Here is a 72,089-nt window from a genome sequence, read left to right on the forward strand (position 1 = left end):
TTTGGGTCGATATCTGGATTCTCTAATCTATTCCCTTGATCTATATGTCTGTTCTTGTGCCAGTACCAGGCTGTTTTGAGGACAGTGGATTTGTAATACAGCTTGAAATCTGGTATTGAGATCCCTCCTACTTTATTCCTCTTTCTCAGGATTGCTGTGGCTATTCGGGGTCTTTTTTTATTCCAGATGAATTTTTGGAGAGTTCTTTCTAGGTCTGTGAAATATGCCGTTGGTATTTTAATGGGGAGTGCATTGAATCTATAGATTGCTTTGGGTAGTATGGACATTTTAATGATGTTGATTCTACCAATCCATGAACATGGTATGTTCTTCCATCTGTTTACATCTTCCTCTATCTCTTTTTTCAGTGTCCTGTAGTTTTCCGCGTATAGGTCTTTTACTTCCTTGGTTAAGTTTATCCCTAGGTATCTTAATTTTTTTGGTGCAATGGTAAATGGGATTGCCTTTTTAGTCTCTCTTTCTGTAAGAGGTGAAATAACAACAGATCCCGCCGAAATACAAAGGATTGTTAAAAAATACTAGGAACACTATTTACTATTTCACTATTGGTGTATAGAAATGCCATAGATTTCTTGGCGTTAATTTTGTATCCTGCTACATTGCCGAATTCATTTATTAAGTCTGTTAGTTTTTTGATGGAGTCTTTCGGGTTTTTTATGTACAATATCATGTCATCTGCAAATACGGACAGCTTTACTTCTTCTTTTCCAATCTGGATGCCTTTTATTTCTTCTTCTTGTCTAATTGCAATGGCTAATACTTCCAGTACTATGTCAAACAGGAGTGGTGAGAGTGGGCATCCCTGTCTTGTTCCTGTTCTTAGGGGAAATGGTGTTAGTTTTTGCCCATTGAGTATGATGTTAGCTATGGGTTTATCATATATAGCTTTTATTATGTTGAGGTATGATCCTTCTATTCCACGTTGTTTTGAGTTTTTATCAAGAAAGGGTGTTGGATTTTGTCAAATGCTTTTTCTGCATCAATTGATATGACTATGTGATTTTTATCTCTCAATTTGTTTATGTGATGTATCACGTTAATTGATTTGCAGATATTGTTCCATCCTTGCATCCCTGGGATAAATCCTACTTGGTCATGGTGTATGATATTTCTGATGTACTGCTGGATTCGATTTGCTAGAATTTTGTTGAGGATTTTGGCATCTACGTTCATGAGGGATATTGGCCTATAATTCTCTTTCATTGCGTTGTCTTTATCTGGTTTTGGTATTAGGGTGATGTTGGCTTCATAGAAGGAGCTTGGAAGTGTTCCTTCCTCTTGAGTTTTTTGGAATAGTCTGGGGAGGATAGGTTTTAGTTCTTCCTTGAATGTTTGGTAAAACTCTCCTGTGAAGCCGTCTGACCCCGGGCTTTTGTTTGCCGGAGGCTTTTTGATGACTGCTTCAATTTCTTCCATAGTTACTGGCATATTGAGCTGTTTAGATTCTTCCTGATTGAGTTTTGGAAGGTTATATTTTTCTAGGAATATGTCCATTTCCTCCAGGTTGTCCAGTTTGTTGGAATAGAGTTGTTTGTAGTATTTTTTAACAATCCTTTGTATTTCGGTGGGATCTGTTGTTATTTCACCTCTTTCATTTCCGATTTTGTTTATGTGGGTCCTCTCTCTTTGCTTCTTGGTGAGCCTGGTAGAGGTTCATCAATCTTGTTTATGTTTTCAAAGAACCAGCTCTTGGTTTTGTTGATCTTTTATATTGTTTCTTTGGTCTCTATGTCATTTATCTCTGCTCTGATCTTTATTATTTCCCTGCTTCTGCTTACACTGGGCTTCTCTTGTTGCTCTTTTTCTAACTCTTTCAGTTGTAGGGTTAGGTAATTTATAACCATTGTTTCTTGTTTTTTTTTGCAGTAGGCTTATAGAGCTATGAACTTCCCTCTCAAGACTGCTTTCGCTGTGTCCCATAGATTTTGGATTGTTGTGTTTTCATTGTCATTTTTTGCCATGATGTTTTTTATTTTTTCCTTGATCTCTCTGGTAACCCAGTCATGGTTTAATAGCATGATGTTTAGTCTCCATGTGTTTGATTTCTTTGGATTTTTTTTATTGTAGTTGATTTCCAGTTTTATGCCACTGTGGTCTGAGAAGATGCTTGATATGATTTCTATCTTCTTGAATTTGAAGAGACTTTGCCTATGTCCCAACATATGGTCTATCTTTGAAAATGACCCATGTGCACTTGAGAAGAATGTATATTCTGTGGCTTTGGGGTGAAATGTTCAAAAGATGTCAATTAATTCCATCTGGTCTAGTGAGTCATTTAGGATTGATGATTCTTTGCTGATTTTTTTGTTTAGAGGATTTGTCCAATGGTGATAGTGGGGTATTAAAGTCTCCTACTATAATTGTATTGCTGTCAATCTCTCCCTTGATATCCTCCAGGAGATTTTTTATGTATTTGGGTGCTCCTGTATTGGGTGCATATATGTTTACCAGAGTTATTTCTTCTTGTTGGATTGCTCCCTTTAGTATTATGAAGTGGCCTTCGTTATCTCTTGTTATGTCCTTCTCTTTGAGATCTAATATGTCAGATATAAGTATTGCTACCCCAGCTTTTTTTTCATTTCCATTTGCCTGGAAAACCTTTTTCCATTTCTTCACCCTCAGTCTGTGTGCATCTTTTATTCTGAAGTGGGTTTCTTGTAGTTTGCAGATATATGGGTCTTGTTTTCTTATCCAATCTGTTTCCCTATGTGTTTTGATTAGTGCATTTAATCCATTTACATTTAAAGTTATTATTGGTAGGTACTTATTTGTCGCCATTTTTATTCTTTACCCCTGTGTTCCTTCTTCGCTTACTATTTTTTTCTTTTTTCCTTTTTTTTTTTTTTTTTTTAAGCATACCCTTTAGCATTTCTTGCATTGCTGGTTTGATGGTAATAAATTCCTTTAGTCCTTTTTTGTCTGTGAAGCACCTGATTTCACCTTCAATTTTGTTTGATACCCTTGCTGGGTACAGTATTCTTGGATTCAGACCCTTTCTTTGCATGACTCTGTATATTTCTTTCCATTCCCTTCTGGCCTGATGAGTTTCTGTTGAGAAATTAGTTGCTAGTCTGATGGGGATTCCTTTGTATGTAACTTTCTCTCTCTCTCTTGCTGCTTTTAAGATTCTTACTTTGTTGTTGGTGTTTGCCAATTTAATGGTAATGTGCCTTGGTGTCGGTCTTTTTGGGTTTATTTTGCTTCGGACTCTGTGAGTTTCTTGGATTTGTGTGGGTTTTTTCTTCCCTATATCAGGGAAGTTTTCTGTCATTATTTCTTCAAACAGGTTTTCTATTCCTTGCTCAGTTTCCTTTCCTTCTGGAACCCCTATTATGCGGATGTTGTTTTGTTTCATGTTGTCCCAAAGTTCCCTTAGGCTCTCCTCATGCTTTTTAATTTTTTTTCTAGAAGCTGCTCTACTTGGGTATTTTTTTCCATCTTGTCTTCTAGCTCACCTATGCAGTCCTCTGCTTCTTCTAGTCTACTCTTGATGCTTTCTATTGAGTTCTTTACAGCAGCGGTGTCATTTTTCATTTCTTCTTGGTTCTTCTTCATTTCCTCTTAGCTCTTACTCATATTGTCGAATTTGTCTTCCATTCTTTCAGCCACCTTATGACCATTTCTCTGAATTCTTTCTCTGGAAGGTTGCTTGCCTCCATTTCGTTTACTTCCTTTTCTGGTGATGCTTGCTTTTCTTTCATATGTGGGCTGTTCTTTGTCTCCCCATGGTCTCTCTTCTCTGGGTGTCTGATTATGTAGTTCTCTCTCTCCTGCGTTGATTTAAAGGCACAAAATTGAACACAACCAGGTACAACACACAAGGCACTGAACAGGAATGTTTTCACGATATTAATAACATCCAATAAAGGTGACCACCAGAGATAGGCAAATTAGGGGATAGGAGAGAAATAAGAAGAAGAAAAAGAAAGAAAGAGAAGAAGGAGTGTTAAAATGAAATTGGGAAAAGGGAAAACAAGTAAGGGAGACAAGAAAGAGACTAAGAGAGAAAGGGGAACAAACTATATATATGGGGAGAAAACTCCAATAGAATAGCCACTAATCCCAGCAAATGCCAGCAACAAGTACCTGAGGATTAATACAAACTACAACACCAACTAATATCAAGTGAGGCAAGGGAAAACAGAAGCAAAAAACAAACAAAAACAAAGCAATCAAAAAAACAAACAAAAAAGAATAAGCAAAACAATCTCACAAAAAAGCATAAAAATTCGATATAATCAACATTAAAGCAAACAACAAAAGGACAGAGAGAAAAACAATTTTTTGGATAGTTAAGACAGTGAAGAGAGAGGTGTGTATGGACTTGGAGCAGGGGATTGGAGATTAGATATATAAGTAGGGTGAAATTTTAATGGGGTAAACAGAAAGAATAGGGAAAATCTAAAGCAAGAAAGGGATAAGATAAACAGGACAACAAAAGGGGAAAGGTTAGGAAGAGAGTGATGGCATAAAGGTAGAGTTGAGATAGAGTAAAATGATGTTAAAGGAAAGATGAAAATAGAATGTAGAACACTAATCCCAAAGTAAAATAAAGAGGAAATAAAATAACTTTAAAAAATAAAAAGATAAAATAGTAGTAGTAATAATGCTGATTGAAAATAAAAATGTAATAATTAAAAAGGTAAAATCAAGTGAGGAAAAAAGAAAAAAAATTAGTTTCTTGAGTAAAAGATGAAAAAAATGAAAATAAAAAATAAAATAAAATGTGCAGTAGTGAAAGTCATTCACTTCCTCTATTGTTCTGTTTAGCACGTGTGTTTCTCAGTCCGGACAGTATGGCAGTTCCCTGCATTCCACTGCTCCTCAGTGTTGTAAGCCAGTCCTGATTTTTAAGCAGGCAGTGTGTCTTAATTTCTTTATTCTTTTATTTTTGATTACACAAGAGTCAATTTGTGATTCAGCCCCTGGGTGGCAGTGTTTCTGAATTGACTTCCGGATCTCTTTGGCCTCTCTAGCCTGTATTTACATCCTTCTTTCCCTGTGGCACTCAATACCGGTTTGTGGAAGTGGGCTGCCTCAGAGCTGGCTCTCTGATGGTCCCTCCCTGCTCTGATCCCCAGTTTCCAGAAAAACACTTTCCCCTGCAGTCTCCCAGGGTGTACCCAACTGGGTGATCCTCTGTAGTGGGCTTAGTAATGAGAAGCAAGGATTTGAAGAAGAAAAAGCCCAAGTGTGTGAACAATGGGTCTGTGCGCAAGTCTAAGCAACCAGCGCACCTTTGAAATTCTTAGGCTGTCCATGCATGTCAGATCAAAATGGGTTGCTTTTTAGAGATCCCTTCTGTTAGCAGCTCTGAGGACCCCCTTCCACATTCACGGATCATGCCAGCCCCAACAGCCACGGATTTTTCTAGGCACAGACTTCGCTGGTCCTCCAACTCCCACAAAACGCGCGTTCCTCTCTCCGGCCCGGACCAGAGATCTCACCTTATCCCAGGCGAAATCTGACCTTTCTGTGGTGGAATGTACAGCTCCTCTGAATCTGCGTGTTTGCCCGAATTGGGGACCGGCGTTCTGGGGCTTGCAGCTGTTCGGTGGGTGCTGCAGTTGTGGATTTTCAGCACCCAATGAGCTCCACTTTCCCTTTCAAGATGGCGCAGTCTCCACGACCGAGCCCGTAGCTATGGGAGGGGACCAGCCTCAGTGGAAGCTGCCCAGTCAGGGGAACCCCATTTAGCAGTGCCCCACCTTCTCCTGGAGTTTAGCTGTCCCTTAACTTGCCAACAAACACTCCTCGTGCGACCCTCAGCTGTTTTTTCTTTTTGCTCTCGGACAAGGCTCGGAACACGTCTGTCTATTCCGTCGCCATTTTTCTCCCCCCGGGCCCCATTTTTAAATTTTAGAATATTAATTCCTAGGTTTAGTTTTCTAAAGAACCTACAGCATCTAAGAAATTTATTTTTTTTTTATATTTATTTTTCATTTAAGTATAGTTGATATACAATCTTATATGGTTATATTGTTTCAGGTCTATGATATAGTGATTTGACAATTTTATCACCTCACCAATTCTTATAACCATCTGCCACCATGCAAACTTATCACAATATTATTGACTATATTTCCCTTCCCCTTTTCACCCATCCCCCACACCCTCCCTTCTGATAACCATCCCCTTTGTCTCTTGTTTTATGAGTCTGTTCTTTTTTTATTCCACCTATAAATAAAACTCTATGGCAATTGTCTTTCTCTTCTTTACTTAGTTCACTTAGCATAATACCCTCTAGACCAACCCATGTTGTTGCAAATGGTAAGATTTCCTTCTTTTTCTATGTCCAGTAATATTCCATTGTACATATGCACCACATCATCTTTATCCATTCATCTGTTGATGGATACCTCGGTTACCCCGTATCTCAGCTATCCTATCTAACAAAAGAGTAATATGCAAATTAACCCTCATTCTGCTACACCCACAAGTCTCACCCACAAGCCACGCACACAAGCCAATCAGGAGTGAATCTGCAGATAAACCCAACCAAGATGGCTACGGCCACAGAGAGCAGGAGGGAGGCTTGGGTTTCCCCAGCAATGGAGGAAGCCAAACTTTCCGCTTGCCCTTGCCGGTCTAGGCCTCCACTCAAGGCTACAAAGTTTCAATGATATAAGATACATAAAACCAAACAGAAATGGCAGCAGCCACGGAGCTGGAAAGAGCAGGAGGCTAGGGTTGCCCGCGGTGATGGAGGAAGCCAAGCTTCTGCAGCCCTGGCCGGCCCAGGCCTCAGCTTAAGGCTACAAAGTTTCAATTACAGAAGATACATAAATCCCCCCCCAAAATGGCTGCCACCACAGAGCAAGCAGAAGGTTTGGCTCCGCACCAGGCTACAAAGTTTCAATTGTAGAAGATAAATAAACCCCAGATACCAGGGCCTCCACTTGGGTCACCAGGGGGCGTGGCCGGCCTGCAAACCACCACAGGCCCATCGCACAGGCTGCCCCACGCCCCAAGGGAACCCCCACCCTGATCTGGGACACCCTTCAGGGCAAACCAGCTGGCCCCCACCTGTGCACCAGGCCTCTATCCTATCTAATAAAAGAGTAATATGCAGATTGACCATCACTCCAACACACAAGATGGCTGCCTCATGTGGTCAAAGATCCTGCCCCCATGAGTACACAAGATGGCCACCACAAGATGGCCAGCAAGGGAGGGCAGTTGGGAGGGACCAGGGCAAGGGAGGCCAGTTGTGGTCAATCAAGCCTGCAGGGCAGGGCAGTTAGGGGTGACCAAGCCGGCAGAGGAGGGAAGTTGAGGGTGACCAGGCCTGTAGGGAAAGGCAGTTGGGAGGGACTCAGGCCTGCAGGGGAGTGCAGTTCGGGGGGGGGGGGGGGGCAGGTCTGAGGGGAGGGCAGTTAGGGGTGACCAGGCCTGCGGGGGAGGGCAGTTGGGGGCGACCCAGGCCTGCAGGGGAGAGCAGTTGGGGGGGGCCAGGCCTGCAGGTGAGGGCAGTTAGGGGTGACCAGGCCTGCAGGGGAGGGCAGTTAGGGGCAAACAGGCTGGCAGGGGAGCAGTTAGACATTAATCAGGCTGGCAGAGGAGTGGTTAGGGGGTGATCAGGCTGGCAGGCAGAAGCGGTTAAGGGCAATCAGGAAGGCAGGCAGGCGAGCAGTTGGGAGCCAGCAGTCCTGGATTGTGAGAGGGATGTCCGACAGCCCGTTTAGGACCGATCCCAGTGGTGGGATCGGTCCTAAACGGGCTGTCGGACATCCCTCGAGGAGTCCCAGAATGGAGAGGGTGCAGGCTGGCCTGAAGAACCTCCTGTCCCCCGTGCATGAATTTCATGCACCGGGCCTCTAGTTGTAAATAATACTGCAGTGAACATAGGGGTAGTGCATATCACATTTAATAGCTCTCCTAATATTAAACCATACTTGTGTTCCAGTATAAACTAATGAAGTAGATATGCTAAAGTTTAATTAGTCTTTTGTAGTCATATTTATTAATAAGTTCGTCCACAGCTGGGTTTTTTTTATGTGCCAAACTCACTTTTTATTATGATATCTGTTGCATTAACTTCCATATTTAATTTGCTTTCACATGTGTTTGTTTTTTACTATTTGGATTTTGTTGAATTTTCTTTAATATCATGAAATATAAAATGTAAAGGAAGTAAAAATCACCCCAGGTCTTATTAACGTTTTGGTGAAAATTCTTCCAATTTTGTTTTCTTACTAAATTATTTTTATTCACTCAATGTGCTGGTGAATATACTCTGTAAATATTTTCATCATTTTTAATGGCTGCATGTTATTACATTTTATGATTGCATCAGATATATTTTTAATCAATATTGTGATGATATTTAGCCTGTCTCCTGTTTTCCCTACTACAGACAATGAATCAGTAAATGTCTTTGTACATCACCTTTGGATATAGTTCTAGGTACATTCAAAGGGAAGCACGCCTCATTGTTACACATATTGCCAGAGTGTCCTCCTGGGAGATAGTTTCAACTCGCATTCCCCAAGTTAATGGAAACTGTCAGGTTCATGCAGCCCTGCCAATCTGGTCTGTGAAACATGTTTAATTCTCACAGCACTCCTTACTGGTAAATCAAGATGAAGATAAATAAGTGGTTTTTTTGTTTTGTTTTGTTTTGTTTTTTAATTAACTCAGTATGTAACGGAAAGAGCAAAAGGAACTTTTTGGAGCTAAATCACAAATATTGAGAAAGGTATCAGGGTAAGAAGCAAGGATAAGAATAATTAAGTATACTGACAATTATTGCAGATACTTGAGACCCAGAAACTGTTTGCTTTTATGCTAGAAATCATTGTGATCAGAGTAGACACTGAAGCAAATACCAAACTGATTTTAATTGTTCTTCCATTTTTTTGTAAGTTTAATTTTATATTTCTTGAAAGTCTTGGAAGTATGCTACACAGTCAACTCTCTCTCTCTCTCTCTCTCTCTCTCTCTCTCTCTCTCTCTCTCTCTTTCTCTCTCTCTCACACACACACACACACACACACACACACACACACACACTATTATATTTGTAAAATATTGTCCAGATATTACTAAGTATTTTTTCAAACACACCAAAATGGAGAAAAATGTACATTCAACATTGTCATTTTATGTCTTTAAAAAACAAACAAACAAACAAACAAACAAACAAAACAAACAGGACATGCTTTTGATTAGACAAATTCTAGTTCTAGAAACTTACTTTTCTATATAAAAAAAGCTAATATGCAAATGGATGTCACACCCTCACACCCTTGTGCCCTCGTGCTGGGGCCAGGGGATCTGAGGCCAGGCCAGGGGACCTGAGGCCGTGCCCCCCACCTGGTGGGGCTAGACGGGGGACCTGAGGCTGTGCCACCCCACCCAGCAGGGCTTGAAGGGGGTGGGGCCGGTCAGGCCTGGGTCTGACGTGATTTTGAGGCAAGTGCAGTGGCTGGGGACTTGACTCTGGCTCCTGAGGCATGTCCCAGACTCTGACAGGAGGGAGATTTTCATATACATTTTACTAATTTTCTTGCATCTCTGACACTCTATTATAAAGGGCAAATAGCAATATTAAAATATTTCCTCTAATTAATTTCCTTTTAATGTGCACTAATATCATGCAGTGGGCCACTAGTAAAAATATAATCATCTATGATGGCAAACATTGGGCTAGGTGCTGGGGATTCCACCATGGGCAGGATGGGTATGACTGCTTCCCCTCATGGAGTTTGTAAACCAGGACAGGAGAGAGCTCCTCAAAGCAAACAGACAGGACAAAATAACCACAAACCAATAAATGCCACAAGGAATCAGTAATCTGAAATAGAGAGTCATGGGGGTTGGGGAGGAAAGGGCAACATCTTAGACTAGATGGTCAGGGAGGTTTTCTCAGAGAGACGTTTAAGCTGAGTCAGACAGCTGAGAGCGTCTGACACTCAGAGAGTTGGGAAAAGAGCTTTGCAAAGAAAAGGAAGAGCATATGCAAAGGCACAGAGTGTGCGTCAAGGACTGAAAGGAAGTCAGTGCAGGTGTTTGTGAGTGAGGCTGTGAGAGACTCTAGTTGAGGTTGGGAAGTCCCCGTGGCACAATAAGCCAGTGAGTCGTTCTGTTTTATGTTTTAAGGATAATGAGATGTCATTAAAGTGTCTTTAGTAGGTAGGGTGGGATGGTTGGTTTTAAGTTGAATGGATCACTCTGGTGGCTGGGAGAAGAACAGGTTGAAGACAGGAGAAGATCAGAAGCAGAGAGAGCAGTGGCCCAGCAGATGGGGAGGGTGGCCTGAACTAGGACAAGAGCAGGAAAGGTAGGAAAAGAACTAAGTCCAGTTGGAGGTGAAATCATGAAATATCAATGGTGGACTGGGTCCTGGAGATAAAATCATCTAGTTTTATTCATGTACTAGAGCAGTGGTCGGCAAACTCATTAGTCAACAGAGCCAAATATCAACAGTACAACGACTGAAATTTCTTTTGAGAGCCAAAAACCGACTTCTGCGAAGGGGCCACGAAGTTTCAATCGCACTGTACGTGCACACCCGCAGGTAGTATTTTGTGGAAGAGCCACACTCAAGGGGTCAAAGAGCCGCATGTGGCTTGCGAGCCGTAGTTTGCCGACCACTGTACTAGAGGTTCAGTGCACGGTAAAAACAATGATGACCCTTCATTTCAGACTAGGGGACCTCCAGGATGTCCATAAAGGGTTAATATGGGGAAGAGTTTGAACTCCTGAAAAGTGAGCAGGGGAGATGGCAAGAGGGTATGTAGATGCATGAGAAGTCTTGGATGTGGTATAAATTTGGAAGAGGACAAGTTACAGATAATAGAATCTAAATTGAGTAGGACAGGGAAACAGGACAAAGGAAAGTCACAGTACAGGTCAAGTTGGGGAATGAAAACCGAGACAGCAGCTCAGAAAATGTTACCACACTTTGAACACTGCATCAAAGCAACGAAGTCAGGAGCTCTTAAGTTATGAAGCCAGGGAAATGATTTTAACCATACTTTCCTTTGAAAATTTCAGGAAACATAATTTCACTTGCAGATGAGCAATAGGAAAAGCTGAATACTGAAAAGCGTGTGAAAAAATGGCCACTCATACATTTTAGGGAAACATTTTATTGGGACAAGCTTATTAAAGAATAATTTAGAGCAGGAGTCTTCAAACTTTTTAAACATGGGGCCAGTTCACTGTCCCTCAGACCGTTGGAGGGCCGGACTATAGTTTAAAAAAAAAAAAAACTATGTACAAACTCCTATGCGCACTGCGGGCCCGGGACGAGTCGGCTGCTAAGCAGGACAGGCAGCGGCACCCCGCGGGCTGGATAAATGTCCTCGGCAGGCCGCATGTGGCCCTCGGGCCGTAGTTTGAGGACCCCAGATTTAGAGCATCCATACAAATTAAGATGTTCAGTCTTTTTGACACAATTCCACTCTTTGAACTGATTTTATAGGAATCCAAGAAACAGTGTAAAAATGAAAATGTATGAGTACTAGTAAATTTATGACAACATTGTCATCATAAAAATTTGGAATTACTGCAACATTATCAGTAGACAACTGAGTAAAATATATTACTGTGCATACATAATGAAATACTTATGCAGTTGTACAAAGGAGTCATGTTATCTTAAGGCAGATATGAAAAAAAGTTTCCATGATGAAGTTTAAATTAAAAGCACAAGTTTGTGTGATCCTATTTTTATTTACATATATGTGTGTTTGTATGTTACCAGAAAAACCTGCAAGTGCATTACCAAACCATTATGATTGGGAATTTTATTTTTAAATAAGAAGATATTAAAAGATCTATTGTTCATATAATTTGATTCTATAATTCTATTTCTACGGATAGAGATCCTAATAAATCATTCAAAATGGAATAAATTTTATAAAGAAAGATATCCATCACAGCATTATGTATGTTTTTTAAAAATAAAAAGAGCCTAAATACCCATTGTATAGGCAATGCTTAAGCACATGATGGTACCTAAAGAGGTGAAATATTATGCAGCATGTTTCTGGGCAACAGACATTTCTTGTGAGATAAGGATAACAAGACCAAAACTATTTCAACATGCACAGGAAAATACTAGAGGCAATTATGCTAATACTGTAGGTTGCATGTGATTGTCCCTGGGTGATGGGACTCGAGGTGATTTTACTTCTGTTTCTCAGTGGACTGAGACCCAGGACTTCTCCTGGATAAGAATCACTCTTTCCTCTCAATGTCCCAAGGGCCCAGCCAAGGTCTTGGGGCCCAGAAGATCTGAGTACTGTCTGCCTAAAGGGAGATCATGTGGCTAAGCCTCCAGCAAGGATTGGCTTCCCCCAAGCTCCTTGCTCAGATATGAATCACTAAGAAACTACTACCCCACAAGTAAGTAACATTGGGTGTTGGATTTTCGTGAACAGTGTCTGAGAATGTGGCTCTAGAGCGCCTCAGAGAAGCATGTCATTGGATAAAGCCACCATCCACTCAATTCTACCCACCGAGATTTTGTCTCTCAGGGCCAGACAGGGGAACAAAGGCACCAACTCAGCAAACTCTTTGAACACCACCTGAGAAATGCATTTGCAGAGCATGCCATGTGCTTCTCTGGGCACCTGAAGAAAAACGCCGAGGGAAATCTCAAGGTCCTTGCCCCCAATCAAGGATTCAAGTGATCACTTTGATCCACAGGCATTTATTGATACCTAATGGGTGTCTACTGCTGCCCTGGGTCCCTGGGCACAGAGCTAGCAGACATGGTAGAAGTTTGGTCCCCAGATCTCCTGGGACCAGGTCAGAAACTTGTGCAAAGGGGATATAACAAGACATGTTAACCTGGATTATCTCTGATCCCAGAGACAAGACCCAGCTCCATGTAGCCCCCAGGGAAAGGAGGAACTAGGCTGAGAAGGAGCATCAGGAGCACCCACCAGGTCAGGCTTGAGACTGCCTCAGTGCTCCCACCTGTGTCCTCACTAATGAGGCTCCTGGGAGATTCTGATTCCTCCTCCCTTCAGCTTCCTTGACTCAGATGCTGCATTAATCACTAGGAAGGTCTCTGCCATCCAGTTCAACCCACTTAGTGGGTAAAAGTTGGATTATTTGGAAGGTCTCTCAGAAAACATGTTCCCCATCCCAGATATGGGTCTCCACAGGGCGAAAGAAAATAATGGGTAGGGAGGTGGGTGGTTGCTGTTGTTTTGATTTTTGTTTTCTTGGTTCAGGGCTCCATAAATCATATGCCTGAATTCATGACACCTGGTCACCACCATTCTTTGCAAGACAACTTCCAGGTTTTATTGTCTTTTATTACCGCTAATCTCCATTTCCTTCTTCTCCCTCGACATAGCAGCCACTTCAAAATTGGCATGTATGCTTGAAGAATTTATGTCTTTGTATGTCTGTGTGATTTATAGACACACAAAGTGTTGTGGTATAAATCCCATTGTGTTTTTAACTTTTTGTGTTGACACTATAATTTTTATATCCACTCTCCTTACTGTGTGGATACTCAAATCCCTGCTTCTCTTATATTTTTCCAAAGCATTCTCTCTACATACAGACTAATTTTCTTAGTCTAAATTGAACCCTCCCACTTTCCTGCTTAAAGCATTTCAAAAACTTCCTATTACAATTAGGAAAAAATGGAAACCAGCTCATGAGGTCTACTTGTCTGGCTCCCACATACATCTCCAACCTCAAACAGTATCCTTCTCTTTCTTCTGCTCCCCACACTTCAGCCATACTGGCTTTCATTCAGTTTGTTGAATTCACAAAGCTCTTTCATCTCAGTGCCTTTGCCTTCTCCCCCTCCCCCACCTCACCTCTTGGAATGGCTTTCTCTTTCTCAGCCTTCAAGCCTCTCCTAACTGTGGACATTGCTGCAGCCCTTTTGGAGAGACGTTGGCAATATTAGTCATCTTGGGCCAGGCTCCCTGGAAACAGTGACTCCTGGGAACTGGGACAGAGTTTAGTGAAGGAGTGACCTCAGGAGAAAAGATGGAGGGAGGGGAGCAGAGATGTGGACTCAGCACATTATGTTCAGCCCGGTCTTGAGAGTGGATCTGAGACAGGAATGGTACCTATTGAATGAGTGCCATTGGAGGAAAGGAGCCAGGCTTGTCTACCCAGTGCCAGTCATTACTGGCCTCTGGCTGAGCCTACATCCCAGGGCAGTGGAGGGGGAGCACCTACCCAATCTAGACAGGGAATGGACCGTCAGGAGCCGTGAGCAGCCAACATCCACAGCAGCTAGGAGCTGGGGATGGCTGAACCAGCCAGTGAAATTGCACCCACTAGTAAAACCTAAGGTGTGCACGGCCTTCCTCCTAGAAATTCATTCTTAGCAACATACTTTAGGGAACCTTCATTCACGTCCCCATGAAGGAGACAAGACAGTCCATTTCAGCATTGTTTATGATGGTGGAAAACTGGAGATAACCTAAATGTCCTTCAACAGGAGAATAAAGTAATCATCGTTAATACCTACTAAAGCAGTAAAAGTAGTGGAATGGAGCATGTGTATTAACATGGACAAATCTCAAAGCATGATTGAATGAAGAAGCAAGTTTCAGGGTACATTCTGAATGATGCTATTGAAATAAAATTTCAAAAATGCAAAATCAACACTAAATATAATTTGTGTGTATACAACTTTCGAGTAAAATTATAGAAACCGACTTAAGGACAAGCACAAAGTGGATGATAGTAAGTAGCTCTGGGGAAGGGAAAACTGGGATGGAATCAGGAGTTCAACGGTCTCCTGTCACCCTAATGTTCTATTTAAATACACACAGGCGATGGCGGCATTTTAAAATTTAGTAGTAACAGAGGTGATCACAATTTATTCTACATATATTTTATTCTATTACATTTAATCTGAAATATTCACACTTTTAAAATTATAAAAAATATTTATGTGGCTCTATGTACACCTAGAGTGATACTTTTTGTTTTTCTTGCATTATCATTTTACTTGCAAATGACAACAGAAGTACACAGATGATCCATTTTCTTTTTTTAGGCTCCATCACAGCACTTTGCCACATTTCATCATGTCACATGAGTTTGTTAGCCACGCTGTTCATATACAGTACAATTAACATCGCATGAGGATGTTTATGTCAGTGGGAAAATACTCATAAAAACGCTGAAGTTTCTGAGATGGAATTGACAGGATAAGGTTTGGGAACCCACTTATTCCAGGTGTTTCTTTGCTATGTATTCTATCAAATATTTCCAGTGGTCCATTCCCACCCAGTGATGCTGATCAGAAGAACCAGTTTCATGCTCTTACACTCTGAGGGGCTATATTTTGACACAGAAGGCCTGCTTTTCCCCTGTGTCCCAGCCGAGGAAATGTTATTCAAAAAGTGATCAGGTCAAGCTTGAGAATGAGAGGCCTATGTTATAGGTTCTCCTACGGTGATTCTTCAGGCTCTTTGGACTTAGCAAAATTATATATATGAATATTCAAATATATAAGACCAAATTTAATTTTAATTTTGCTAAGTACTTATAGATGGGCCACCTGGGTGCCGCTACTAGTTTACAGTCCCATCCCAGTCCATGATGTTTCCATCTGTCCCATAGCCTCACCAACACTTGGCATCATCACACTCTAATCTGTCATGCAGATTGGTGTAAAGAGCGCCTCATGACTTCTCTGACTACAAGTGCAATTTAACATCTCTTCATATCTTGTTAACGTTTTGGGTTTCCCTTTATGAAATTCCCTTTTCATATACTCTACCCATTTTTTTATGTGACAGACGTTCCTTACAAACTCTAGATATTAATCCCAACAAGGGATTTCAGAGAAAGCTTGCAAGTTTTAAGATGGAGCTCCTATAGGCATTTGTGCTCAGGTTTTTGAGTGGATGAAAGTTTCGATTTCTCTGGGATAAGTGCCCAGGAGTGCAATAGCTGGGTTGTGTGGTAGTTGCATGTTTAGTTTTATAAGAAACAACCAAACTGCTTTCCCCAGTGGCTGTAATAGTCTACATTCCCACCAGACCTGTCTGAGTGACAGTTCCTCCACATCCTCACCAGCATTGAGTGTTATCACCGTCTTTTATTTTAGTTAGTCTCCTTGTGATTTAATTAACCTTTTCCTAATGGCTTATGATGTTGAACTTTTCAAGTGAGCAAGCGACATGTTATAGCCTCCTCAGTGAAGTGTCTGTTCATTTATTCCGTTTAATTCTCCAGTGAAACCACGTGAACCTGGAAGCCCTTCATTAGAATGCTTTAACTACAAATTCAATCCCTTTAAGAGACTAGTCAGCGCATCACTTTCTTCTGAGGAAGGTTGTATAGTTTGTTTCTTTCCAGGAATCCGTCATTTCACCTAACCTGTTGGAACTATGTGCACAGCGCTCTTCTGTTTCTTGGTCAGTCTGGCTAGAAATCTGTTTATTTTACCAATATTTCTAGAGAAGCAGTTTTCCAGTTTGTTGAGGGCTGTTCTGCAATTCTTTATTTTACTGATTTCTGCCATTATGTTTTCCCCCTTCCTTGGTTCTTCAAGGTCACTCTGTTGCTCTCTCTAATTTACTATTTGGACACTTAGATCTCTCTTCACCGCTGTAATTCTTCCCTTAGAAGTCTATTTTAAACTAAAACTCTCTCTTTTATGGCTGCTTTTGATTTGCAGCTATTCTTAATTGTTTTTTAGTTGTGAGTATTCCATAATCTCACTCATGATTTCCTTTGAACTCAGGGTTTATGTAGAATAAACTTCACTTCAGTTTCCGTTGTATCTTCTTCAGTGTCCAGATATTTGGCAATTTTAAAGCTATCCTTTATTATTAACTTCTTACCTTACTACATTATGGTTAAAGAACATATATGCATCATGCATTACGGTTCATGAACATGTCAATGGAGAACAAACATATATTTCTTCTTTGAAATTTATTGAGACTTCCTAGGTGGCATAGTAAGTGGTAATGATTTATTTTGTTTAAAAGACTGTGTATTATCTGTTAGTTTGATATAATATGTATAAGAATGCAAACAATAACTTGCATTTGTCAAATCTTCTTCTGATTTTTAGAAAATCATTTATTGCTTCTCATTTAATAGGTCCTATTTCTGGAGGCAGGTTTAAAATTAACGCATTCTATTTTGCAAGACAGGATTCTTTCCCTTAACTTAAAATACATTCATTTAAATGTATCTCTGTGGTTTCTTACACATGTCTATATTTTCCTCAGCAAGATAAGCTCCTTAACACGTCCTCCTGTTTTGTACTCCCCTCTTCTCATCCACTACACAGTGCTGATACTATCTAGTATTTTAGAATTTTTTCACAATTTTTCTGTATTCTTTTTTTAAAATAAATCTTTATTGTTCAGGTTATTACAATTATTCCTCTTTTATTCCCCCATAGCTCCCCTCCATCCAGTTTCCACCCCACCCTCTGCCCTTACCTCTCCACCACTGTCCTCATCCCTAGGTGTACAATTTTTGTCCAGTCTCTTCCCGCACCCCCACACCCCTTTCTCCCTGAGAATTTTCAGTCCACTCCCTTTCTATGCCCCTGATTCTATTATACTCACCAGTTTATTCTGTTCATCAGATTTTTTATTCCCTTTATTTTTAGATTCACTTGTTGCTATATATGTATTTATTGTTCATAATTTTTATCTTTACCTTTTTCTTCTTCTTCTTCTTCTTCTTCTTCTTCTTCTTCTTCTTCTTCTTCTTCTTCTTCTTCTTCTTCTTAAAGAATACCTTTCAGCATTTCATATAATACTGGTTTGGTGGTGATGAACTCCTTTAGCTTTTTCTTATCTGTGAAGCTTTTTATCTGCCCTTCTATTCTGAATGATCGCTTTTCTGGGTAGAGTAATCTTGGTTGTAGGTTCTTGCTATTCATCACTTTGAAAATTTCTTGCCACTCCTGTCTGGCCTGCATAGTTTGTGTTGAGAAATCAGCTGACAATCATATGGGTGCTCCCTTGTAGGTAATTAACTGTTTTTCTCTTGCTGCTTTTAAGATTCTCTCTTTGTCTTTTGCTCTTGGCATTTTAATTATGATGTATCTTGGTGTGGTCCTCTTTGGATTCCTTTTGTTTGGGGTTCTGTGTGCTTCCTGGACTTGTAAGTCTATTTCTTTCACCAGGTGAGGGAAGTTTTCGGTCATTATTTCTTCAAATAGGTTTTCAGTATCTTGCTCTCTCTCTTCTGGCACCCCCATAATTCGGATGCTGGTACACTTGAAGTTGTCCCAGAGGCTCCTTACACTATCTTCAAATTTTTCTATTCTTTTTTCTTTTCCAGTTGGGTGGGTTTTTTTTACTTCTTTGTATTTCAAATCTTTGACTTGATTCTGGTGATCCTCTAGTCTGCTGTTGGATCTCTGTATATTATTTTTTATTTCAGTCAGTGTATGCTTGATTTCTAGTTGGTCCTTTTTCATATCCTTGAGTGTCTCACTAAATTTCTCAGCCTTTTCTAGAAAATTCTTGAAACACCTTATAACCGTGGTTTTGAACTCTATATCCAGTCGTTTGCTTTCCTTCATTTCTTTCATTTGGTCCTGTTTCTTTGTCTCCTCATTTTGGCTGCTTCCCTGAGTTGATAGAATGGCTTTGTGTGCTAGCTGTCCTCTAGGGCCCAGTGGCTCAGCCTCCCAAGTTACCTGAGGTGGACACTCTTGGTGCACCCCTTTGTGGGCTGTGTGCACAGTCTTGTAGTTAAGCCTTGATTGTTGTTGGTATCACTGGGAGGAATTGACCTCCAGGCCAATTGGCTGTGAGGATCAGCTGTGTCTACGCTGGGAGAACTTCTGTGCTGGAGATAGCTTTATGAGACAAGAATTGCAAAATTGCAAAAGCCTCTGTGCTCAGCTTGGATGGGGCAGAGTCTCAGGTCAGAGCAGACAGCTTTGGCTTCCCGTCAGCCCTGCCCTATGAGGCCCCTGGGTCTCAGTGTCCCTCAGTAATGGCTGCAAGCACCTCTGAGAGAAAGCCGCCCTCGAGTTTCATCCGCTGCCAGACAGTCTAGTTTCTTTCCAAATGAGTCTGGGTTCCCAGAACTGGAGTTCAGTGCAGCTGGAAGCTTCCATCCCTATCCCGCTTGAGAAAGCCAGCCACGCACTCAGCCACCAGTCCTCTCTGCATGCGTGCGTCTCTGTACCTCAGCCTTTTGCAGCTCCTCTGAGTCTCAATGTGCTTTTCTCTTTCCTTCTAGTTGTAGAGTTTCCACTCAGCCAGCTTTCCTGTGGTTCTGGATGGTGTTTGTTTTGTATTTTAGTTGTAGTTTTGAAATTGTTTTGTGAGGCAGCAGTTTAGGTGTTTACCTATGCCACCATCTTGGTTTCTCCTTCTGTATTCTTTTAGTCAAGAATAAACTTAGCATGGGGCCCCATTGCTTACTCCTGGGATTTTTGGTTCTGGCTTCACCCAGAACATGGACCCCTCATAGAATTTCTAATCTCTGTATTTAAGGAGAAAAGAGCGTAGCCCAAGGCATCATGGAGAATCACAAATGAGGTACAGGCTTTGTCACGAGGAAGAGAAAATGGCCAATGAGCTCAAGCACAGCCCATCCAGCAGACCTCTCCACTGTCCAGGCACCCAGAGAGCACTTTCCAAGGAGGACACCACTGAGTCTCTACAATAAACCTATGAGCTTGATCCTAGGCTCACCCCGTGTGTAGAGGCACAAGCACTCAGAGACACGAAGTGACCTGAAGACTTACACAAGCATGTGGCCGAGTGACCACTGTGCTGTGGAGTGGTAGGGTGCTCACCTGGTAAATAGATGGTCCCACACCTGTTGGGTGGTACAAATGTTCTGTAATAACACAGAAATATGAGGCTGGAAGTGGAGTCCCTGCTCAGGAAGGTGGGCAGCTGGTATTCCACCAGTTTGTCTAGTCGGTGTGCCTGGGGGTCTGCACCATACAGGTATTTTTTTTAGGAAACCACGAGTGGGTGCTGGGGACACTTGGCTGGTTGGCAGCTGGGGCCCAGGGCTGGGCTGACTGGCCTCCGTGTTCTGCTCAGGATGCCCCCATTGGGAGGCCAGTCTTTGGCATCTGACCAGCAGCTCTGAATCCTGTGGGGGCAGAGTCCTGGCTTCCAGGAAGGGCAGGTGGAGAAAGTGAGAGGCCTTCTCACTGGGAGTGTTAGGGATCCTTGAGGCCAAACTCACCTTCCATGATTCTCCAGTTCAACAGTGCCCGCCTGACCTCCTACTCTCCAGAGAGTCTGGGTAATCAGCAGAGCAGCTGGGGGCTCCCAATGGGGCCACCACCTTAGTTTCAGGCTGTGAACACATTTGAACTTAAGAAGGTTTCTCTTTGTGTTTCCAGTTTCGGTCTCTGTACTAAACTGAAAGGTTAACAGAAAAGCAGTTGGGCCCTCCTATCTTGGCATCAGCAGGGCCACAGGCAGGGCCGGAAGGTGGAGTTGGAGTGTCTGGAGATGCAGATGGGGAAGTGCTGGACGTGGGAGGACCCCGGGCTGCCAGCTGGAAGAACTTCACGTCATTCCACACACCTTTGATGAGGACCCGCAGCATGTTCTGCTGGTGCTGGCCTGGCAGGTCAGGCGGCATATGCCCTCCAGGCACTGGCTTTTGGCTTTTGGACTCCATGACCTTGTCCTTGGTTTTCTTGGGCAAAAACAGCACCTCCTATTCTTCTCCTTGGTGACCACTGTCATGGATGGTGGGTGTTGCTGTGGCCTCTCCACTGCTGGGCAGCCTGCTGACCTGGAGAGAGTGGAAGGTGCACTTGAGGGTGTTGTTGGCGGTAGGCAGGTCTTTGTTTTTCGAGTTTCTCTTCCTGTCTTGAGGGCTGGCTTCTGTCCAGTAATCCAACTGCCGCTCCATCAGCTTGGCACCATCGCCCTGGCTGGGGGAGGACAGGCCCCACTCACTGACAAGATGAGTGGAATGACAAGGCCTCATTGGCGATCAGAGGTATGGACAGAGGGAAGGATGAAAGCACGCTGCAGCCCAAGGGGTTCCATCATCTGAGTCTCCCGATGTGTCTGAGGACTGTTCTACTATCCCAACATTCACCACCTCTTCAAAAAGAATGAGCTATAAGGACTCCTCGTTGGGGCTCTTCTGCTTGTAGGAGAGCAGAGCTTCCTCGGTGGGCAACTGGTAGGCACAGTTGGCCTCGTGATGTACTGTGTGATTCTCATCACGATGTCCAGCGTGTCCTGCATGGCGCTCTCGGCCTCCAGCTTGTGGAACAGGTCCCGCCAGGCCAGGTCCTAGAAGAAGCTGTTGTAGCAATAATGCACGGAGCCCAGGTGCCTGGCCATGGGGTGGGAACCTAGTGGGATGACCAGGAAGCTCATGTAGCCCAGCTAGTCGAGCATCTTGTAGGACAGCTGCTCCAGGAAGATCCGGAGCACAGCGCTGAAGTAGTTGTGCCCCTGCCACCAGGATCTTTACCCCCTTCGGGGGCTGGGAATTATAGTGACAGTATGTCTGTATGTGCCAGATGATACAGCTGAAGGCCGCCTGGATGTCAGCCCTGGAGCGAGTGCACAGCAAGGCAGCGTGTGCCCTTGCAGGGTGTCCATGGGGAACTGCTCCTGCCAGTTGGAGGTGTTGACGAGGATGATGTTTTCAGGCAGATGGTCATCAGAGATGAGGATGTGTTTCAGCTGGTTGTACATGGTCTTCCTGGGGATCTGCAGCTGGCTCCCTGCGTCTGGACAGCGCTCAATATCTAGGCTGTTGACCTGCTTGCTCTGTGGTTGTGCTGTCTGCCGCTCCTTCAGGTATCTGCCCCGGCCATGGTGGCTGGGATGCTTCCCCTTGGCCTTTGGTGGAGGGGATGATGAGAGATTCGGTGTTGGTGATGGCCCACTGGGCAGCAGCTTCTTGGTGAGCATGTCCAGGGATGAGGTCTCTGCCTCCGGGCTGTCCTTGGGCTGTGCTGGCTGCTGCCCTGGGTGGGCATGCTCTGAGGCGCTAAGTGGGAGACACTGTCACTTGGCTATTGCTGCCTGGGCTTGGTCTTCCCGGGCACTGTGGCCAGACTAGGAAGCTCCTTTGTTTTGCTTTGTTTGTTTTGTTAACCCTCACCAGAGGTGATTTTTCCACTGATTTTTTTAGAAAGAGTTGAAGTGAGGGGGAGAGACAGAGAGGGAGAGAAGCATCAATGTGAGAGAGACACGTGGATTGGTAGCCTCCTGCATGTGCCATGACCAGGGCTGGAGATCAGGCCTGTAACTGAGACAGGTGTGCCCTTGACCAGAATCGAACCTGGGACCCTTTAGTCCATAAGCCAACACCCTAGCCCCCTGTGAAACTACTAGGGCTCAGAAGCTCCTCCTGGCTCTGGGCACTGTGGATGCTCCCCATGTCCGTTTTCAAACTGAAATGTGGCAGGCCTTCCCAGTATGGCCTGAGCTTGGGCTTGATGGTGCTGGGAAGGCTGTCATCTTCCTCCCTGTCTGGACTATTGTCGCTGGTTCTCCAGCATGTTAGACAGAAGGTGCAGGTCCTCCTCCACTCGGGGACATGATCTGCAGGGTCCTGCTCTGAGTGTAGGACCTCCTCTGACACTTGTTCCCTTCTCAACCAAGCCATGACATTCTGATTTAAGTTTGGATGCCTTGTCATGGACATGGTTATGACTTTCAATAGTCTCTGCTTCCTGAGCTCCCTCACCTCAAAGTCATCCTGGTCCGGGTCCTACCCATGGGTGGCATCTTCACCGGCCTCCTGCTCTGAGAAGCTCTCATACTCCTCCTTAGAGTAGTGATTTGTGGACTTGGGTCTTGGGCTGGCCCGCATGGTGCTGTCCTCATGGTGAATGGACTGGCTAGACATGGGAGGAGGTCCACATTCAGGCGACTTTGGGAGAGGGGATGCTGTGGGCCACCGAGTCTGAAACACTGTCACTGGACAGTTTGATGCCCGAGGGCCCACGTGTTCTCTTGTGCTTTGGCCAGATTTGCAGGCTATTGTTGGCTCGGGCCTGTGGATGCTCCCAATCTTTGTGAGCTGGAGTGTGCCAAGCCTTCAAAGAACAGTCTGAGCTTTGGCTTGGGGTGCTGAGGGTGCTGTTATCATCCTCCATGTCTGGGCCACTGTCACTGGGGTTTTGCAGTGTGTTAAATAGAAGGTCCCGGTCCTCATCCAACTCAGGGACATTTTCTGCTGTGTCCTGCTCAAGTCCACAGCCTCCTCTAACACTTCGAACTTTCCCAGCCATGCCACAACTTTCTTCTTGATATTTTGTGTCCTGGTAATGGACGTCTTTCCTAATATCCATGGCCTCTGCTTCTTGGGCATCTGTATGTCAATCCTCTCCTCAGCCAAGTCTGGCCCATAGATGGCATTGTTGCTGGCCTGTTGCTCAGAGGTGAAGCTCTGATATAGCCCCTTGGAGTAGTTAACCTTTTACTTAGCCTTGCATCTGGCCTGTATGGCATTGTCTTTCTGGTGGATGGGCTGGCTTGACAGGGAGCAGATCCAGAATTCGGCCATGTTGGCAGAAGCCTCCTTGATGCTGCTGCAGAGGCACAGCCCCTGGCCACCCTTGAGGGGTTGATGCCTGACATTGGCCATGTGGATGGCGCCCACAGGGAGTGTCTTGTAGATCCAGATGGTCTGGTTCTTAAAGCGCTTCCTCCAGCACAACAGGACCTGTAGGTTGTTGCCTTCTCTCTTGAGGAAGTGGGGGTCCTGCAGTAAGGTCAGCCCCAAGTCTGTCTCCAGTTGTCCACTGGGGAACATCACACTCACGTAGGATGTGTTTGTAGCCCTGCATCTTCATGGTGATCACCATTGATATGAGGTTGAAGCCCTGCAACTTCATGGCAATCATCAGGGAGATGAGGTCCTTCTCCAGCTCTTTGAAGACCACCATCTTCACTAAGGTCATGTTGCACAACGTGGGCACGAATCTGAGGCTGGGGCTATCCAACTCCCGAGTAGCAAACAGGTTCTTGGGCATTGGTGTGCTGAGCCTGGGCACGGGGCTGGGGGTGCAGGGGGTTGTGGAGACCAGGACTGTGGGCATCAAGGAAGCTGCAGCTGCTTGCCCCATACAGGTCCTTTCTGTATTCTGGGGTGATGGTTTCTTTTCCCTTGTTGGGATAGAGGAGATACATTCCGTCAGGGGCAGGTTATGAACTGCCATGTAGGTTGGGGGCTGTAGTGCAGACCGAACCCCTAAGCACTCAGTGATTATTGTCAGGAGGTGGGACACGAGTGATCCAAGGACAGTGTGTGTGAAAAGGGACCACATGACTAGGTCAGGGAAGGCCTGTGTGGTGTTCTTGCAAACTCAGAGACCTAAAGTTATCACAAAGGATGTTCTGAAATGAAAACTTTTAAACTAAAAGCAGTTTATGGTGGGTAGTCATGTCCTAGGCTGGCATCTTCCCTGACTAAGGTCAATTTTTACCTTAACTGAGCCTGTCTATTGTCTTTTGGCACCTACAATAACATATCTTTGGAATGTCAAAGGAATTTCCCTTTATCCGGACCCCTCAAAGCATAGGCAATGCTCTGTGAAGACCACAAATCCCCTCATTGTTACCGAGTTAATTGTTGACTTGTAACTATCCTATATCCACCTATGTAAAAGAAGTATATCTGTGGCATTTTACTCTTTATGCAGTCACGGAGGATTCCACACTTTGATTTCTCTGGGATCCTAATGTATCACCACTGGATTTCATGTTACCAACATATAACTCCTGTTTTGATTGTAATGTATAAAATGAGGTGCAAAATTGCCATTCTCCAGAGCATTATCTCAATCTGCTGAGATTTTCTTCCCTCGAATTGTTGATAGCTGGGCTTAAATAAACTCACAAAAGTTCTTCACAGGTTTGAGTGTTTCTTACTTTGACATTTACTTGGTGTAGTGGGTCAGGATTCCAAAGAAGCTCATCGTGGACCAAACTGTGGACCTGGTGTTAGGATTCAACAAAAGACCCATTGAACCCACTTGTTCCCCACCCATCCAGTGAACCTGGGTGAGTTGTGTCTTAATTCCAGGACTTTTCCCTTGCTTGTGGTAGAGAGCTAGATTTGTTTGATCTGTATTTTTAAACACTCCGGGTGGAACTAAGATTAAGGGCTGAGGGATCTTAGGCTAAGACAAGACAGTAGGAAAAAAATGGGTGGCTGGTTTTAAATTGTGGCTTTCCAATAGGAATTGCTTTCTGATAATTTGAGGAAAAAACACACCTTTGTTGTGTAAATTAGAGTTGAATTCAATCAGCTCCAAAAATACAGGGCATGTCCTTCCTCCAGCCCAAGTATCAGGTATTCTTAGTTGACTAAGAATCTCTGTGGAGGTGTCAGGTCATTCCTTATGACATGCAGGAGCCCCAAAGCAAAATTTCAGCTCAACTGCAATTAAAGTGACTCGTTCTTGTGGGGGATTACCCGTAAGGTTTGGTGACAATTCCCTGAACCCTCTGGTTGTTTTAGACAGCAGGGAGATAAACTGAGGCACATCAAAGGGTGGAATGTGATTTTCAGGGAGAGACCCTCATGGAACTCAACTCATAAGCAACACATGTTGACCAACTACATTATATAACAATCCTAGAAACGTTGCTCAGAATCGGCAGATATCAGAAAACATACACACACACACACACAGACAACTACAAAACAACAACAAAACACACCTAAAGTTAACATGGGAAGTTGTGCCTACAAGGCCAGGAGATCCTAGATCCCAGCCCTCATTAATACTCCTGATAGGAAGCTTTTATTTGCAAGTGCTTTACAGAAATGGGAAGATTTAACTAGAAAATATCCACCTAAAAATGGCCAAAATACAGTTGTCTTTGTGTGCCTAAATTCATTTTTTGACATGCAATAAGAATTAGAAAAATGCAAGCTCTTACATTAAACTGAATGAATGAATGGAAACATATCTTGATTTGGAAACAAGGAGATTCTAAGGAGGAACGCTAATAAATTCTTTTAAAAACAATTAAGGAATTAGAAATTTTAGAGACTGTCTCTGAACTCTTATGAAGCTAATAAATGCCAACACCCCATTCTTCCGCCTTCTCTAGCTCCCCCACTATATCCTTCACCCTTTCCCTTCCCTTCTTCCTTCCCCTCCACTACCACTCCCTACTAACTTAAGGAATATTGAGAATAGGAATTCCAACAGCTCCCTTTGGAGAAAAGCTTATCTCAGCAAGAGAGGAACCAGCAATTGTTCCTGATTTTCTCAGTGACCCTGATGGGTTCACAAAGGCATTTACCTGTTAGGACATGTAATCCTGGCTATTCTAACCGATTCCAATGAATATAGCTAATGGTTTCTGCCAGCAAATGCAACACAATTTCTTAACAAAGTTTGCAAGAAAATTCCTGTAGAAAAATCTTTCCACTGTTAGAATCATAAGAAACTGAAATAAGATGTAGAAAAAGGCGGGGGGGGGGGGGGGGGCACAAAAACAACCATAGGGTTGATCCAAGGGTGTTTCACCTTCTCACTGATAGTTTGGGAGAAGTTGAAATTATCATAGAAACAGGAGCCACTAAGACCCCTGTAGATACTGGGGCTACTTTATTTGTTCCTAACCACATCCAACTAATTGTATTCTCCTTCAGAGTAAAGCTTCTGTGCAAATGGCAAGAATATTAAACCAATGTCTTTTTTAATCAAAACCTGTTTCGAACTAGGGAATGTTATAGCCATATTAGCAAATATACATCTTTGCTCATCAAATCTGCCCCAATTCAACTTATAGGGAGAGGTGTTTTGTTTGTTTATTTGTTTGTTTTATGAAATTAGTGATACCCACACATAATTTTTCCAGAAGAGTAATGTGTATTTAGAAATAAATGAACAAGATACTGAGCCCAACAGAGCCTGAAATGAACCCAGTGGTGAGTCCTCAAAGTTGGGGTCCTGGCTGCACCCAGGTTTCCTCAGAGGCTCTGGAAGAGGATCTGCTGGTAGAGTCATGGACAGACATAGAGAGGCATGGGGGCGATGGTGAACATTCCGCAGGCAAGATGAGCATTTGGCCAGTATTTGTCTGAAAAGGAGCCCAGAGTTGGAACCACATATGTGCACCTCTGTCCTATACCCACCCAGGGTGGAGGGAGCTGGGCCCCTTTGTTCTGAGCTCAGGCTTATGCAGTTCTGAACCCAACCCTCAATGGAAAATTGGGAAACTGGTGTCCACAGAGTGGCAGATATTACCCAATGTCCATGACATTCAGAGCCCAGAGTTCAGGAATGTTCAGACCTTCCAGGCCAAGGCTCCCACCTTTCCGACAGAGTTGGTCTGGACATTAGAAATCCTGACATACTGGACAGCTCCTGCCTGTTCCTCTGTTTCTAGGGGTCAGGGGACACTTCTTTTTGTTTGTTTTAACTAAGAGGAATTTTTGTATTATTTTATTATGGTTTAAAGCATAACATATGTTTCCTTTTCCCCCCATGAGCCCCTCCCAGGCCACTTCCACCCCCCAGAAAATGCCCCCACCACCTCAGTGTCCCTGTCCATTGGTTCTGCTTATATGCATTCATACAAGTCCTTTGGTTGATCTCTTACTCTACCCCTGACTCTCCCCTGCCTTCCCTCTGAGGTTTGAGGGTCTGTTTGATGCTTCTCTGTCTCTGAATCTATTTTTGTTCATCAGTTTATGTTGTTCATTATATTCGAAAAGTGAGTGCGATCATGTGATATTTATCTTTCTCCAACTGGCTTATTTCACTTACATTAATGCTCTCCATGTCTTCCAAGCTGTTGTGAATGGTAGGAGTTCTTTCTTTTTTACAGCAGCATAGTATTCCATTGTGTAGATGTACCACAGTTTTTTCTACTCACCTGTGATGGGCACTTAGGCTGATGGGCATTTAGGCTGTTTCCAAATCTTAGCTATTGTGCTGGTATGAACATAGGGTTGCATATATCCTTTCTGATTGGTGTTTCTGATTTCTTGGGATATATTCCTAGAAGTGGAATTACTGGGTCAAATGGGAGTTTCATTTTTAATATTTTAAAGAAAGTCCATACTGTTTTCCACAGTGGCTGCACCAATCTGCATTCCCACCAGCAGTGCACGAGGGTTCCTTTATCTCCACATCCTCACCAGCATTTGTCCTTTCTTGATTTGTTGGTGATAGCCATTCCGACAGATGTGAGATGGTATCTCATTGTGTTTTTTAAAAAATATATTTTTATTGATTTCAGAGAGAGATAGAAACATCAATGATGAAAGAATCATTGATTGGTTGCCTCCTGCATGACCCCTAATGGGGATCAATCCCCAAACCTGGGCATGTGCCCTTGACCGGAATCGAACCTGGGACCTTTCAATCCATAGGCCAACACTCTATCCACTGAGCCAAACCGGCTAGGGCAGTGGTCGGCAAACTCATTAGTCAACAGAGGCATGCATATGGGCATGACCGGTGGGTACAGACAGCAGGGTGTTGGGGGCATGTGTGGGGAGGGGGGATGAGGACAAATATGTGATATCTTAATCAATAAAGAAATTAAAAATAAAATAAAAATGCAACCCCCCCCCAAAAAAAAAGAAACAGAGCCAAATATCAACAGTACAACGATTGAAATTTCTTTTGAGAGCCAAATTTTTTAAACTTAAACTTCTTCTAATGCCACTTCTTCAAAATAGACCAACCCAGGCCATGGTATTTTGTTGAAGAGCCCCACTCAAGGGGCCAAAGAGCCGCATGTGGCTTGCGAGCCGCAGTTTGCCGAACATGGGGCTAGGGCCCTCATTGTTTTGATTTGCATCTCTCAGGTGATTAATGACTTTGAGCATGTTTTCATAAGGCCATGAGACATATGAAAACAGATTTTTTTTTTTTGTGACTAACAAAAAGAATTTTATTAAACTCACTGAAGTCACATGTCCACATATAGCCATCCTCACTGTGGCCAGGTCAGTTCGATGTGCTGATACCTCCACTCTGGGGCCCTGAGCCACACTCCCCAGAACCACCTGGATGTGGGAATTGGCAGCTGTTAGAAAGAAGGAAATGGAAGTCATGTCCACCACAGGCCATTGTCAAATAAAACATTGATTTCTGGTTTCCACTCCGACATATAAGAGCTTGGAAGTCCTTACTCTCATCCTTACAAGAAGAAAAAAGATGAACAATCCAAAACAACAGGAACTCTTTTTAGATCCATCAGATCATTGAAATCACATGGCTGGAAATTAACCTTTGCTGCTGCAAACCACTGAGATTCAGGCCTCCTTTAACACAATACAACCTAGCACTAGCACTTGTGTGTGTGTATGTGTGTGTGTGTGTGTGTGTGTGTGCGCGCGCACGCAAATGATTTTGGGTGAAATTAGAAGAAAAGCAGACACCGAGGAGGTGTCAATAGGAAGAAAAAGGAGGTTGGAGGCACTTCTGACTTGTGACAGTCCTCCTCCTACTTGATAGCTACTCCCCCTCATGAGCCTGAACATCGCTAAGAAGCACATGCTGCAATAACCCATTGGGCAGGCAGGGGAGAGACAGGCTCTGACAGGTACAATGACTTATCCAGGATCAAGAAGAGGTAAGAATGAGGGGTTGAGTCTGAGCCCAGGTCTGTCTCCTCAAATCTGGGACCCTGGCTGCAGCCAGACCATAATGGCTATGGAGAGGGTTGTGTTGGTGTCACTGTGTACACTGTTGGTATTCCATGGAGAAGGTGAGTGAGCAGTCAGCAGCCCACAGGACTATCTATAGTTGTTATTAGGTGAGGGGTGTCGGGGGGGTGGCAATCCCAGGAAATGAGGTCACTTCCTAATAGAACTTGGAACCCCCGTAACCAGGCACCCACTTTCTAGCAACTGCCCAACCGCCACTCACTTGGCAAGAGCCAGTTGACAGTTCAACATGTTCTCTTGTTGTGTTTCCAGTTATCAGGGCTCTGGTTCCCGGAGACCCTGCAGTGAGAGTTGTTCCAGACTCTGTAGACGGTTCCACACTCGTGCCCGATATCTCTGGCCGTTTTCAAGAAGATCCCGTCAGGTAAGAGAAGATGGCCTGGGTCAGACCCATTCATGCCAGACCAGCCTCCTTTGTGCTCCATCCCTGAGTAGCCTGCATGCCCCTCCCCTTCATGTGGTGGGAAAAGGGACCTGAAGGGAGAACCCCGGGGCAGGAACATTTTTTAGGGCGGCTGATCACCTAGAGGTCCTGCTGTGATCACACCCCAGGGCAGGGCAGGGCAGGCAGTTGGAATGTGGTTCCAGAGGGGTCCCTTATCTGTGCCAATGGAAGTCCTAGCCCTCGAGCTGTCACGCCTTTTCCTCGCCAGTGGAGGTCTCAGCAGATCACACTGTGTGTGTGTCTGGAGTGGAGGTCACAGAACCAGCAAAACAGGGCTCTGAGGCTTTCCCCCTGGTGACTGGGAACTGTCTTTACAGAGCTCCACACAGGAGAACAGAGAGGAGCTGACAGATGGGGTCCTCAACTCCATGCCCCTGCAGGAGGCACAGGTGCCCCATCCTTCTTCCAGTGTGCAGACCGGCAACAGGGTGAGTATAGGTGCCCAGTTGACCCAAACGCCAGAACCTCAGGGAGTCAACGGGACTTGGGTTCCAGAAGGTTCCCTGCTACTCCCCTGAGATCCCTCCTAGCATCCAGTTTCCAAAGGAATCTGGGTCCCCATCTCCTCCAGTCAGGAGCTGGGGCCTCCCTGGGCTGCACATAGTACCAGGACGGGGACTGCTTATCACGGCGATCCATGTCTTCATTGCTATGGGACCTGGACCTTATCCCCTTCTGTTGCCATGACAACGGTGCGACCCTGAACACACCACACGTCCTAATATCCAGACCCTCCAGCCCAAGAAAAGCCTCTGTGTCTCATCTTACATTGGGATGTTTTGTCAGAAATCACATGGGTGACACTGTTAATACAGCATGTGCTGTCTGTCCTATGCTAGGAAAATGACCTAAGATACTAATGTGTTTCATATTCCTCGCCTCCAATTCTACTTTTCCTGCCAAGAACCTTTTCTCTTATCAATGTGAAAAACATTCAAAGCTGTGAAAAAGTTTTGTGTGTTTATTTGAACCAAAGTGTCGACAATTGCCAGGGAGCAAAATCTCAATGGGTTGAGAGAATGCTCCAGAGAATGGCAATTTTGCACCTTATTTTATAAGTTACAAGCAAAGTGCAGACTTATGTGGGTTACATGAAATCCATGGGTGATAGATTAGGCAGAGAGGAGAAAGCAAAGTGTGGAAACTTCTGTGATTGGATCAACGGTAAAATGATAGGCACATACTTCCATAGGTGGATGTAGGATAGTTTCAAGTCAACAATGAACTGAATAACAATGAAGGGATCTGTGATCTCCGCAGAGCACAGAGTGGTGACTGTGATAATCCAAAGATATGTTATCATAGATGTAAAAAGGCAGCACACAGGCTCAGTTAAGGTAAAGATTGACCTTTGTCAGGGAAGATGCCAGACTAGGACATGACTGCCCACCATGAGCTCCTTTTAGTTAGTATTTTAATTTCAGAACATCCTTTGTAGTTACTTAAGTTATCTGAGTTTGCAGGACCTCCACGCAGGACTTTTCTGATCTAGTCAGGTTAGCATGTGGCCCCTTTTTTCTCCATACATCCTCCTTTTGTTCAAAATCAATTCAAATTATGCATTGATGATCAGTGTTAGTGTTTTGTCTTGCTGAACAATGGACCAATGGGGATGAGGCAAGACTATAACCTTAAATGGTATTCAAGGTGCAATTATTATTCAAAATAAAAAGGCAGGTGAATGGGAGGCCATGAGATCCTATATGCCTTTGTTAAAAAATATTCTGTATCGCCGAAACCGGTTTGGCTCAGTGGATAGAGCATTGGCCTGAGGAGTGTAAGGGTCCCAGGTTCGATTCCGGTCAAGGGCATGTACCTTGGTTGCGGGCACATCCCCAGTGGGAGGTGTTCAGGAGGCAGCTGACCGATGTTTCTCTCTCATCGATGTTTCTAGCTCTCTATCCCTCTCCCTTCCTCTCTGTAAAATATCAATAAAATATTTAAAAGAAATATTCTGTATCAATTTTAAATTTTGAGCTACCATGGGCACAGTCCTTTTGCTGCTTATCTTAAGTTTTGGTGTTTTGCATCTAGTATAACATTTACATACCAGGAACAAAAGCAACAGCAATAAAGCAGTAACACCATTTAGGAATAGAAAATGTCTAGTGCTAGACTGAGGGGAATAAGCATCTCAGCCAACCAAAAAACCCTTTGCATGCATTATCATAATTGTTTATTAAGCTAATGATATGTTTTCCTCCTCCATCCACTGTCCCTTGTACTTATGATATGTTTGGCCAGATGAATTAAGACTCTCTACTTTTTCATTATCATAACTGATCATCAGAATGTCATTGTCTAGAAGGTGGGAAAAATTTGCAGGTATCCAAATTCAACTTTTCATATGTAATAAGGGAGAGGCCTGGGGAGATAGATATTGTTTCCTTTAGGAAACCATGAAGAGGGTAATAACAATATAAAATCATTTGATGTACATTTAATCAATAACAATGAAGTGATAAAAGAACAAGGTTTGAGCAGCAGTAATTTGTGAGCATCCAGGCCTTGGCGACTTCTTGGGATAGCTTTCAGCCCCCATGGCCAGTGGTTTCTCATCCTTGAAAAGTCTTTGATCTCCATGGTGGATGGAGGCCAGTGTCAGAGACAGATGTCCATTTGTGGTAGGGCATCTGATAAGGTAACATCCTTTTTAACACGTTGGAGAGAGTCTTTAATTAATGTGTTTCAATAAACAAAAATCTCCTGCTTGTAAGTTTTGGTGTTTGAAGTCTTTGTCTCTTGGGAGTACTGTGAAATGAATGTCACAAATTTATCAGTCCCTATAACCTTCTCAATGAGTCATTGATAGTAGTGTAGAATGTCTGCTTTTAGTTTTTCTTATATTTGGAAAACAAAAAGATTTAAAAATAAGCAGTATTTTAAACAGAGTCATATAAACAATAATTATATTCACTTAGTTTAGTCCAATACCCATTTTTTTTGTTTATCCTGATTATTTGCCAGTATTTTTACGAATTCAGTTATTCCTTAGAGTTCTATACATTTTCATTCAGTTCAAAGATATGACCTGCTTAGAAACCTGTAATTTTGAGTAAATCAGAATCCTTTTCATGGATTTTTCTAAAGATGTAACATATTTGAAAATGCATTAGAGTAAAACAATAACTATCTATGAATGAAAAAACAAAGTGGCATGGTTATAGATTTGATTATAATGCAATTGATAAAAAAACTCTGCTTGTTTAGTAAGCTATATCATTTTAAGACAATGATTTTTTGAAAATAATAATTACTGTAAAGTGAGAGAGAATAATGTAATACATATATATATGTACGTATATTTAGATTCAACACATAATTTCAATATAGAAAGAAAAAATAATATGTGAGATTTTAAAACATTGTCCATGGCTTCTTGTATTGAGCATTGGGTATAATTCATAAACTTCCAATGTTTGCGCCACAAATATCTGGAGTCTCACTGCCAGACACCCTCACAGGCAACCATCCCTCTTGGCTGGACTGGTGTCACTGACAGTCAACTGTTAACACCTGAGAGTATCCCATTTGAACTTTTCTTTGAATCTTGGTAGATCCCTCAGAGGGCAGGTTGAAATCTTTAGAACATCCATTTTAATAAAAGCATATGTACACAAATAGCACATTTTTATTTTTTAATTTAGCAAAGCTTCCCATGTAATTTCAAGTATATAAAATAGGCCTAATTTAGTTTAAAAACATTGCTTTAATAAGGATAGAGAATAAATCCTCGAGGTATTCCAGGGCCCGTTGGAATTAACTCAAAGTCATTCTTTTGTTTAAAAAGTCTCTTAAAATGGAAACTCTGGGAAGGTTGCAAATATACATATACAAAAGCTTATAGCCTGGACTTTTTGTAACTCGAAGTAAAGCAAACACAGACTTACGGTAATAACTCTAAAAGACATTAATCACACTAAAAACAGTTTTAATATTAAATATTTTGTCCAGACTACAGAATTCACCTTAATTTACATAAGTATTTAATCTTTTTAGGCCAATAAAAGATTATATGCTAGTAATGCCATCTGGAGGCTGAAAATTCACCACACACATCACATAGATGAACACATATCACATAAAGACCATACACATAATTTGAATTACTAATTTTTACAGAGAAAATGCAAGAATTTTCTTATAAAGTTAAACTTTCACAAAATTTTATAGCCTGTACTGTACCCCTTTTACAAACCTTTCGTCAACTTTCACAAACCTTACCCATTCAGAAATAACTATCCTTATAGAAACTTACATTTGTCCTTTTCCTTCAAATATGACTCCCTATACCTCAAGCCTTCTATTATCATAACTATATAATTTCTTCCAACTTAACTTGAACTTTTAACTCTTAGGAGTCTTAATTTGCAATGATAAGCACAAAAGTGGACAACCAGCATTCCTTAGATTGACGTTGATGAACATATTTTAATCACACTCTCATGTTCAAGAAACACACCTTCAACAAAGCACAAAACATTACATCAACAGCTCCAAATGCATTTTACAGACCTTCTGTAATGAAAAACCCAAAAGCAGGTGAACTTAAGATTTGCCTAGCAACCAATGTTTCAGTATTTCATGTTATTTCAATCTATCTAGATATTCCATAACTTTCATTAAAACTAAGTTAGAAAGAAATAGTTGAAATAAGCTAAAGTGATTTGTGTAGGTGGGTAAGGTAGTTTTTTCTATTGGGATAAGACATATCTTCCAGAGATTTGTATTTTTAAAAATGGCCTAGACAAGAGGTCTTGGTGAACTCAGGTATTTCCATTTCAAAGGTTCTGGGACTTTGGTTGCATAAAGCCAATTATCTACAAGCCTCTGAAATGAATAGGGGAGGTTTGGCAAGGTCAAAGGACATGGTGGGCTTTGAATTGTTTCTGGAACCAAACCTCTGGCCCCATGAAGACTTCATTTGTAAAACTAGGATAGTCATGTTCAATACTCAGGGTCTGGATTGCCACCCAAATGTTGGCAAGGGACTGACAAATTCATGCACCCAATTTATATTGCGACCAGGTAGTGTAACAAAAGAAGACTGGATTTCTCTTGAGGGGTCAGGATTAAGTTTCAAGTTTCTCCCGTTTGGTAAATATGTACCCAAAAGAGGTACATATTTTGTACCTCAAGTCATTGTGGGCTGGTTCCCCATCTACAGAAAGACATATGAGCAAGCCAAGTGTTAGAGGCATCTCTGCACATTTCTGGACTGTTTGGGGCCATTCTGAGTAGGGAGAGTAACCTGTTAAGCCATCTCTCAGGCTCTCGTGGAAGTTAATAATGAAAATAAGGTGATTATCAAATATTTGGTCAGTCTCAAGATCAGTTTCCTCTTGGGAGGTTCCTTTAAAATCATTATTTTCCCTTTTGGTTCAGTATCTGGTTCATTTATTCTAAATATGTATAACTATTCTGGAAAAAGCATATGTGGGATCACTCATTTCATAAAAAAAAAGAAAAAGAAAAAGAAAAAGAAACCTCAGGTATTAAGTGAATTGGGGCAGATTTGATTAGCAAAACATATATATATATATTTCCGTGACATTTCTTAGTCGGAAGGAAACAGGTTTTGATTAAAAAGCAGACATTTGTACAGGAGGTTTAGTCTGATGGAGAAAGTAATTAGTTGGGTGCGGTTAAGAATAAGTAAAGTAGCCCTAGTATCTACAGGGGCCTTAGTGGTTTCCCTTTTTATGATAATTTCAAATTCTCCCAAAATATCAGTGAGAAGGGGAAACACTCTTGGAGCAACCCTATGCTTGTTTTTGTTTATTTACTTTTTCTTAATCGTATTTCATTTTCCTATCATCCTTAAAGTGGGCAGACTTCTCTACAGGAGTTTCCTTACAACTTCATTTAGTAATTCTGTTGCTGTGCTGTGTTGTACCCCGAATCTCACAAAGACGCCTCAAAAAGTCGAATTATGGAGTCATTTATTAAAGGCCGGTAGCATACGAGGGGCAAAAGCTCCAGATCTCGCAGCCCTGAAAAGCTTACCACATCTGGCTTATATTGGCAGAATATCACAAAGGTGTCGATTACATCTTTGGGTTTGGAATGAGGAACCTGGTTTGCACAAAGCAGTTACAGAAGCAAAATTGAGCAAGTTAGTTATCTATAGTTTTGGGTCTACGGATCACTGAATCAACAGAAACACATTATCTGGGGCCACCAAGGCAATTTAGAATAATTGTGCTGTCCACATTCCGGGACCACTGAGTCAACCAGAATGCATTATTTGTAGCTACTGAGACAATTTAGGGTAATTGAGCTGTCCTGGTCCCCAGAAGAATGTGCTTCAATAACCAGTGAGATCACAATCAATGGGATATTCAAACCACCATCCATGGAGTGTTAAATCGATTGGGATAGCATACATAAGTTCAGAAAATCAAAATAACTTTTCTATTGTTTTAGCAAGCAAATAAGTACAGAAGCCAAACAGCAGGGTTAAAATATTAAACAGCATTTTTTACCCAAGCATGGTTGCTACCATGCTTCAGCTGGGCTCCCAGAAATCAGGAGTATATTAATTGGAATAGGTTAGAATAGCCAAGATTGCATTTTCTATCAGTTAAATTTCTTTGTGAATCAGTCAGGGCCATAGAGAAAATTGAGAATGATTCCTGGTTCCTCTCTGGCTGAGAGCAGCTTTTCTCCAAAGGGAACTGGTTGAATTCCTATTCTCATTTTCCCTTAAGTCAGTAGGGAGGGGTAGTGGAGGGGACAGAAGGGGAAGGAAGAAGGCAGGGGAAAGAACATGTCTGGACAAGGAAGCTCAGAGAGCAAAAGATGTAGTGGACGTGCTATAGAAGGAGAGAATGGGGTGATAGCATTTATTAGCTTCAGGAGAGTTAAGAGATAGTCTCTACAATTTCTCATTAATTTATTTTTTAAAAGATTTTCTGTGTTTCTCTTTAGAAGCTTTGAATTTCCAAATTAAGAAATGCTTCCTGTTCATTCAATCAGTTTCATTTTAGGGCTAACATTTTTCTAGTGTTTTGTTGTTTTTTTTTTCCTGCAAAAAATTAATTTAGGCACCCAAAGACAACTGCATCTTGGCCATTTTTCAGTTGATATTTTCTTTTAAGTATTCTCATTTCTGTAAAGCACTTGAAAGTCAAAGCTTCCTATCAGGGGTTAATGAGGGCTGGTGTCTGGGAGTTTCCTGCCTTGGAGGCACAACTTCCCATGTTAATTATAGGTGTGTTTGTTTTCATTGTTTTTGTTGTTATTTTATATCTGCAGAATCTGAGCAAATTTTCTAAGGATGTTATGTAGTGGGTCGAAGCATGCTGCTTATTGCTCCATGATGCTCACACCCCTCAAGTCTCATTCAACCCCCTTATGTGCCTCCGCTTCTCTCCCAGCTATCAAAGCTACCAGAAGGCCTCTAGCCACTTTGGCTCAGTGGGTAGAATGCAGGCCCTTAGAGGTCCTGGGTTTGATTGCAGGTCAAAGGCATGTACCTTGGTTGCAGCTTGATCCCTCACCCTTGTTGGGGTGTGTGTGGGAGGCAACCAATCTATATCTCTCTCATTTTCTCTCTCTGTATCTCCCCCTCCCCGTCCAGTCTCTCTAAAAACCAATGGCAAAAATATACTAGAATGAGGGCAAATAAATAAATTAAAAAAAAATAAAACAACAGGAAGGGCTAGGAATGCTGATGGGCCAAACCCTATGGGCTCTCCCCCAGAAGAGCCAGTCAGCTGAATTACAGTTGAGTTGGAATTTCCCTATGGGGCTCCTGCTTGGCATGAGGAATGACCTCTGACACCTTGCAAAGATTCTTTTTATTTTTTATTTTTATTGTCTAAAGTTTTACATATGGCTCCTCCCCCAACCTCCATTGACCACCTCTTCCCCTCCCTCCCCAAGCCATTCCCACCCTGAAAAGCCCCCACCGCCCCAGCATCTGTGTCCATTGGTTATGCTAATATGCATGCATACACGTCCTTAATTGCTTAAGAACAACTGAGATTCGGGTCAGAAGGAGGATGTGTCCTGTTATCTTTGAAGCTGAGCAAATTCAACTGTCACTTATACAGTGAAGGTTTTCTGCTCAGATTCTCAGAAAGCAATTCCAAATGAAAATCCATAATTAAAAACCAGCTACCCATGTTTCCTCTTGTCTCTCCTTAGACTGGGTTCTGTCAACCCTTAACCTTAAGTCCACCTTGAGGATTTAAAAATACAGCTCAAATAAAGTCAGACCCTCTACCACAAGCAAAAGATCTTGGATATAATAGACAACTTAGCCAAATTCACCTGACAGGCAGGGAACCGGTGGGCACAATGGGCCCTTTGTTAGGTCCGAGCACCGGGTCTGGGTCTGCAGGGCGGTCCTGTGTCAGCTTCTTTGGAATCCTGCCACAGGAAGCAAGTAAATATCAATGTAAGCCGCATTCAACCCTGTGCAGAGTTTCTCTGAGTTTATTGGAGCCCAACTGTCAAGAATGGCCAGAAAACAAAATCTCACTATTTTGAGGTAGTGCTCCAGAGAATGGCAGTATTGCACCTGCTTTTACACATTACAATCAAAAGTGGAGATGTATGTGGGTTACATGGAATCCATTGCTTAGAGAGGCAGGAGAAAACAAAGCAGGGAAATCTCTGGGATTAGATAAAAACTAAAACGATAGATACATGCCTCTCTTATACAGGTGCCTAGAGGCTAGTTAGCAGTCAGCAATGAACTCAATAGCAATGAGCAGATTTGTGGTGTCTGCAGAGCACAGAGAAGTGCCTGTGCTTGGAGGTGTCCAGAAAAAGGGAAATTCCTTTGACATTACAAAGGTGTGTTATCCTGGATGCCAAAAGACAATAGACAGGCTCAGTTAAGGTAAAGATTGACCTTTGTCAGGGAAGACGCTGGCCTAGCACATGACCACACACCATAAACTGCTTTTAGTACTGATTTTAGGCCAACTTTGTGGTTAATTTATGTCTCTGAGTTTGAAAGGCCACCATGCAGGCCTTACCTGTGCTAGTCACAGGCGAGCGTGTGACCATTTTTCATGCACTCTCTCCTTCGATCACTTGTGTCCCATCTCTTGCCACCAATCATGTCCCTCCTTTGTCCCACCACAGGGGGAGAAACCATTAAGTACCTGTATGCTGCAAGCAGCTGCAGCTTCCTCATCGCCTGCAGGCCTGGCCCGCTCGCCCACTGTGCTCAACAGCCCAGTGCCCATGAACCTCTTCTCTACCTGGGAGGTGGACTGCTCCAGCCCCAGCTGCGTGCCCAGGTTGTGCAGCCTGACTTTAAAGAAGCTGGTGGTCTTGAAGGAGCTGGAGAAGGAGCTCATCTCCATGGTGATAGCAGTGCAGATGCAGGGCTCCAAGGGCATCTTGAGATCCCACGAGATTGTGCTGCCTACTAGTGGACCAGTAGAGACTGACCTGGTGCTGACCTTCACCCTGCAGTACCCCCACTTCCTCAAGAGAGAAGGCAACAAGCTACAGATCATGCTGCAGCAGAGGAAGTGCCATAACAACCAGATCATCCTGGGCTACAAGACTTTGGCCACAGGTGCCATCCACATGGCCGAAGTGATGCAGCGACCCCCCGAGGGTGTCCAGGTGCTGAGCCTCAGCAGCTGCATCCAGGAGTCCTCCATCAAGGTGGCTGAGATCTGGATCTCCTCCCTGTCCAGTCAGCCCATTTATTACGAGGCTGGCACCATGCAGGCCAGGCCCAAGGACAAGTCCACAGATAGCTACACCGAGGGGAAATCTGAGAGCTTCTCTGAGCTGGAGGCCAGCTACAAGGCGCCACACAGGCAGGACCTGGAAGAAGATGACTTCGACCTGGGGCAGTCCAAGAAGCAGCAGCAATGCATGCAAGGAAACTTGCAGCAGAAAGTCCTGGCTCTGCTTCCCGGGTCCAACATGTCGGAAGAGGTCCTAGACTCAGATCAGGACCCTACAGAGCATGTCCCCGAGGTGCAGGAGGACCTGGACCTCCTGTTTGACAACCTTGAGAATCCCAGTGACAGTGACCCAGACATTGAGGACGATGGCAGCATCCTCAGCAACACCAAGACCAAGACCAGACAATACTTTGAAGGCCTGGCACACTCCAGCTGGCAGACCGAGATGAGGAGCATACACGGTGCCCAGAGGCAGAAGGAGCTTCCTCGCCTGGCCGACATGCTTGCGAAGGCCCAGGGCCCGGGTAGCAAGCTATTCAGTGGCAGTGTCTCTGACTTGATGGCCTACAGCACCCCCACCACCATGGTGGACAAGACCCGGATCTTCTCCCTATCGAGCCACCCCGTCAACCACCTGGACAGTGCCATGCCAGCCAGCAACAAGGCGGAGTCCACAGATAACTTCTCCGAGGGAGACTCTGAGATCGTCTTCTCTGAGCTGGAGGTCAGCTACAATGCCGCCCACAGGCATGACCTGGACAAGGATGACTTGGGCCTGGAGAAGCCGATAGGAAGAAGGAGGTCCATGACCAGGCAACAGAACTACCAGCAGAAAGTCGCAGAGTGGCTGTGCAGGTTTCAAATGACGGAGGAGGTCCTGGACTCAGAGCAGGACCCTGAGGAGCAAGTCCCCGATGTGGACAAGGACCTGGCTCGTCTGTTTTACAGGCTGGTGAACCCCAGCGACAGTAGCTCAGACATGGAGGATGATGACCGTCTCCTAACCCCTCCCATGCCTGAGCTCATGACATACTCTGATAGCCTGTCAAGCGGCCCAGATATGGAGGAGGATGACAGAGTCCAAGGCACCCCAAAGCCCAAGCCCAGGTCATCCTTTGAAAGCCTGTCAAGCGACAGTGGCTCCGAATGGGTGGCCCACAGCATGCCCAACCCTGGGGAGCAGTCGGCACAGCCTGAGGACAGCCCGGAGGCAGAGACCTCTGCCCAGGACATGCTCCCTAAGAAGCTGCCACGCAGCAGGCGCACCACCAAGACCGAGTCTCTGGTCATCCCCTCCAGCAGCTCCAAGGGGAAGCAGCCTGCCTGCCGGGGCTGGAGCAGGTCCCTGAATGAGTCGTCCAACAGCCTGATCAAGGAGCGCTGCCCAGTCCCACAGAGCCAATTGCAGGTCCCCAGGAAGACTGTGTACAATCAACTGAACCATATCCTCATCTCCAACGACTGTCTGCCCAAGAATATCATCCTCATCAGCACTTCTGACAGGCAGGGGCAGTTCCTGTCGGACGTCCTGCATCAGCACACGCTACCCGTAGTGTGCACCTGCTCCATGGTGGATGTCCAGGAGGCCTTCAGTTCCATCATCTCCTGGATACAAAGATACCGCAACTGCCATACTGAGGCCCCGATGCCAGTGAAGATCGCGGTGGCGGGGGCTCAGCACTACTTCAGCACAGTGCTGCGGGTCTTTGTGGAGCATCTGTCCCACCAGAGCCCTGACTGGCTGGGCTACCTGCACTTCCTGATCATCCCGCTGGGTTCCCACCCTGTGGCCAGCTACCTGAGCTCCGTGGATTACCGCTACAACAGCCTCTTCCAGGACCTGGCCTGGCTGGACATGTTCAACAACCTGGAGGCCCAGAGTGCTGTGCAGAACATAGTGTCAAGAATCACAGAGTACATCACAGGGGCCAACTGTGTCCACCAGCTGCCCATCGCAGAGGCCATGCTCATCTCTAAGCCGAAGAGCCCGGGCAAGTTGTCCTCACAGAAGTTCATTCCCTTTGTGGGGGCAGTGAAAGTTGGAAGAGTGCAACCAATTTCAGCCACGTCAGGAGACACAGATGATGCGGTCCCCTCATGCTCCAACGTGCTTTTGTCCACCGCCAGGGAGGCCTCACACAACCCAACCTCCTCCTCATCGGTGAGTGGAGGCCTGTCTTCCCCCAGCCAGGGTGTCAGTGCTGAGCTGATGGAGCTGCAGGTGGATTACTGGATGGCAGCCCAGCCCACAAACAGGAAGAGAAACAGGGAGAAGGAAGACCTTCCTACCACCAAAAACACACTCCAGTGCACCTTCCGGTCTCTCCAGGTCAGCAGGCTGCCCAGCAGTGGCGAGGATGCAGGCACGCCCACAATGTCCATGACTGTGGTCACCAAGGAGAAGAAAAAGAAGGTGCTGTTTTTGCCCAAGAAAGACAAAGGCAAGGACTTGGAGTCCAAAAGCCAGTGCATCCAGGGCATCGGCCGCTTGGTCTGCTCAGCCAAGAACCAGGAGAACAGGCAGCGGGTCCTCATTGATGGCGTGGAGTGGAACGACGTGACGTTCTTCCAGCTGGCAGCCCAGTGGCCCTCCCACGTCAAGCACTTCCCCATCTGCATCTTCGGACACTCCAATTCCACCTTCTAGCCCTGCCCCTCCCCCTGCCCTTCACCCTGCCTGGGCCAAGCCCAGAAGGGCCCAGCTGCCTTTCTATTAACAGTTCAGTTTACTACAGACACAGACCCTGGAAACACAGAGAAACTGTTTTAAGTTAGAATGTGCTCACAGCCTGGAACCTAAGGGGGTTGTCCCCACTGGGACCCCCAAAATGCTCTATTTAATAACCAGAACACTCCAGCAGCTGGGAGGTCAGGTGGACACTGTTGAGCTGGAGCATTATGGAAGGTGTGTTTTAGCCTCAGGATCCCCAACACTTTCAGTAAGAAGGGTTCTGGCCTTGGAGACCTGCCCTCCCTGGAAACCAGGGCTCTGCTTAATCCTGGGAGCTGGCTGCAGCCTGTGTTCAGACTCAGAACTGGGCCGCCAGAGGCAAAGGGCTGGCCTCCCATTGGGGCATCCGGAGCACAATACGGAGGCGGGCCAGCCCAGCCTTGGACCCAGGCTGCGTACTAGCCAAGTGGCCCCAGAACCATCCACTTATGGTTCCCAGTGAACTCCCGCCTCACAGGGCAAAATAACAAAAAAGAGCTGCATGGTGCAGACCCACAGGCACACGGGCTGGACAAACCAGTGCCCTCCTTCTTGGGCAGCGACCCACCTTCGTCCCTACCTCTTCATGTTATCACAGAACATTCGCAGCCATGCAACAAGTGTTGGACCAGCTATTGACAAGGTGAGCAACGAGCCTCTCCACAGCAGAATGGTCATTTGGCCACTTGCTGGCTGTGAACTCTCAGATCACTTCATCCCTCTGAGTGTTTGTTTCTAAGAACAGGAGGTGAATCAAGGAGCAACCTCATAGGGTTTTTGTAGGGACCCTGTAGGATGTTCCCTAAAGCTTTCTCTGGGCGCCTAGATAGTGGATAGGTCTGTGCTAATTGGTCCTTTTTCTTCCTCATATATGATTCTTCTTGGGGCCTTAGGCTAACCTCTTTTCTCATGTCACAACGAGCCTGTAGATTCTGTTATTGGGTGAAGCCAGAGCAGAAACCCCACGGGTGAGCAGTGGGGCCCAGGCTAACCCAGCTATCTTTGATGGGGCTAGTTTGGGCTCACTCATTTAGCAAATATGTGAGAAGCCCTGGCAGGTACAGACACGTCTCTAGGCACTGACCATATCCAGTGCACAGAGCAGACCCCAAGCCTGCACTTCAGACCTCCTAGTCCAGAGCGATTCAGTCATTCTAGGCTGCACAGGCTCATAGTGTCCACAGGACAGTTGATGTGACATCCTCCTGGCCTCCTCTACCTATGGCTGCATCTTCCAGTACTGTGAAGAGGACGGGAGACCTTTGTTCCAGCAGAAAACGTGAGTCAGTTTTGGATCAGAGCCAGGAGGGGAGTGTGGGGACTGTGAATTCTACGTGCTGGCAGAACCCTGGATCCCACACATGGTGGGGTTTCTGCAAGAGGGCAGAGGTCTGAGGGCTTCTCCTAGAACAAAGGGACGGAGTCAAAGAGAGCTGTGCATGTGGATATGGGTGGTGTGGGTGAGCAGTGGAGTTCAGTGGCAGAGTCAGCTTCTCAGAAAATTCATACCTGTCCGCTCCTAATCCAAGTCTGCCTGCACCCCTAATCAGGGACCATGATCACTAATTTGATAGAACCTCCTCAGTGGCAGCTTGAAAAGTATACTCCACCCTGTGGGAGTTGAGTTTCAGTGGGAGGCGAAGAACCCCACAGGGCAGCTAGTGAATTAGGCAGCATGTAGGTGCAGGAGCCAAAGTTTGAGGTGATAGGAAGTTCCTGGGAAGCTAGGGATGGAGACAGAGTTTGTTTGCTTGCTCATTGGTCAGCTATTCCTGAAACACCTACTGCGTGTCTATAAGTGACATGAACAGGGAGGACACCAGCCCTCTCAGTCCTAATGGGAGGGTCATGGGAGAGAGCATGGACACTGAGAGAGCATGTTAGGTTTCCCGGAAGAAGGGGACAGGTGGTTCCATTATTAATCAAGAGCTGTCAGTTAGGAGGGCTTTCTGCCAGGCCCTCCTGGGCGACCAGGCGCATCTTTGCCAGGACTGCCAGAATGAAGGTGGACAAGGAGTAGGTCTGGCTTCTGGATGGGCAGGAGCCACAGACACAGGACCCCAGGCTCTCTGAGTGGTGCTCTGGGAGGGCTGTATCGAAGGAAAGGCCAGGCCTCAGACTCTGCTGTGCACCTCTCTCTCTCTCCAGGGCCATCTCCTGCACCCTGGGCATCTGGCTGGACCAGCACCTCCAGAATTTCCCAGCCTGATGATGCTGTCGGCCTCCATAGAACCAACATTCCAGTCTCTGACCTGCCAAACGAGGCCCAGTACCTCCAGTCAAGGCGGGAGCACCTGAGCCCACTGAGGCCGAGACAGGAGGAGGAGGAGGCCTCCGGGGGTGGTGTGGGTGAGTGTGCCTTTGGAAGGCACACAAAAGGCAGTGAGGGTGGTAACATGTCCTCTTCTTGGATCTGCAGAACCAGCTCCAGAGCAAAATCAGGAAAACCCTCCAGAGGCAACGCCACCCTAGTGGCCTCTCCAGAGCCAGAGCCGGATCCAGGCCCAGCTTTCACTGAACTTCAAGAGGCAGAAGAACCACCTGCAGCATTTGAGCAACTCACCCAACTTCTGTGAGGCCTGTGGTGTCAGATCCCGGGCCATAGCGGGTGTCAGCTGCCATGGCAGAGAGGGCACCCCACCCCCATTTAGATGCAGTGTTAAACATTTTGTGTTCATGTTACATGTGCTTATAATTTTACTGTATTCTTTATGATATTTAGTAACAGAGTGTATTGTTGAGAACATGTAATGAAATACTCGTAAACATAGCCTTAATTTAGATTCTATAAAATTTAACCCTATAAACCCTCAGAGCTTTGAGCAAGTCTGTTTTTCTGGACCCTGACTCACTCAGGGAGAATTGTCCTCACCTTCTCCACCTGCCCTTCCTGGAGTCAGGACTCTGCCTCCCAGGGAGCTGGCTCCCCCTGTGCCCAGACTCAGAGCTGGGTGGCCAGAGGCCAAGGGCTGGCCTCCCAGGGTGGGCACTCTGAGCCCAATATGGAGTTCAGTCAGCTCAGCACTGGGCCTCAGCTGCCAACCAGCCAAGTGGCACCAGCACCACTCACTCTGGGTTCCAAATAAGCTTGACCCTCACAGGGGGAAAAAAAAAAAAGAAAGAAAAAGGAACTGTATGGTGCAGACTGCACAGGAACACGGATTAGACAAACTGGTCAAATACTTGGTCCCCACCCACCCTTTTGTGTTAATACAGAACATTTGCTACTAACCAACGTGTGTGGGACCAACCAAGGACCAGGTGAGCCCTGCCCCTCCACAGCACAGTGGTCACTCAGCCACCTGCTTCCTGTGAGAATTCAGGTCACTGCATCTCTCTGAGCGTTTGTTTCTGTGAACATGGGGAGAGCCTAGGCCCAACCTCATTGGGTTATTGTAGGGACACGGTGGGAGGGGGGACCCCCTGGGAAAAGGCCCGCTGGGAGCCTGGACACTGGAGAGGTGACTGGAGGGGCTGTGGTTGTTCTAATTGGCCATTTTCTCTTCTTCTTAAAGAAGCTTCTGCCTTATTTGTGATTCTCTTCAGGCTTTAGGCTAAGCTATTTTCTCTTTTGATAAAGACATTGGAGATTGCATTAGGGGTCCCTGTCCTGGGTGAAGCCAGATTAGAAATCCCAGGAGTGAGCAGGGGGACCCCATGCTCACCCAACTACCTGAGATGGGGCTCATTTGGGCTCATTCATTCAGCAAATGCCCTGCCCCCAGGACTGCACTCCAGTGCTTCCTTCTAGTCAGGAGTGACTCAGTCACACTAGGCTGCACAGGCAGGTAGCGTCCACAGGACATTCAATGTGACTTCTTCCTCAACTATCGCTGCATCTACTACACGTATTGTGAAGCAGAAAGTATATCTCTAGACCAGCAGAAAAAGTGAGTGGGCTTTGGATCAGAGCCTTAAGGGGAATATGGGGACTGTGACTTGGAGAAGCTGGCAACACCCTGGGTCCCATGCCTTGTGGGATTTCTGCAAGATGGCAGAGGTCTGAGGGCTTCTCCTAGAAAAAATGGAAGGAGGCAGAGAGAGCTGTGCATGTGGATTTGGGTTGTGTGGGTGAGTGGGAGGGCATGTGGCTGGACCACACAGGAAAGAGATCCCAGAGGATGGGTTTTTCAGGAGCACAGAGGGTCTTGAACTGGGACTTCAGTGATGGAGATGGGAGGTTTCCTTCCTTGGAAGGCGCACAAAAGGCAGTCATGGTGTAACATGTTCTCCTCTTGGATGTACAGAAGCAGCTCCAGAGCAAGATCAAGAAACACCTGAAGAGGAAATGCCAACTCTGGTGCCCTCTCCAGAGCCAGAGCAGGCTCCAGGCACAGCTGTCACTGAACTTCCGATGTGGAACCACCGGCACCATTTGAGCAACTCACCTCAGCTCCTTTGAGACCTGTGGTCCTAGATCCTGGGCCACAGCGTGTGTCAGCTGCCACGGCAGAGAGGGCTTTCCCTCATCCTTTATATGAAGTTTAAAAAATTTGTGTTCATCATATACATGTTTATAACTTCACTGTATTTTTCTTATACGATTCGGTAACCTACAGTCTAATGAAAGAAAATGTAATGAAATACTCCTAAACATAAATTTAATTTACATTAAATGAAATTTAACTCTATAAACCTTCAGAGCCTTGAGCAAGTCTGTTTCTTCTGGACCTCCATGGTGTTACTATGAGACATAGGTTGGGAATAATTAGTGTCTCAGGAGCCACCTGCTCTAAGGATGTAACGGTCTTGAGCCCAGGACAATGGGACTTTGGGGGAAATCAAAGGATGAGCATTGGAGCAGGGACCCGTTATGTCAGGGCTGCCCCTGAGAACCCACATTTCATTTAACTTCATTTCCCACCAGTTCATGGACAAAGCATGGCCTTACACGCCCTCTGGTGTCCACGTTGCAGAATGCTGTAGGGTTTAACCAGCAGCAAGCAGTTCCTGAACACTGACTGCCACCTGCACCTGGACAGAAACTCCAGCCTCCCCCACTCACACTGAATAGCATTCTGAGCATCTCTTCTGTTGGCCCATAGTACTGAAGAGGGGACAGGGAATGTCCCAGGGCCTGGGGTCCACACTCATCTCCTCCACAGGCACCGCTTCCAAGTCTCCTCTGGGGTCAGAGCCTCTCTCCGCCCTCACTCCCTGAGCTCTGGTTCAGCTGGGCTTTTTCCTGAGGCTATTCTGTCTCAGCAGAGCCCAGCGGCCATTCCTTCTCATGGCCCAAGGCTGAACAAGGTTGTGGAAACAGCCTGGCTTCTCCTTTTAAATCAATCCTTTTCGATGCTCTGAACCACCCTGGTGAGGATAGACTAACAGCCTTGTACGGCACCCCACATGGCACAAGCTACAATGTCTCAGGACAAATGGGTATTAACTTTGGACTACACCCAGGGTCCCTGCTCTGAAGGAGTTCAGCCCAGTTGGTTGACACGGATAGAAAGGAAATTCTAATGGAGTGTGAGGAGTCCTAACGTTGACCCTGAGGTCCATAAGCACTGAGAACGTGAGCCCATTGCGGGAACATTGTACAGACTCTCTTTAGGGTGCAATTCCTAAACCAGAAAGAAGAGTAAGTACTTGTCTACCCTCTTCATCCTGATTTCACAATGGCAGCCGATGAAAGCTTTGTGAAATTAAATGGAGGTCTGGAAATCAAGGGGCAGGTCTACCTTAGAGGTCCATGGTGATGGTCAGTGCACTTGTGCGCACTGGCAATGGGCCTGGAGGAGCAGCCACCCGCCTTGCGTGGAGCGTCTCCTCACCTTGGAAGCTCAGAACTGTGGTCTCAACAGATGCTGTTTCCTATTTTAAATTACACTTTTCAGTTTGGCTCTACTTTCCAGGGTCCTTTCCTAAGTTTCACAGCCATCCTCAAAACTGGAGGCAGAGGGTGATAGAAAAGAGAGGGTGGGGGCTGGAGGGACCTGGAAAGAGAAAAATGAGGGAGATTGGAGGGCAGGGCCAGGGTCTGGTGTGGGACGACCGTGCTAGTGATCTATTGCTGAGAGTTACCCCACACTAGAGACTTAACCAATACACACTTATTAGCTCACAGGTCTGTGACGAGGAATCCCTCATGGCTCAGCTGGGCTACTGTGGTCTCAACTGAGGCAGGATCCGTGTCACTGAGGGTCTGAGCTCACTCGGGGGGTCTTTGGGATTCAGTTTGGATGGAAGGCCTGACTTCCTCTCTATCTGTTGGTCTCATTCAGTGCTAGGCCATGTGAGTCTCTCCAGATAGCAACTCACAGCACAGAGGCTTATTCCTGTGGAGGGAGAGATAGAGAGAGAGAGAGAGAGAGAGAGAGAGAGAGAGAGAAAGAGCAGATCAGAGTGAGCAAGTGGGTAGGTACCAACTTTTAAAAAACTTTTCATGGTGGGAAGAGCTCAACCAAAGAACGTGTGTGCATATATGCATAACTCAGGGACACAGATAGTAGGGTGGTGAAGGCCTGGGGCGGGGTGTCAGGTATCGGCTAGAAGTGGACAATGGGGAAAAAAGGGGACATATGTAACACTTTCAAAAATAAACATTAAAAAAATAAATGAAATGGATTTGCTCTAAATGGTTTAAATTAATTTTTTTTCAAAAAATTAACTTGAGAGAGAGATAGAGATAGAGATAGAGATAGAGATAGAGATAGAGAAAGAGAGAGAGAGAGAGAGAGAGAGCAACATCAATGTGAGAGAGATGCATCAATTGGTTGCCTCCTGTATGCACCCTGATTGGGGATCAAACCCATAACCTAGGTATGTGCCTTGACCAGGAACCGAACAGCAGTCTTTCAGTATACAGGATGATGCTCAACCACTCTGACTGGGCCGGGTACGAACTTTGTAGAACCAAATCATGGAGGTTGTGTTGGATCCCTTGCTGTCTTATATGGAGTCACTAATGACACACAGACTTAAGGGAAGGGCACACATTCACACCATACGAGGAATGAAGACCATGGAGAGTCACTGAGGAGAGAACCGGTGACCCGAGGGGTTCATGCCTTGCCCAGGATAACAGAAGATGAGAATGCAGTGTGTGAGATAAACCCAGCTGTGTGTCCTCAAGGTGGGGTCTTAAGTGCACCCAGGTTTCCTCAGGGGCTCTGGGAAAGGCTGTGCTGGTGGAATCGTGTACAGACATGGAGATGGCATGGGGAAGATGGTGGGCATTTGGCAGCCTAGACAGTATGTGTCTGAAAAGGCACCCCGATCTGGAATCATGAAGGTGCACCTCAGTCCACAATCCACCCACAGTGGACAAAGTCGGGCCCCCTTATACTGAGCTCATGCTTACGTAGTCCTGAATCACATCCTTTTTGGATAATTGGGAAATGGAAACCCGTAGTTAGGCAAGGATTGGCCAGGGTACATGACATTCAGAGTTCAGAGTTCAGGAATGTTCAGACCTTCCAGGCCAAGGCTCCCACCTCCCCCACAGAGGTGGTCTGAAAATTAGAAATCCTGACATACTGGGCAGCTCCTGCCTGTTTCTCCCTATGTGGGGGCTGTTTTGCTCTGGGATCCAGAAAGGGAGCACTGGCATGCTTGTGCGCACACGCCAACACACACACACACACACACACACACACACACACACACACAGAGTCTAGATGTGATGACCTTGGGTGGGATTAGAGGAAAAGCAGACACAGAGGAGGTGACGACAGGAAGGAAAAAGAGGTTGGAAGCACTACCTACATGTGACAGTCCTTCTCCTACTTTACAACTACTCCCCACATGAGCCTGAACAGCCCTAAGAAGCACTTGCTCTGGGGGAAGGTCAATGGAGAAATAAAAGGAGATATATGTACTACTATGTGCAATACTTTAAACAATAAAATAAAATTAAAAATAAAGAAGCACTTGCTGTATAACCCATTGTACAGGCAGGAGAGAGACGGGCCCTGACAGGCACAATGACTTACCCAGGATCAAGAAGAGGTAAGAATGAGGGGTTGAGTCTTAGCCCAGGTCGGTTTCCTCAACTCTGAAACCCTGGCTGCACCCAGAGCTTCTAGGGGGCTGGGGAGAGGGGTGTGTTGGTGCCCCTAGGGGTGTGTACTGATAAGGTGCTTCATGGAGAAGAGGGGTCTGCAGACAGCGGTCCACAGGACTATTTGCATACCTGTCATGAGATGAGGGGACTCAGCAAGACAATCCTAAGACCTGAGGTCACTATCTAATAGAACTTGGCACCCCCGTAACCAGGCACCCACATCAGCCCCACAGTCAGCTCACTTGCCAAGAGGCATTTGCCAGTGCAAGATGTTCTCTTGCTGTGTTCCCAGTGATTGGTGCTCTTGCTCTAAAGACCCCGCAGTGAGAGCTTTTCCAGACGGTGCAGACGTTGGTTCAACCCTCATCCCTGACGTAGCTGGCCATGTTCTAGAATATGGCCTCAGGTAACACAAGGTGGCCTGGGTCAGACCCATTCAGGCCAGGCCACCTCTGTGTGCCATCTCTGTGAAGCCCACATCCCCTCCTCTTCATTGGTGGGACGAGGGAACTGAAGGGAGATCCCTGGGGCAGGAACAGCTTTTGGGGCAGTGGATCACCTAGAGGTCCTGCTGTGATCACACCCCAGGGCAGGGCAGGCAGTTGGAGATGTGGTTCCAGAGGGGTCCCTTATCTGTGCCAATGGGAATCCTAGGCCCGCACGCTGTCATGCCTTTTCCTCTGCAGTGGAGGTCTCAGCAGAACAAACTGTGTGTGTGTGTGTGTGTGTGTGTGTGTGTGTCTGGAGTGGAGGGTCACAGAACCAGCAAATTAGGGCTCTGAGGCTTTCCCCTGGTGACTGGGAACTGTCTTTACAGAGCTCCACACAGGAGAATGGACCAGAGCCGTCACATGGGGTCCTCAACTCCATGCCCCTGCAGGAGGCACAGTTGCCCCATATCTACTCCAGTGTGCAGCACGGCCGCAGGGTGAGTGCAGGTGCTGGGTTGACCCAGACTCCAGGATCCCATGTAGTTGAAGAGAGCCCTGGGTTCCAGAAGCTGCCCTGCTACTCCCCTAGATCCCTCCTAGAGTCCAATTTCCAAAGGAATCTGGGGCCCGTATCCTCCCCACAACCCACTCTCACTGTCCAGCCCCTTTCAGAAGAGATGCAAAGTCACTGCCCACAAAGTGTTAGGAATATGAGAAGGGAGACTTTGCTCCATTTCACGTCATGCTCAGTCAAGAGTATTTTTGCATTTTTCTATAGACTTTCCCTTTTAATGCCCATCTCCACGTGTCCATGTTGTCCCGACAATCCTTACACACCTTCTCCCACTCTTACACATCATCGTGATTAGTAGGGATGCTTTTCCCAAAAGGACATGGGGATCAAGGTACCAAGTCTGTTGCTTTGCCCTTTGCAGCCCCGAGAACCAAATCCCCGTGGTCCATCCAGGTCAGGAGCTGGGGCCTCCCTGGGCTGCACAACATACCAGGAGGGGGACCTGTTATCAGGGCTGGCGATCCAACTTTTCACTGCTGTGGGACCTGGACGTGATCCCCTCCTGTTGTCATGTCAACTGTGCTGCCCTGAACACCCCAGTTGTCCTAATACCCAGACCCTCCTACCCCAGGAAAAGCCTCTGTGTTCCCATCTTAGAATGGGATATTCTGTCAGAAATCCCAGGGTGACCTTGTTAACACAGGGAGGTGCTGTCCATCTTCTGCTAAGAAATGATGAAGATACCAATGTGCCTCATCATCACACATCTCCAAGTCTACGTTGCCTGCCGAGAACCTTTTCTCTTGTCCATGTAGAAAACATGGAAACCTGTGCAGAATTTTTCTGAGTTTATTTGAGCCAAAGTGTAGACAATTTCGGTGAAGCAAAAATCTCAACCGAATGAGATAATAATGCTCCGGAGAATGGCAGCTTTGCACCTTGTTTTGTACATTACAATCAAAAGTGGAGACTTGTGTGGGTCCCATGAAATCCATTGGTGATAGATAGGGAAGCAGGAGAAATCACAGCAGGGAAATCTCTGGGACTGGAGAAAAGGTAAATTGGTAGACACATATTTCTTTCACTCAGGCGTGTGTAGGATGTTAACAGTCAACGATGAACTCAATAACAATGAGGGGATGTGTGGTCTCTGCAGAGAGCAGAGCAGTGCCTGTGCTTTGAGGGGTCTGAATAAAGGAAAATGACTTTGACATTACAAAAATATGTTCTTATAGATGCAAAAAGACAATAGACAGGCTCAATTAAGATAAAGACAGACCTTTTTTCAGGGAAGATGACAACCTAGGACACCACTATTTACCAAAAGCTGCTTTTAGTTTAAAAAAAAAAAAAAACACCACACACAACACTTATTCAGACCATCCTTTGTGGTCACTTTAGGTCTCTAGTTTGCAAGGCTGCCAGGTTAGCATGTGGTCCCTGCGATCACTCCTGTCCCACCTCTTGCCACCAATCACTGAGTGCTTGGGGTTCAGTCTGAGCTGCAGCCCCCAACCCACCAGATAGTTTATGAGCTGCCTCTGATGGCAATGTGCCCCCTCTCCCAACACAGGATAGAAATCATACTGCTATGTGGGCGACTGCGGGCCTGGACAGCATGCCCGCCGCACTCAACACACAGGTGCCCATGAACTTGTTTTCCACCTGGGAGGTGGAATGCTCCAGTTCCACCTGCGTGCCCAGGCTGTGTAGCCTCACCTTAACCAAGCTGCTGATCTACAAGGAGCTGGAGAAGGAGCTCAGTGCTGTGGTGATCACTGTTAAAATGCAGGATTCCAAAAACATCTTGAGGTCTGATGAGATTCTGCTGCCCCCTAGTGGTCATGTGAAGACCGACCTGGCGCTGACCTTCTCCTTGCAGTACCCTCACTCCCTCAAGAGAGAAGGCAACAACTTACAGATCATACTGCAGCAGAAGCAGCGCCTTAAAAACCACACCATCCTGGGTTACCAGACGCTCACCGTGGGCACCATCGACATGGCTGAGGTGATGCAGCGACCCCTCGAGGGTGGCCAGATGCTGAGCCTCCATAGCACCATCACGGGGGCATCTGCCCATGTGGCTGAGGTCAGCATCTCCTCCCTGTCCAGCCAGCCCATCGACCCCGAGGACAGCACCCAGAAGGCCAGCCTCAAGGCCAAGTCTAGAGTTCATTATCTGGAGATGGAGTATGAAATCTTCTCGGAACAGCAGGCCAACCATGATTCTGGGAATGGGCAGGACCAAGAGGAGGAGGACTTCGACTTTGAGGAGCCCAAAAAGAAGCGCCAAGGGGTAGTAAGATCGCCATTCATGACCAGGCAACAAGATGCCAACAAGAAAGTTGGGGCGTGGCTGTGCAGGGTGCAAGTGTGGAAGGAGGTCCTGGACTCAGAGCAGGAGTCTTCGGAGCAGGTCCCTGAGGTGGAGGACCTGGATCTGCTGTATGACTCACTAGGGAACCATGACAGTGGCCCATGAGCGTGTCCTCAGGACCCTGAAGCCCTGGCTCAGGCCATACTTGGAAGACCTATCCCAGCCCAGCTCTCAGATGGAGAGCTAGAGCATCCACAGTGCCAGCACCAGAAGGAGCCTCCAGGTCCAACCCAGGTGACAGAGAAGACAAGCCTCAAGCAACCAGTGGGCACATCACCATAACCGAGCCTCTCCTCATCCCCTCCACCAGATCCTAGGACCTAGGAGAAGCAGGCGGCTGCTGGGGCTGGAGCACATTCCTGAAGGAGTGGCAGGTGGCACAACCAAGAACAAGCGGGCCCACAGCCTGGACAACAAGCACTGCCGTGACCCACTGAGCCAGCTGCAGTTCCCCAGGGAGACGGTGTACGACCAGCTGAACCACATCCACATCTCTGACACCAGCTGCCCCAGAACATACTCCTCCTCAATGCTTCCGACTGGCAGGTGCAGTTTATGTCTGAGTCTTGCAGGAACACATGTTGCCCAGGGGTGCACCTGCTCCAAAGTTGAGGTCCAGGCAGCCTTCAGCACCATCATCTCGTGGATTCAGAGGTACTGTCACCTCAATTCCCAGCCCCCAAAGCCTGTGAAGATCGTGGTGGCAGGGGCACAGCAGTACATCAGCGCTGTGCTGTGGCTCTTCCTAGAGCTGCTGTCCTACAACCTGCTCCCCCCTGGCTGGGCTACATGTGCTTCCTGGTCATCCTGCTGGGTTTCCACCCCGTGGCCAGGTACCTGGGTTCCTTGCATTACCATTACAAGAGCTTCTTCCAGGACCTGGCCTGGCAGGACTTGTTCTACAAGAAGGCCCAGAGGGCTGTGCACGACAGGCTGGGCATGGTGTTGAGAATCACACAGTACGTCGCAGGGGCCAATTGTGTCCACCAACTGCCCATTGTGGAGGCCACACTCACCTACAAACAGAAGAGCCACAATGAGGAGTCCTTGACCATCATTCCCTGCGTGGGGGTGGTGGAACTTGGAATTGTGGGACAATTCTGGGTCGCATCAGAACACTGAGATTATGTGGCCCGCTTGGGCTCTAGCGTGCTGTTGTTCTCCCCCTTTCCCTGACTCGGCCATACAGTTCTGCAACAAACAAGGAGGCCTCTCACATCCTTCGGGGCTGGTGCTGATCTGATGGGGTTACAGGTGGATTACTGGATGGCAGCACAGCCCACAGACAGAAAGAGAGACTCTTAGAACAAAGACCAGGCTACCGCCAGCAACACCCTCAAGTGCACCTTCCAGTCTCTGCTGGTCAGCAGACTGCCCAGCAATGGTGAGGCTGCAGCCACGCCCTCCAGGTCCATGACTGTGGACAAGGAGAACAACAAGAAGGTGATGTGTTTGCCCAGGAAAACCAAGGACAAGGACGTGGAGTACCAGAGCCAGTGCCGGGAGGGCATCAGCCGCCTGATCTGCAGGGCCAAGCACCCTCAGGACGCACTGCGGGTCCTCTTTGACGGCGTTGAGTGGAACAACGTGAAGCTCCCAAGTCAAGCACTTGCCCACCTGCATCTTCAGACGCTCCAATCCCACCTTCGAGCCTGCCCGTCCCCTGCCCTTCCCCTGCCCTTCCCCTGCCCTGGCCAAGCCCGGGAAGGACTAGCGGCTTTTCTGTTCACATTTCAGTTTAACACCGAGACAGACTCTGGAAACACAAAGTGGAACCCTTTTCAGTGTGAATGAGCTCACAACCTGGAAAGTAACGTGGTGGAGCCCACAGGGAGCCCCAGCTGCTCTGCTTATTACCCAGAACGCTCTGGTGAGTGGGGGGTCAGGCAGACAGTGTTGAGCTGAACAATCATTGAAGGTGATGGCCCTCAGGACCCAGAAACCGCCATTGAGAAAGGTTCTCACCTTCAAGACCTGCCCCTCCTGGAAGCCAGGACTCTGCTTCCCGGGGAGTCAGCCTCACTGTGTGCCCGACTCAGCGCTGGCCTCCCATGGGGGCAACTGACAGAACACGGAGGCCGGTCAGCCAGCCCTGGGCCCAGCTGTCACCAGCCCAGTGGCCCCAGCACCACCCTCTCGTGGTGTCCAATAAACTCCCCCCTCACGAGGCAAAACACATGAGAAAAAGCAAAGGACCAGTGTGGTACTGACCACCTGGGCTCAAATACCGGTGCCCACCTTCCTGGGCAGGGACCCCACATTTGTCCCCACCTTTCCGTTTTATTATAGAGCATTTGCTACAACAGGTGAGGGACCAGCCATGTACCAGGTGAGCCCCTGCCCCTGCACAGCACAGTGGTCATTGGCCACCTGTTTGCTGTGAATCTTCAGGTCACCGCATGTCTCTGAGTGTCTGTTCCTCGGAACATGGAGAGTAATGAGGCCCAATAGGGTTATTGTACGGTGTCAGTGGGGTGCTTCTGGGTGTCTGGACAGTGGAGAGGTCTGTTGGAGGGGCTGTGTTTGAAGCAATTGGTCATTTTCTCTTCCCATTAACAAAGTCTTGGCCAAATTTGTGATTCTCTTCAGGGCCCAGGGCTAAGCACTTTTCTCATTAGATAAAGAGATTGGAACTTCCATTATGGGTCCCTGTCCTGGGTGAAGCCAGATCAGAAACCCCAGGGGTGAGCAGTGGGGCCCAGGATCACCCAGCTATCTGAGAGGGGGCTGGTTTGGGCTCACTCATTCAGCAAATATATGAGAAGCCCTGCCAGGTACAGACACATCTCTAGGCAATGACCATATACAGTGCACAGAGCAGATTCCAAGTCTGCACTGCCGAGCTTCCTTCTAGTCTGGAACGATTCAGTCACAGTAGGCTGCACAGGCTTGTAGTGTCCACAGGAAAGCCGATGTGACGTCCTCCTGGCCTCCTCTACCTGTGGCTGCATCTTCCTGTATTATGCAGAGGACGGTGGACCTCTGTTCCAGCAGAAAACGTGAGTCAGTTTTGGGTCAGAGCCAGGAGGGGAGTATGGGGGACTGTGAATTCAAGGTGCTGGCAGAACCCTGTATCCCACTCATGGTGGGGTTTCTGCAAGAGGGTGGAGGTCTGAGGGCTTCTCCTAGAAAAAGAACAAGCCAGAGAGCTGTGCATGTGGATATGGGTGGTGTGGGCGAGTGGGGCGGTCAGTGGACAGAGTGAGCCCCTCAGAGAATTCATAGCCTTCTGGTTCTAATTCCAGCCCTGCCTGTACCCCTATCCAGGGACCTTGCTCACTAATCTGGTAGAACCTCCTCAGTGGCAGCTTGGCTGTTGCTCTCTACCCATGGGAGTTACCAGGTAAATGTCAATGGAGGAGAAGAACCCCACAGGCAGCTAGTGAATTAGGCAGCATGTAGGTGCAGGAGTCGAAGTCTGAGGTGTTAGGACGTCTCTGGGAAGCCAGGTGTAGATGGATTTTCCTTGTTCGCTCATTGGTCAGCTATTCCTGGAGCACCTACTGTGTGCCAATGAGTGACATGAACAGAGTGGACACCAGCCTTCCCTGTCCTCATGGAGTTGACATTTGGGGGGGGGGGAGGGGAGGGAGAGGGAACAGGGACACTGAGAGAGCATCTCAGGTTCCCCTGAAGAACGGGGACAAGTGGTTCCCTCATTGATCCAGATCTGTCAGTTAGGAGCGCTTTCTGCCAGCCCCTCCTGGGTGACCAGACACATCTCTGCCAGGACTGCCAGGTTGAAGGTGGACAAGGAGTAGGTCTGGCTTCTGGATGGGCAGGAGCAGCAGGCACAGGACCCCAGGCTCTCTGAGTGGTGCTCTGGGAGGGCTGTGTGGAATGAAAGGCCAGGCCTCAGACCCTGCTGTCCACCTCTCTCTCTCCCCAGGGCCATCTCCTGCACCTGGGCATCTGGCTGGACCAGTACCCTCAAGATTTTTATCGGCCTCCATAATTTCCCAGCCTTATCATGCTTTTGGCCTCCATAGAGATCAACTTTCCAGTCCCAGACCTGCCAGACCAGGCCCAGTATCTCCCTCACAGCTGGAGCACCTGAGCCCACTGAGGCGGAGACACAGGATGAGGAGGAGTGGGTGGTGTGTGTGAGGGGCAGGGCATGCAGCTGGGCCACACAGAGAAGAGCTCCCAAAGGCTGGGGTTAGGCAGGAGTACAGAGCCGCTCAGGTCAGTGCCCATGGCCTGCAGTCTGGAGGACTTCCTGGGGAGGGGTCTTGAACTGGGAGGTACCTGATGGAGATGGGAGGTTCCCTTCCTTGGAAGATACACAAAAGGCAGTCATGGTGGTAACATGTTCTCTTCCTGGATCTACAGAAGCAGCTCCAGAGCAAGATGAAGAAACACCTAAAGAGAAAACGTCAACTCTGGTGCCCTCTCCAGAGCCAGAGCAGGCTCCAGGCACAGGTGTCACTGAATTTTCAGATGTGGAACCACCTGCAGCCTGTGAGCCACTCGCCTCAGCTCCTGGGAGGCCTGTGGTCCGAGGTCCTGGGCGGCAGCCTGTGTCAGCTGCCATGGCAGAGAGGGCTTCCCCTCCGCAAAATAACAGCTTTCAAAATGTGTTTATCTTACATATACTTTGAATTTGGTTTTTCTTATGCTATTGAGTAAAATCAAATGTATTTTGAATAAAATTTAATGAAATACTATTAAAAATAAATTTAACTTAAATTATATAAATTTTAGCTCTATGAACCTTCAAAGTGTAAATTCCAAATCAAGTACATTCACAATTTTTCGCAAGTGTTCCATAACATCACAAACACTTTCTAGTTCTAGTTCCAGAACATTTTCAGAACCCACAACCTAGGTATGTGTCCTGACCGGGAATCAAACCTGCAACCTTTTGGTGTATGGGATGACTCTCCAACCAACTGATGAGGCACCCTGTCCAGGATGAGAAAGAGCAATATTTTCATCTGAATTTTTCACTCTGGTTTAAACTGCAGTTGGATATCTTTTACATATTTTTTGGCCTAGTCCTTGTTTTGGAATTTCAGTTTGAGACCCTTTGCCCTCTTTTCATTGGATTGTTAGGTAATCTGAACTGTTATGGATATCAGCTTTTTGCCATGTAACTTGCAAATGATTTCTCTAGTTTGCCATTTGTCTCAATTTGATGCGATTTGCCAAATAGATGCATTACATTTTGGTGTGGTCAAGTCTGTCTTCTCACTTTGAGGGGAAAAGACGTTTTCCGTCTTAACAGGAAGATAGGCTAGGTTGTATTGTGCTAACGAAGCTCTAAATCTCCGTGGTTTGCAACAGCAAAGGTTAATTTCACAGTCATAGTTAATTTCAGATGGATTGAAAGAGTTCCTGTTTTTTGGATTGTTCATCTCTTTTTAAATACTTTTTATTAATTTCAGAGAGGAAGGGAGAGGGTGAGTGAGATAGAAATATCAATGATGAGAGGGAATCATTGATTTGCTGCCTCTTGCATGCCACTCCCCCCCACACACACACTGGGGATTGAGCCCACAACCTGGGCATGTGCCCTTGACCAGAATCAAACTTGGGACTCTTTAGTCTGCAGGCCGACCCTCTATCCACTAAGCCAAACCGCCCCGGGCATCTTTTTTTTTTTTTTTTTTTATTGTAAGGATGGGAATAAGGACTTCCAAGCTCTTATATGTCAGAGTGGAAACCACAAGTCAATATTTTATTTGACAATGGCCTGTGGTGGACATGACTTCCATTTCCCTCTTTCTAACAGCTGCCAATTTCCACATCCAGGTGGTTCTGGGGTGTGTGGGTCAGGGCCCTGGAGTTGAGGTATCAGCACATCTAACTGGTCAGACCACAGTGATGATGGTTGTATGTGGACATGTGATTTCAGTGAGTTTAATAAGATTCTTTATACTAGTGACTAGAAAATACTTCTGATGTTCTCAATTAAATTAGAGCAGCCAGCGAATGAGAGAAAGAGAGCTGTTAGCTATTAATAGTTGGCAGCCAGTGGACTGAAGGGTCTTGGGTTTGATTCTAGTCAAGGGTACATACCTCAGTTGGAGGCTAGATCCTTGGCCCTGGTAGGAGCAAGCGCAGTAGGCAACCAATCGATGTCTCTTTCTCACATCTATGTTTCTCTCTCTGTGTCCCTCTCTCTCCCTTCCACTCTCTCTAAAAGTGAATGGAAACTAATTTTTGGGTGAGGATTAACTAAAAAAAAAATTAGTGAGAAGAATGGCACTGCCACTTGCATTGAAACCTAAGGCATGTTAGCTGAGTTCTTTAAGGCTTGTTCTTTTCAAGTGAAAAATGAGTTGCAAGGATAAAATTGAGTAATAAAGTTCTTAACACAAAGCGTTGGTATGTGGTGGGCACTCAATATACATGGCCCATTACGATTATAAATACACATGTATGTAAACAATCCTCAGGTGGAAATACAAAGTGTAACATCAACAGAACAATCTAAAGCAGTAAGATGTTAAGAGGAATTGCCCAGGGCCTTCTAATGCTCTATTTCTCCATTTAATCATAAATGCATGGACTTACTAATTTCTGGATAGAAAGATAAAATATCGCAAAGGCACATATTCTCCTGAATTAATCTGAAATTTTTTGAAGTAAAAATCATAAGGATTTTGGGAAACAAAAACTATCCTAAATTTTATCTAAAAATAAATATGCAAAGAAATCAGGAAACAGTAGAAAAGAATATAAGAAGGGGACTTGCTCTGTCAAACAGACAGGCTTCTCAAGCAGTGCGGAATGGGTGCTGGAGTGAGCAGGCCACGGGAGCTGGGCAGCGACATCAGGAACAGGGCTGAGCACACGTGGGACTGAGTGGATCATTATGCGGGCCCTTTAGCAACAAATAGCACTGGGACAGCTGGTCAATTATTGAGGGGAAAACTTTAGATCAATATTTCAGATCTTACCAAAGACATTTTAAATGTATTTAAGATTAATATATTTTACTGTGTCTTTTTCCTTTTGAAAATCTAATGCAGGTGGATTGAAAAATAAAAAATGAGAGAATATAAATAGACTCTATTTACTTTCATGATATAGAGATAGGGAACACTTTCCACATGTTGATGTTTTTTTGGGGTTAGATGTAAAGGAGAAAAAAGTCAGTCCTATGAAGTCCTGAGGAAAGAGCCTGCAGACAGAGAGGTGTGTGTGCCAAGGCCTGAGGTGGAGAAGGGCTCACTGGGTTGAAGGGATGAAATAGGGCCCGTGTGGCTGGAGGAAAGAGGAGAGTATGAGACAGGAAGTTGTGCAGGCCAACAGGGTCCCGAGCCTGCAGAGTCTTGTTCAGGCTGTAAAATTTATTCCAAGTGCCATGAGGCCTTTTAGAGGATTTTAAGTGAAAGATATTTAGCAACTATCTGTTTGTGCATTGACAATAGTACTTCAATAATCAGATATGGCTGTTGTATTTTTGATCAGATGCTTTTTTAGTGCCTAGCACATTTTATTCACTTTTATAAAGATACGTTTTTAAATTTCATTTATTTTTATTTTTATTTTTTTGCAATTTTTTTATTAAGGTATTATATGTGTACATATCTTACCAGTGCCCCACCCACCCACCCACTCCCATACATGCCCTCACCCCCCAATGTTTTGCTTCGGTTGGTTATTCTTATATGCATGCATATAAGCCCTTCAGTTGATCTCTTATATCCCCCATCTCTCCTTAACCTTCCCGCTGTAATTTGACAGTCTGTTTGATGCTTTACTGCTTCTGTATCTATCTTTTTGTTCATCAGTTTATAATGTTTTTTATTATCCACAAATCAGTGAGATCATGTGGTATTTTCTTTCATTGACTGGCTTATTTCACTTAGCATAATGTTCTCTAATTCCATCCAGGTTGCTACAAATGGTAAGAATTCCTTCTTTTTATGGCAGCATAGTATTTCATTGAGTAGATGTACCATAGTTTTCTGATCCAGTCATCTGCTGACCGGTACCTAGGCTGTTTGCAAATCTTAGCTATTGTAAATTGTGCTGCTATGAACATAGGGGTGCATATATCCTTTCTGGTTGGTGTTTCTAGTTTCTTAGGATATATTCCTAGGAGGGGGATTACTGGGTCAAATGGGAGTTCCATTTTAAGTTTCTTGAGGAAACTCCATACTATTCTCCACAGTAGCTTCACCGGTCTGCATTCCCACCAGCAGTGCACGAGGGTTCCTTTTTCTCCACATCCTCGCCAACACTTGTTGTTTGTTGATTTGTTGATGATAGCCATTCTGACAGGTGTGAGATGGTATCGCATTGTCGTTTTGATTTGCATCTCTCGGATAATTAGTGACTTTGAGCATGTTTTCATGTGTCTCTTGGCCTTCCTTATGTCTTCTTTCGAAAAGATTCTATTTAGGTTTGTTGCCCATTTTTTTTTATTGGATCATTTATCTTCCTTTTATTAAGTTGTATAAGCTGCCTGTAGATGTTGGAGATTAAACATTTATCAGTGATAACATTTGCAAATATGTTCTCCCATACAGTGGGGTTTCTTGTTGTTTTGTTGATGGTTTCTTTTGCAGTGCAAAAGCTTTTTATTTTGATGTAGTCCCATTTGTTTATTTTCTCTTTGGCTTCCATTGCCCTAGGGGCAGTATCAGTGAAGAAGTTCTTTCAGCATATGTCTGAGATTCTGCTGCCTGTAGATTCCTCTAGTATTTTTATGGTTTCCAGTATTATGTTTAAGTCCTGTACGGATTTTGAGTTTATTTTTGTGTATGGTGTAATTTGGTGATCTAGTTTCATTTTTTGCATCTATCTGTCCAATTTTCCCAACACCATTTATTGAAGAGACTGTCTTGACTCCATTGTAGGTTCATGCCTCCTTTGTCAAATATTAATTACACATAGTGGTTTGGGTCAATATCTGGATTCTCTATTCTATTCCACTGACCTATATGTGCCAGTACCAGTCAGTTTTGAGGACAGTGGCTTTGTAATACAGCTTGAAATCTGGCATTGAGATCCCTCCTACTTTATTCTTCTTTCTCAGGATTGCTCTGGCTGTTTGAGGTCTTTTTTTATTCCAGATGAATTTTTGGAGAGTTCTTTCTAGGTCTGTGAAATATGCCATTGGTATTTTCATGGGGAGTGCATTGAATCTATAGATTGCTCTGGGTAGTATGGACATTTTAATGATGTTGATTCTACCAATCCATGAACAGGATATGTTCTTCCATCTGTTTACGTCTTCCTGTATCTCTTTTTTTCAGTGTATGTAGTTTTCCGCATATAGGTCTTTTACCTCCTTGGTTAAGTTTATTCCTAGGTTATCTTAATTTTTTTGGTGCGATGGTAAATGGGATTGCTTTTTTAGTCTCTCTTTCTGTAAGTTCACTATTGGTGTATAGAAATGCTATAGATTTCTTGGCATTAATTTTGTATCCTGCTACATTGCCAAATTCATTTATTAAGTCTGTTAGTTTTTTGATGGAGTCTTTTGGGTTTTTTATGTATAATATCATGTCATCTGCAAATAAGGACAGCTTTACTTCTTCTTTTCCAATTTGGATGCCTTTTATTTCTTCTTCTTGTCTAATTGCAATGGCTAATACTTCCAGTACTATGTCAAACAGGAGTGGTGAGAGTGGGCATCCCTGTCTGGTTCCTTTTCTTAGGGGAAATGGTTTTAGTTTTTGCCATTGAGTATGATGTTAACTATGGGTTTATCATATATGGCTTTTATTATGCTGAGGTATGATCCTTCTATTCCCACCTTGTTGAGAGTTTTTATCAAGAAAGGGTGTTGGATTTTGTCAAATGCTTTTTCTGCATCAATTGATATGACTATGTGATTTTTCTCTCAATTTGTTTATGTGATGTATCACGTTTATTGATTTGCAGATATTGTACCATCCTTGCATCCCTGGTATAAATCCTACTTGGTCATGGTGTATGATCTTTCTGATGTACTGCTGGATCCGATTTGCTAGAATTTTGTTGAGGATTTTGCCATCTACGTTCATGAGGGATATTGGCCTGTAATTCTCTTTCATTGTGTTGTCTTTATCTGGTTTTGGTATTAGGGTGATGCTGGCTTCATAGAAGGAGCTTGGAAGTATTCCTTCCTCTTGAATTTTTTGGAATAGTCTGAGGAGGATAGGTTTTAGTTCTTCCTTGAATGTTTGGTAAAAGTCTCCTGTGAAGCCGTCTGGCCCTGGGCTTTTGTTTGCCGGAAGCTCTTTGATGACTGCTTCAATTTCTTCCATAGTTACTGGCATGTTGAGCTGTTTAGATTCTTCCTGATTGAGTTTTGGAAGGTTATATTTTTCTAGGAATATGTCCATTTCCTCCAGGTTGTCTAGTTTGTTGGAATAGAGTCGTTCGTAGTATTTTTTAACAGTCCTTTGTATTTCGGTGGGATCTGTTGTTATTTCACCTCTTTCATTTCTGATTTTGTTTATTTGGGTCCTCTCTCTTTGCTTCTTGGTGAGCCTGGCTAGAGGTTCATTAATCTTGTTTATCCTTTCAAAGAACCAGCTCTTGGTTTTGTTGATCTTTCGTATTGTTTCTTTGGTCTCTATGTCGTTTTTCTCCGCTCAGATTTTTATTATTTTCTTCCTTCTGCTTACACTGGGCTTTTCTTGTTGCTCTTTTTCTAACTCTTTGAGTTGTAGGGTTAGGTAATTTATTACCATCGTTACTTGTTTTTTGCAGTAGAGCTATGAACTTCCCTCTCAAGACTGCTTTCGCTGTGTCCCATAGATTTTGGATTTTTGTGTTTTCATTGTCATTTGTTGCCATGATGTTTTTTATTTCTTCCTTGATCTCTCTGGTAACCCAGTCATTGTTTAATAGCATGCTGTTTAGTCCTCCATGTGTTTGATTTATTTGGATTGTTTTTATTGTAGTTGATTTCCAGTTTTACGCCACTGTGGTCTGAGAAGATGCTTGATATGATTTCTATCTTCTTGAATTTGAAGAGACTTTGCCTATGTCCCAACATATGGTTTATCTTTGAAAATGACCCATGTGCACTTGAGAAGAATGTATATTCTGTGGCTTTGGGGTGAAATGTTCTGAAGATGTCAATTCCATCTGGTCTAGTGAGTCATTTAGGATTGATGTTTCTTTGCTGATTTTTGTTTAGAGGATTTGTCCAATGGTGATAGTGGGGTATTAAAGTCTCCTACTATGATTGTATTGCTGCCAATCTCTCCCTTGATATCCTCCAGGAGTTTTTTTATGTATTTGGGTGCTCCTGTATTGGGTGCATATATGTTTACCAGAGTTATTTCTTCTTGTTGGATTGCTCCTTTTAGTATTATGAAGTGGCATTCCTTATCTCTTGCTATGTCCTTCACTTTCAGATCTAATTTGTCAGATATAAGTATTGCTACCCCAGCTTTTTTTTCATTTCTATTTGCCTGGAAGACCTTTTTCCATCCCTTCACCCTCTGTCTGTGTGAGTCTTTTCTTCTGAGGTGGGTTTCTTGTAGATAGCAGTTATATGGGTCTTGTTTTCTTATACAATCCGTTACCCTATGTCTTTTGATTGGGGCATTTAATCCATTTACATTTAAAGGTATTATTGATAGGTACTTATTTGTTGCAATTTTTATTTTTTACTTCTGTGTTCCTTCTTTGCTTCCTATTTCACTTTTTTTACAGCAGACCCTTTAGCATTTTTTGCATTGCTGGTTTGGTGGTAATAAATTCCCTTAGTCTTTTTTTGTCTGTGAAGCTCCTGATTTCACCTTCAATTTTGTTTGATAGCCTTGCTGGGTACAGTATTCTTGGATTCAGACCCTTCCTTTACATGACTTTGTATATTTCTTTCCATTCCCTTCTGGCCTGATGAGTTTCTGTTGAGAAATCATTTGCTAGTGTGATGGGGGTTCCTTTGTATGTAACTTTCTGTCTCTCTCTTGCCGCTTTTTAGATTCTTATTTTGTCATTGGTGTTTGCCAATTTAATTATAATGTGCCTTGGCATTGGTCTTTTGGGGTTCATTTTGCTTGCAACTCTGTGTGCTCCATGGATTTGTGTGGGTTTTTTTCTTCCCTATATCATGGAAGTTTTCTGTCATTATTTCTTCAAACAGGTTTTCTATTCCTTGCTCAGTTTCCTTTCCTTCTGGAACCCCTATTATGCGGATGTTGTTTTGTTTCATGTTGTCCCAAAGTTCCCTTAGGCTCTCCTCATGCTTTTTAATTTTTTTTCTAGAAGCTGCTCTACTTGGGTATTTTTTTCCATCTTGTCTTCTAGCTCACCTATGCAGTCCTCTGCTTCTTCTGGTCTACTCTTGATGCTTTCTATTGAGTTCTTTACAGCAGCGGTGTCATTTTTCATTTCTTCTTGGTTCTTCTTCATTTCCTCTTAGCTCTTACTCATATTGTCGAATTTGTCTTCCATTCTTTCAGCCACCTTATGACCATTTCTCTGAATTCCTTCTCTGGAAGGTTGCTTGCCTCCATTTCGTTTACTTCCTTTTCTGGTGATGCTTGCTTTTCTTTCATATGTGGGCTGTTCTTTGTCTCCCCATGGTCTCTCTTCTCTGGGTGTCTGATTATGTAGTTCTCTCTCTCCTGCGTTGATTTAAAGGCACAAAATACAACACAACCAGGTACAACACACAAGGCACTGAACAGAAATGTATTCACGATATTAATAACCTCCAATAAAGTTGCCCACCAGAGATAGGCAAATTGGGGAATAGGGGAGAAAGAAGAAGAGGAAAAAGAAAGAAAGAAAAAAAAAGGAGTGTCAAAATGAAATTGCGAAAAGGAAAAAAAAAGTAAGAGAGACAAGAAAGAGACTAAGAGAGAAAGGGAAACAAACTATATATATGGGGAGAAAACTGCAATAGAACAACCATTAATCCCAGCAAATGCCAGCAGCAAGTACCTGGGGATTAATACAAACTACAACACCATCTAATATCAAGTGAGGCAAGGGAAAACAGAAGCAAAAAACAAACAGAAACAAAGAAACAAAAAAAACAAATGAACAAAAAAAAGAAAAAGCAAAACAATCCCACAAAAAATCATAGAAATTCGATACAATCAACATTCAAGCAAACAACAAAAGGACAGAAAGACAATTTTTGGATAGTTAAGACAGTGAAGAGAGAGGTGTGTATGGACTTGGAGCAGGGGATTGGAGATTAGATATATAAGTAGGGTGAAATTTTAACGGGGTAAACAGAAAGAATAGGGAAAATCTAAAGCAGGAAAGGGGTAAGATAAACAGGACACCAAAAGGGGAAAGGTTAGGAAGAGAGTGATTACATAAAGGTAGAACTGAGATAGAGTAAAACGATCCTAAAGGAAAAATGAAACTATAATGTAGAACACTAATCCCAAAGTAAAATAAAGAGAAAATAAGATGATAATTTTTTTTTAAAAAAAAGGTAAAATAATAGTAGTAATGATACTGATTGAATATAAAAATGTAATAATTAAAAAGGTAACATCAAGTGACGAAAAAAGAAAAAAATATTTTCTTGAGTAAAAGATGCAAAAAATGAAAATAAAAAAATAAAAATAAAAAATAAAATAAATAAAATGTGCAGTAGTGAAGGTCATTCGCTTCCTCTATTGTTCTTTTTGGCATGCCTGTTTCTCAGTCTGGACAGTATTGCACTTCCCTGCATTCTACTGCTCCTCAGTGTTGTAAGCCAGTCCTGATTTTTAAGCAGGCGGTGTGTCTTAATTTCTCCTATTCCTTTATTTTTGATTACACAAGAGTCAATTTGTGATTCAGCCCCTGGGTGGCAGTGTTTCTGGATTGACTTCCAGATCTCTTTGGCCTCTCTAGCCTGTATTTACATCCTTCTTTCCCTGTGGCACTCAATACCGGTTTGTGGAAGTGGGCTGCCTCAGAGCTGGCTCTCTGATGGTCCCTCCCTGCTCTGATCCCCAGGTTCCAGAAAAACACTTTCCCCTGCAGTCTCCCAGGGTGTCCCCAACTGGGTGATACTCTGTAGTGGGCTTAGTAATAAGAAGCAAGGATTTGAAGAGGAAAAAGCCCAAGTGTGTGAACAATGGGTCTGCGCGCAAATCTAAGCAGCCGGCACACCTTTGAAATTCTTAGGCTGTCCATGCATGTCAGATCAAAATGGCTTGCTTTTTAGAGACTCCTTCTGTTAGCAGCTCTGAGGACCCCCTTCCACATTCACGGATCCCACCAGCCCCAACAGCCACGGATTTTCCTAGGCATAGACTTCCCTGGTCCTCCAACTGCCACAAAACGCGCGTTCCTCTCTCCTGCTGGGACCAGAGACCTCACCTTACCCCAGGCGAAATCTGACCTTTCTCTGGTGGAGTGTAGAGCTCCTCTGAATCCGCATGTTTGCGCCAATTGGGGACTGGTGTTCTGGGGCTCACCGCTGTTCCATGGGTGCCGCAGTTGTGTTTTAGGCTTCCGATAAGCTCCACTTTCCCTTTCAAGATGGCGCAGACTCTGCGTCTAGCCAGTAGCTCCGGGAGGGGTCCCAGCTGCAGTGGGGGCTGCCCAGTCGGGGGAACCCCATCTAGCAGTCCCCCACCTTTTCCTGGAGTTTAGCTGTCCCTTAACTTGCCAACAAACACTCCTTGTGCGACCCTCAGCTGTTCTCTCTTTCTGCTCTGGAACAAGGCTCGGAACACATCTGTCTATTCCGCTGCCATTTTTTCCCCCTGCATAAACATAGATTTAAAAATAGCTCTCATTTATCCACTGCAAAGCATGACAGTTGCAGCCTGGATAACTAAAATACACAGATATGTAAATAGACTCCAAACTATGGAGATCACATAAAGCTATTTTTTATACAGAAATATAATCTTGGAGTCATGGAAACAGAGATAGATGCAACATTCTGCTGTCAGATGCAGCATTCTGCCCTGGGTACATTTTTCTAGTTTTCAGAAAGCACATACCTCTGAGAGGTATAAAGGCTTTCAGGTATATGAAACTTCTGTCCATCTCCATTGGGAATGGCAAAACAGGTCCTAGCCACAAGATAGTCTTAAAATTAATGGTGCCAAACTTCTCTATTACCTACTTTATATTGGGACCAGGTAGGTGGGGTAACAAAAGAAGATTGAATTCTTTCTTGAGGGACTCAGGGTCAGGTTTCTCCCACTTGGTGAATATGTACCCCAAAAGAGGACTCTCAAATTACTGTGGGCTGGTTCTCCATCTATAGAGAGACGTAAGAGCAAGCCAAGTGTTAGAGGCATCTCTGCATGTGTCTGGGCTGTTTGGGGCCATTCTGAGTAGGTGGGTACCCTGTGAAGCCATCTCTCAGGCTTTCGTGGAAGGTAATGAAGAAAAGATGATTAGCAAACGTTTGGTCAGTCTCAAGGTTAGTTTCCTCCTGGAATTTTTCTTTAAAATCATTACTTTCCTTTTTGGTTCAGTATCTGGTTCATTTATTCTATGTATGTATGTAAGTATTCTGGAAAAAGCATATGTAAGCATCACTGATTTCATTAAAAAGAAAAAAAAACCCACTCAATTAACAGGTGAATTGGGGAAGATTTGATAAGCAAACCATATCCTATCTCAGTGGTTGGCAAACTGCGGCTTGTGAGCCACATGCGGCTCTTTGGCCCCTTGAGTGTGGCTCTTCCACAAAATACCACATGCAGGCGTGCACGTACAGTGCGATTGAAACTTCGTGGCCCATGTGCAGAAGTCGGTTTTCGGCTCTCAAAAAAAATTTCAGTCGTTTTACTGTTGATATTTGGCTCTGTTGATTAATGAGTTTGCCGACCACTGTCCTATATAATAAAGAGGGAATATGCTAATTGACCATCACTCAGTCACAAAGATGGCTGCACCCACAGCTGAGGCCAAGTTCCCATAAGGAGCCTTAACAAGCAATCAGCAGGGACCTGAGGCTACACCCTCCCCTGCCCCCGTGGGGCTTTACAGGGAACCTCAGGCTGTGCCCCCTGCCCTGGCGTCAGGCTGGGGAACCTCAGGTCACACCCCCGCCCCAGTGCCAGGCCAGGGGACCTGAGGCCACACTCCCCGCCCAGCGGGGCTTGATGGGGGACCTCAAGGTGCCCTTCCCGTCCTGGTGTTGGACTAGGGGACCTCAGGCCATGCCCCCCACCAGGTGGGGCTTGACAGGGGACTTCAGGCCATGCCCCCCTCCCCAGCACCAGGCCGGGGGACCTCAGACCGCACCCCCCGCCCAATGGGGCTTGACAGGGGACCTCAGGCAGCGCCCCCCTGCCTGCCTGGGCTTAACAAGGGACCTCAGGTCGTGCCCCCCACCCAGTGGTGCTTGACAGGGGACCTCAAGGTGCACCCCCAGTGCTGGGTCAGGGGAACTCAGGCTGCGCCCCTGCCCAGCGGGGCTTGACAGGGGAACTGAGGCTGCGACCCCTCCCAGTGCTGGGCTGGGGGACCTGAGGCTGGGCCCCCCATCCAGTGCTGGGCCGGGGGACTGAGGTTGTGCCCCCCCACCTGGCAGGGCTTGATGGAGGACCTCAAGGCACGCCTCCTGCCCCGGTCTGGGCTGGGGGACATCAGCCCCCCCCCCCCCATCCTGGCACCGGGTCAGGGGACCTGAGGCTATGCCCCCTGCCGGGCAGGGCTTGACAAGGGTGGGACTGGCCGGGTCTGGATCTAGCCCAATGAGGGGGGTGGCCAGGTCTGGGTCTCTCATGATTTCGAGGCTCATGTGGGTGGGCGGGGACTTGACTCTGGGTCCCGTGGTGTGCCCCAGACTGACAGGAGGAAGGTTTTCTTATACATTTTACTAATTTTCTTTCATCTCTGACACTTCTATTATAGAGAAAGGGCAAATAGCAATATTAAATTATTTTCTCTAATTAATCCCCTTTTAATGTGCACAAATTTCATGCACCGGGTCACTAGTATATATATATATATTCCCATAACATTCCCTAGTTGGAAGGAAACAGGTTTTGATTAAAAAACAGGCATTTGTAGGGAAGCTTTATTCTGATGGTGAAAGCAATTAGTTGGGTACAGTTAAGAACAAATAAAGTAGCCTTAGTATATACAGGGTACTTAGTGGCTTCTTCCCCACCACCCCCCCTTTTAAAAATAGATTTTTATTGATTTCAGAGAGGAAGGGAGAGGGAGAGATAGAAACATCAATGATGAGAATCATCAATTGGCTGCCTCTTGTATGCCCCCTACTGGGGAATAGAGCCTACACCTGGGCATGTGCCCTTGACCAGAATGAAACCTGGGACCCTTCAGTCTGTAGGCCAATGCTCTATCCCCTGAGCCAAACTGGCTAGGGCAGTGGCTTCCCTTTTAATGATAATTTAAAATTCTCCCAAAGTATCAGTGAGAAGGAGAAACACTCGTGGAGCAAACCTATGCTTGTTTTTGTTTGTTTACTTTTATTAAATCCTATTTCAGTTTCCTATAATCCTTAAAGTGGGAAGACTTCTCTATAGGAATTTTCTTACAACCTTATTTAGTAATTCTGCTGCTGTGCTCCCAGAAACCAGGAGTATATTAATTGGAATAGGTTAGAATTGCCAGGATTGCATGTTCTATCAGTTAAATTTCTCTGTGAACTAATCAGGGCCATAGAGAAAATCGAGAACAATTGCTGGTTCCACTCTGGCTGAGAGCAGTTTCTCTCCAATGGGAGCTGGTAGAATTCCTATTCTCATTTTCCCATTAAATCAGTAGGGAGGGGTAGTGGAGGGGACAGAAGGGGAAGGAAGAAGGGAAGGGAAAGAACATGTCTGGACAAGGAAGCTCAGAGAGTAAAAGATGTAGTAGAAGTGCTATAGAAGGGGGAGATGGGGTGTTAGCATTTATTAGCTTCAGGAGAGTTCAGAGATAAACTCTGAAATTTCTTATTTCTTTTTTAAAGAGAATTTATCTGTGCTTCTCCTTAGAAGTTTCTAATTTCCAAATCAAGATATGTGTCCCATTCATTCAATCAGCTTAATTTTCAGGCCAGGATTTTTCTAGTTTTTTTTTTTTGTTGTTGTTGTTTGTTTGTTTGTTTGTTTGTTTTGCCTGTGAAAAATTAATTTAGGCACCAAAGACAATTGTATGTTGACCATTTTTCAGTTGATATTTTCTAGTTAAATCTTCCCATTTCTGTAAAGCACTTGCAAGTCAAGGCTCCCTATCAGGGATATTAATGAGGGCTGGAGTCTGGGAGTTCCCAGCCGTGGAGGCACAACTTCCCATGTTAACTAGAGGTGTGTTTGCTGCTGTTGTTTTTATTGTTGTTTGGTGTCTGCAGAGTCTCAGCACATTTTTGAGGGTGTGATGTAGTGGGTTGAAGTGTGTTGGTTTGTGGGTTGAGCTGCACGATGCTCACTTCCTAGAGTCTCATTCAACCCTCTTATGTGCCTCGGTTTCTCTCCCTGCTGTGTAAAACAACCAGAAGGGCTACCAGTGCAGGTGGACCA

General features: G+C 45.2%; 1 protein-coding gene across 1 annotated transcript; it reads left to right on the forward strand.

Annotated features, from left to right (window-relative positions):
* Nucleotides 1-39,229: 39,229 nt before the first annotated feature.
* On the forward strand, nucleotides 39,230-42,349 carry LOC308254533 (phosphofurin acidic cluster sorting protein 2-like; the record flags this gene model as incomplete). The annotated part of the gene is made up of 2 exons (XM_080680668.1): nucleotides 39,230-40,282; nucleotides 40,874-42,349. The coding sequence occupies exons 1-2, from the start codon at nucleotides 39,242-39,244 to the stop codon at nucleotides 42,347-42,349; spliced, it is 2,517 nt and encodes an 838-aa protein (XP_080536794.1). The 5' UTR covers nucleotides 39,230-39,241.
* Between the last annotated feature and the right edge of the window lie 29,740 nt (nucleotides 42,350-72,089).

The sequence above is a fragment of the Plecotus auritus genome (genome assembly GCF_963455305.1).
Source record: "Plecotus auritus genome assembly, chromosome: 7".
In the NCBI taxonomy this organism is placed as follows: Eukaryota; Metazoa; Chordata; class Mammalia; order Chiroptera; family Vespertilionidae; genus Plecotus; species Plecotus auritus.